The 72,089-nt window shown below is 36.2% G+C and overlaps 2 protein-coding genes and 2 long non-coding RNA genes across 6 annotated transcripts; 1 reads left to right on the top strand and 3 right to left on the bottom strand.

The window, feature by feature from the left end:
* Positions 1–16,795: 16,795 nt before the first annotated feature.
* Positions 16,796–18,085, bottom strand: LOC127862436 (uncharacterized). The gene is made up of 2 exons (XR_008040615.1): positions 17,575–18,085; positions 16,796–17,238 (listed from the first exon to the last, which is right to left on the bottom strand). It is a non-coding gene; the product is annotated as an uncharacterized LOC127862436 (long non-coding RNA).
* A 983-nt stretch (positions 18,086–19,068) lies between these two features.
* Positions 19,069–21,532, bottom strand: LOC127862435 (uncharacterized). Its single transcript, XR_008040614.1, has 3 exons — positions 21,161–21,532; positions 20,321–20,391; positions 19,069–19,146 (listed from the first exon to the last, which is right to left on the bottom strand). It is a non-coding gene; the product is annotated as an uncharacterized LOC127862435 (long non-coding RNA).
* A 3,832-nt stretch (positions 21,533–25,364) lies between these two features.
* Positions 25,365–62,288, top strand: LOC127862128 (DNA repair endonuclease XPF-like). Of its 3 annotated transcripts, none has more exons than XM_052401116.1 (23): positions 25,365–25,412; positions 32,772–32,872; positions 35,477–35,573; positions 36,420–36,502; positions 37,845–37,967; positions 38,467–38,524; positions 41,241–41,393; positions 42,226–42,339; positions 42,791–42,939; positions 43,271–43,324; positions 43,869–43,938; positions 44,498–44,573; positions 44,869–45,023; positions 46,730–46,816; positions 47,377–47,472; positions 47,987–48,172; positions 49,010–49,147; positions 50,658–50,783; positions 56,005–56,091; positions 58,355–58,528; positions 58,980–59,120; positions 61,256–61,351; positions 61,699–62,288. In XM_052401116.1, exons 2-23 carry the CDS (start codon positions 32,799–32,801, stop codon positions 61,942–61,944), a joined length of 2,583 nt encoding a protein of 860 aa, XP_052257076.1. In that variant the 5' UTR covers positions 25,365–25,412; positions 32,772–32,798; the 3' UTR covers positions 61,945–62,288. The 3 variants fall into 3 exon arrangements, with proteins under 3 accessions (XP_052257076.1, XP_052257077.1, XP_052257079.1); XM_052401117.1 differs by having other exon boundaries at positions 25,372–25,393; XM_052401119.1 differs by lacking the exons at positions 25,365–25,412; positions 32,772–32,872; positions 35,477–35,573 and having other exon boundaries at positions 37,904–37,967.
* Positions 62,289–63,949: 1,661 nt separating this feature from the next.
* LOC127862127 (DEP domain-containing mTOR-interacting protein-like) lies at positions 63,950–71,018 on the bottom strand. The gene is made up of 9 exons (XM_052401115.1): positions 70,653–71,018; positions 69,651–69,829; positions 69,078–69,198; positions 68,673–68,851; positions 66,977–67,165; positions 66,380–66,556; positions 65,949–66,019; positions 65,292–65,396; positions 63,950–64,810 (listed from the first exon to the last, which is right to left on the bottom strand). Exons 1-9 carry the CDS (start codon positions 70,814–70,816, stop codon positions 64,673–64,675), a joined length of 1,323 nt encoding a protein of 440 aa, XP_052257075.1. The 5' UTR covers positions 70,817–71,018; the 3' UTR covers positions 63,950–64,672.
* Between the last annotated feature and the right edge of the window lie 1,071 nt (positions 71,019–72,089).

Here is a 72,089-nt window from a genome sequence, read left to right as displayed (position 1 = left end):
ATTTTTATAAATCTTCTTTCATGGGTTATCTCGTGTGTAACATTTTGATTATTTTCATTTTTGCTTGACCGTCGCATATATTATGAATCGGTGTATGCCAAGTTTATTACACCAGTTAAGGATGATTTCCTTTTGATTTCTAAACTTATACTCTCTCATATTCAATCTGACATATATTTCGGATTTGTTTTAAATTATGTAATATGTAAACTGCGGAATTCTGTGCACGCGCGAATATTAACCAATTTATGCCTAGTGGACTCTCCCATCCTTCTAAATCGGAAATTTGATTGTTTAGATAAAGAGACAAAAAAGAGAACACTAAAATCTGAACATGCTTTAATTTATTGGAAAACAGTAAAATATGAACGTTATTCCACGTACGTAAGGAAGTTTGATGAACTTTGGTGTGTCGATAGGGTCACATGGGAAATATGCAAATGTATTCAGTTTTGTCAGTCTGTCTGTCCGTCCGTGTGTTTTAAATATCCCAATTTTATGCTTCGTTTAATTATGATAACTTTCGATTCTTTTTTTGATTTTCGTCTCAATTTTATTTATATCCGTTGGTTTAGACTGGATGAGCACGCCATTATGTTCAAACGAAATAGTGCGACCCGATTCACTCTAGGTATGATCAATCAACCAAGTATGTGCATGCAGATTTATGAAAGCTTTGTTCTAACTAGAATTGCGACAACTTCGGGGTCTTGCGGGATGGAATGAGTAAGGAGATCAAATTAATTTAATCAAAGCGCTGGAGGCACTGAAGTTGTTCGCTTTTGCATAATCTTAGACGCAACTTATTTTTGAAATTATCTTATAGCTTTATTAATCGCAAGCTTGAAATGAACACAACCTATTCAGATTTATAAAGAGTGTGTCTTAAAGCACGAGATGTGTGTGCACTGTTTATCATCATATTTATGTTATAGAGACAACTTAACAAAAATTAACAACACCATGTCTCTTTTTAGACGTTCTGAAAGCATAAAAAATATTATTAAAACGGTATAATGAGAACCAGTTGTTATAAAAAAAAATTGCGGTCACCATTTTATTAAATAAATATTGTGGGAATATCGAATACCGATCACACTAAGAATATAATTTCATGATGGAAATTCCCTTTTCAAAAGTTTTGACACCATATACAATTCAAAATAAGAAAAAAATGATGAAAATAACACAATAAATCAATCTGCGAGCAGTACTTTTTACTCACGAATTAGGTAGTCATAAAGACAGCGCTGTTTACCCGTACTTTGTTGTTTATGCATTACTTGTTACACTAGTAGTACACGCGGTGTCAACCAGTCTCTGACCTTAACATCGGTATAGAACACTCATGCGCTTTTTCGGCGTAGCTGTTTTACCCAGCTTTTCACCTTAAATGACCTATTCATAATGCCAGCAGGCACGAATAAATACATTCGAATATGTTATAGGCTGATTCGAGAGAAATCCACTGAAAATTGGCTGCATCACTGTGTCTGTGCACAGCGTAAAGGATGTAACACTGTTCAATGTACGGAATTCCGGACTACTCCCTGCATTTTAAAACGACACATAGACACAAATTGTGGCCGAGTTACACTTACGCACTAAAATCCATCTTGCAGAATTTCAGGGTCTGTACTCGGTCACTAAATCGTGAAGACATAATTGACTATCGATAAACACAGTTTTGATTTCAAGATTAGAAAAAAAACACTACCGAAATAGTAAAGTGTCACGTTAAGAGGAAATCGTTTAATTATCTAACCACACATGTTTGTCGTACTCAGTCAGTACGGCTGAAAATCGTTCTTGAAGGCCTAAATAGGCTACCCTTGTCTGTCAGTTTGCTGTATTTGCTTTTTTGAATTCAATTGTATATCGAAATGAATTCAGCTAAATTATACCATTTAAAACTCGCAAAGAGATATTTAAAAAAACGCGTCATGCGAAAATGGGTCTTATGCAGTATGCGCCCATCATAGCTATAGCCCACCCAGCCTGCGATTGTCTCAGTCTGGTCAGAAGATACATAATGAGACCATAAAACCTTGAGTGATTTCATAGCGGAAAGCATCACATCTAACCAGACTGCGCAAAAAGTCATTTAGGACACATATGATGTGAACTCCCGAAGCATAATTGTAATCTACTGACACTAATGTGTGGTTTGACTCTAATAACACACATTTCATGGGCTGAATATGCGACTAACAAGTGAAAAAAACACTCACAATTGATTAACTTTTGTTTTTCAATTTAATTATTTAGAAACATAAGTTTTAAACTTTATTTCAAAGTCAGCATGTTCGCCGAATACCTTTTTAAACGATATTCGTGTTAAGCGATTATAAAGTATTTTTGTCGTTGATATATTGTACCTGTAGTCATTGGTGAACTCCATGCGACTTTGACGTCGTGTTTTTATTATGCAAAAATATACACTTTCGCGAGACGTATTATTCGCAAAAACTACTATGAAGTATTTGTAAACTTCTATTAATAGTAACCAACCAATGAAACTTTACATATCCTGAAGTCGGGGCCTTATAAATGACCTCTTACTGAAGTAAACATGGAAACGTAGCACCTAGTTTGAATTCTGGTTGAGTGTAAATTGTGATGTTTACTATCGTATCTCACTACGTGAGTTTACCCGTCGCTTGGTTTGAGTCTTGCTAAGAATGAACCACAACATAATTATAATAAATAATGTATTGGTATAAACCAGCATTGTATTAAATTCTCAAGCAAACCACAATTAAACTTAAGCTTCGCTGGCCGAAGACCATAAGACCCATTTTCGCATGACGCGGCTATGAAAGTGTGATTTAAATGTTTGGAAAGAAAACCGCGTTATCAAGCACACCATATTAAATTTCGTTATAATATTTTTCGCAAGAAACTAAATGCTTCATTTAAAGCCACACACCTTGAAATGAAATACATGTTAATCAATACATGTAGATGCAATTTGAAAGTGTGCAGAATTGTCATTAAATCTATAGCCTAGTGACACGCCGGGTATGCGGATACTTTGATAACAGATGGCACTTCGATACCAGATAACAACATCAAAGTACTGACAGTACTGGTGTGACGATGCTTTTGAAGAGGGTGTATATAAAAGCATCAATTGAAGTTTATCTACATCCCCACAAGTGTGTATGTGGGTACGAAAATTTTGGGTACGAACAAAAAATGGGTACGAAAATTTTGGGTACAAAAATTATGCCCAAAAAAAATTTGGGTACGAAAAAAAATTTGGTTACGAAAAACAATTTGGGTACAAACAAAAAATTGGGTAAGAACAAAACTGTGGGTACGAAAAAAAAATTGGGAACGAAAAAAATAGGTACGAAAAAAATTGGGTACGAAAAAAATAATTGGGGGTATGGAGAAGTAGTACTCGTGGGGAACTTGACCCATTTAGCGAAACTGGGAGGCGGGTTACATTCTCGGTTAAAAATAGCAAGAAATATCTTTAAAAAGATATTCGACGTGTATTTTATGTACCACTTATCTTACAAAAAACGTTCTGTTACAGTAAAACGTTTGTGGGTTATAACATTACGTTACGAGGCAGATATATTCAAAACTTGACATGCTCTTAAATTACACCATGCTCTTTAATTTCACATGTATATCATACCAAACTTTATATTTCGTTAGTTCCTTTCCTATGTTAATGATGGTATGTGTGTGCAATGGTGTGGCTCTGTAATTTCAGTATGAAAAGTTTATTAAATATGCAAAATGAGAGAGCACGCATAAGAGCGAGTTTCATAGATATCAGAGGGCCATTATGTTATTTATATACTATACTCGCTTTAACTTTTACAAATGGCAGGTTCGAAATAATTCGTTTTCTTTACACTCATGATCGCGTTAAACGTTAATTATACACGTTTCCATTCGCAATTTATTTAAAGAATCACGAAAAATGTCAAATACCATACAGAAAATTCATAGTTGTTTCATTGATCTATAAACATTTAATGGATTGAATATAACTGTTTTAAAATTAACGTTTTCAAACTATTATTAAATATTTTTCCCAGAATATGCTGTCCTATTTTTAGCTGAGCTTCCGTTACCTTTATCAATGATAATCAGCGAGGTATGCCGATTAAAAAAATCGAGCTATCTCAATCGGACTGGCTCGGTCTTTTACATAGGTCGCCATTGTGAAGAATTTTTTCATGGTATGATAACTTAGACGAGCTGCTTCGCAGCATCGTCAAAAAGGGCAGTAGTGACGAGCCATATAATTATAGGGCCATATCGCTTATAAGTAGTATAAGTAAAATATTTACAAATATATTAAATAAAAGGCTGACTAGTTGGTGCGAAGAAAATGATGTAATTATTAAATCTCAAGCTGGTTTTCGTAGAAATTATTCTACGAAATATATTTAACCTGCAGGCTGTTATTCAAAAATACTTGTGTAAGAAAAGGGGGAGAATGTACGTGTTTTTATTGACTTCTTTAAAGCATTTGATTCGAGTGTTCATGTCAATTTATGGCGTTGTTTGATCAGGAAAGGTATCAAAGATGACAGCAAGTTTTTGAATATATTTAAATCTATGTATAGCAACTTAAGGTCGTGTGTTAAAGTAAAAGATGGCTTCACAAGATTCTTTAATTGCGCGATCGGAACGAAACAGGGCTGTGTCAGCTCGCCTTTGATTTTTTCACTGTTTATCAATGATCTAGCAGACTATTTGAAGCTCAAATGCGAAAATGGAGTCTTTATTAACGATAATACTGATGACATATATGCCTTCCTTTTCGCTGACGATATAGCCAGCACGGCCGATACAAAACAAAACCTACAAAGACAAAATAACTGTATTGAACAATTCTGCTACCTAACTGGGATGAAAATAAATGTTGAAAAGTCAAAAATTATGGTGTTTCGCAACGGAGGCGCGCTAAGATCCTATGAAAAGTGGTTTTATAACGGTGAACAAATTGAAGTTGTTCAGAATTATAAATACCTGGGAGCCTTTTTTACGCCAACCCTAGCATGGACCAAAACCCAGGAAATATTAAGTCTACAAGCTTCGAAGGCGGTGGATAACATATACAGATTTCAAAAACGATTTGGATACTTCAAACCTAAGGATGCTTTTCAACTATTCGATGCAATGGTGACCCCAATTTTATGCTACTCCTCTGAGATATGGGGATTTCGATACAATGAAACTGTTGAGCGTGTACACTCCCGGTTTTGCAAATACGTGGCGTGTTTAAATCGAAATGTACCAAACTTCCTCGCTCTGAGTGAATGTGGGCGGCATCCATTTAATGTTACTTATATGTGGCGTTGTGTGAAGTATTTGACAAAGCTGACTTGAATGGAAGACCAAAGGTATCCGAAAAACTGTTACCTGATGCTACGTAAATTAGACACCGACGGCAAGGGCCACCGTAGTTAAACAACTTCTGTTTGAAAATGGCTTCGGGTTTGCTTGAATAGCCGGTGAAATTGGAAATGTCAGTGCTTTTATGAACTTCTATAAAAGAAGACTTAAAGATTGCGCGCTTCAAAGGATGCAGGATTTTATTAATACATCTCCAAAAGCACTACATTATAAATACTTCAAAACTCTCCTGAATACAGAGAGATACCTCAACATGGATTTACCGTATATTCTAAAAAGGACGCTATCAAATGTTCGTTGTTCAAGCCACGAACTACAAATTGAAAAGGGCCGACATATGAATATAGATAGAGAATATAGATATTGTTACTTTTGTTTAAAACGCAATGTTTATGTAATCGAAGACGAATTCCATTTCGTTTTAGTGTGCCCATTATATGATGAGTTGATACACAAATATTAAATGGGCATTATTGGAAACCAGTATATAACTTTAAATCTGTTTTATACAATGATGTCGGAATATAACAGAAAGAGTGTAATTGCTATGGCAAAATATATGCACGATGCGTTTACTACTCGGAAGACGTTTTTGCTTGATACTTAATTGAATATAAAAGTGTTTCTTGACGCGAGAATTTCTTTTATTATTAAACATATAACTTGAATTACGTACTTGTCAAAGATATGATATGATATGTTATATATATAACACGCTTATGTCATTGTTTTACATGTTCTGCTCGTTTATAATATAATTATTAATTAACATACCTCTTTCACCACCATTGGATGATTATTGAACAATTTTATTTTGGGACGGAGGCCTTGCATTACAATAAACCATATGTTATGTTATGTTATGTATTGTATATTTGTTTTTATGCCCCAAGCCAAGTGGCATATAACATTCGCACTGTTTGTCCGTCTGTCCGGCATTCTGTTTTTTATGCAACGCATTAAGATACTGAGCTGATTTTTGGTAAGTGAGTCTACCTACATGACCTGTAGATGACGTGTAAAATTCGTTCCGGTCCGTTGATTTTTGACAAAGATACGAGCCTTTGACTGATCTAAATTTTTGCCAGAGAAGTAATTGGCTTTAAAGGAAGATAATTGTTATTATAACATGTACACTTTCATTTTTGACCAGGGAAGTATAATTGTTCAATGCTTTCAGATATTGAGCTGATTTTCGAATGTGAGTCTACATTCATGCCCTACATATGAAGTATGAAATTTGTTCCGGTCCAATGATTTATTGTGAAGTTATGGGCCTTGGACTTTTTCCTTTAATAACTGTTTTCCGGAGGTTTTTTACGCAATGTTTTCAGATATAGAGCTGATATTTGAGTCCACCTACAGATCTACAGATGAACGGTGAAATTCGTTCCGGTCTGTTTATTTTTTGCGAAGTAATGGGCCTTGGACTTAGAAATTATCGCTATAGTAACCGTTTCGCGGATGATTTTTACGCAACGCTTTCAGTTATTGAACTGATATTTGGTATGTGAGTCTAACTACATTACATTCAGATGAAGTGTGAAATTCATTCCGGTGCATTGACTTTTAGCGAAGTAATGGGCCTTATACTTAAAAGCTATCTGTATTACAACCTTTTTCCGGAGGTTTTGTACACAAAGCTTTCAAATATTGATCTGATTTTCGGAATTTGAGTCTACCTACATGACTTACAAATGAATTGTAAGCTTCGCTTTGGTAAATTAATTTTTGGCTAAGCCTTGTTTTCTCTAAAATTGCTGCTTTGGGACTTCAGCGCAGTCGGGGGCTCTTGTTTATTTATTAATTTGTTGATTAAGTATTGTAAAAACGAATACAGTTGTATTATTATTATTACTATGGCCCGTTCTTTGTATTCAGTAGACAGTCCAGATGCTTTACCAAAATTGCTACAGAAAATGTATTGAAAATTATACAAGTCTTGTTTTCTTTTTGTGCAATAAGTAAGAAAAATACATTGTATTTTATTGGAGATTCATATACATCAGAAGTGAATGAAGTGGTTTTTGAGGAATATAATTTTCAAATTTTAAGTTTAAAATTAGAGGAAAATTATTTTCACATAATGCAATTTAATAAACGCTTAGGCACACTGAAAAAGTGCAAGAGTAAATTGAGTGTGTTTAGCGGTTTTCCGCCATTCAGCATAGGACAGTCGAACTGTAACGACAAAGTTAAAGTTTTAGTTTGATTTCTTTTTTGAACTTAATTAATAATTTAGGTATTGGTTAAAACATGAAAACCAAAATAGGCGTGATATTGTATATGTGTACGTTGAAATGTTTTTTTCATGTAGATACAATTAATTGTGCACATAATTATGTTGTTGTTTTTATACGCTCGTTTTTAAAAACGGGACGTATTATAGTTTCACCCTTGGCGGGCGGGTGGCGGGCGGCGTCCACAGCAGTGTCCGCTCTCTAATTCAAATAGTTTTCATCCGATCTTCACCAAACTTGGTCAGAAGTTGTGTCTAGACAATATCTAGGTCAAGTTCGAATATGGGTCATGCCGGGTCAAAAACAAGGTCATGGGGTCACTTAGTGCATTCAGAGCTCCAGATAAGGATTTGTGAAATAAGTAACGGTACTGCCACTGACAGAAAAAAAGGAGTAACGCTTAAAATTAGTACCTGTACTACCATATCCAAAAATACAGGTATAACTGTACTACCTGTGTTCTTGAATATTGAAGGGTGTATAACTGACTTTAAAGAAACATTTGCAGCAATTATAATAAATATATGTAGCTTCTTAAACAGTTACTGTATTAGGTTTTCCATTCTGAACTATGATGCAAATACAACTACACATTAAAACTCATGACTTATACTATTTCTTCATTTTTCTTGACAAGAAAACACAAGCCAACTAGTAAGCTAAGTAAATGAACACTTATTTCACTGCCTCATCCGTTTCCCATCGTGTTTTCTAACGTTTAAAGCCACCGATGCAATCAAATCGTTTAATATCGGGGCGACAATGTATTTTTCTGGGTTTACAGATTTAATGTCAGGATGGTTAGACGACAGCGTATGTAGTCATTATATGACAACAAAGTGTTGTTTTGAACCGCTTTCGGTTAAGCCGGCATTCCATTGCGCGCAGACATATTGTTTTTGACGGATTTACAAGGTACAGGAAATAATGCGACAGAATATACATTAATATATGAACCCAGTCTACAACTTTTCGGTAATTTAAATTAACGAAAAGCGCCGTTAGGTTAGAGACCAACAAATCACGCCTCGCTGACGCAGACGTATCGGTACGGCCAGATTTTTTTCAAAAATGCGTAAAATGGATATTAATGTCGTAATTGTACGTCCAGTTTATAAAAATAAATGCGTAAATCTTCACGAAGAAGGCGTATTTACGGCTGTACGGCCCTTATCTGGAGCTCTTGTGCATTTCAAGGATTAAGCATGGTGTCCACTCTCTAATTGAAGTAGTTTTCACCCGATCTTCACCAAAATTGGTCAGAAGTTGTGTCTAGATGATATGTCGGTCAAGTTCAAATACGGGTCATGCTGGGTCAAAAACTAGGTCACGAGGTTACTTAGTGCATGTTAAGCATTTAGCATGGTGTCCGCTCTCTAATTTAAGTAGTTTTCATCTGATAATCACCTAATTTGGTCAGAAGTTGTGTCTAGATGATATGTAGGTCAAGTTCGAATATGGGTCATGCCGGGTCAAAACGAGGTCACGAGGTCACATAGTGCATTTCAATCATTCAGCATGGTGTCCGCTCTCTAATTGAAGTAGTTTTCATCTGATCTTCACCAAATTTAGTCAGTTGTTACATCTAAATGATATCTAGGTCAAGTTCAAGTATGGGTCATGCCGGGTCAATAACTAGGTCTCGAGGTCACATAGTGCATTTCAAGCATTCAGCATGGTGTCCGCTCTCTAATTGAAGTAGTTTTCATCTGATCTTCACCAAATTTTGTCAGTTGTTACATCTAAATGATATCTAGGTCAAGTTCAAATATGGGTCATGCCGGGTCAATAACTATGTCTCGAGGTCACTTAGTGCATTTCAAGCATTCAGCATGGTGTTCAAAACCTTTGAACGGGCGTATCTTGTGACAGTTTGGCACTTTTGTTTAAATATTTTATCATTTGGATGTTTGTCATGTTTGATGCTGTCAGTAGACTGTCCATTAGATTTACCAAATACAGACAGTAAAATAAGTCTTGTTTTATTTTATGCGCAATAAGTAAGAAAATACAATTTACTTTATATGAGATTCGTATATATCTGAAGTGAATGCAGTGGTATATGAGGAACACATGTTCTGAGCAAGCTTCATCATGATTGGGCAAAAATTGTGACTTCTATGGTGTGCACAAGATTTTTTTAATATAACAGTGACCTAGTTTATTTTACCTCATTTGATCGAGTTCAAGTCGTACAAGATATAATTGGGAAACATGTGCTTTCCAAGTTTCATGGATATTGAACAATGTGGCCTTTAGAGTGTGAAGGTTAATGACGCAGGTTAAAACAACAGACTAAAGGCAATAACAAAGGCGCATCATGGGTAATTTGACAATAGGCGCTCACCTGAGACCCGAATGAACTAAACAGTTCTGAGCATGTAGTGTTCTCATGAAACTTAACAGTTCTGAGCTTGTAGTGTTCTTATGAAACTAAACAGTTCTGAGAAGGTAGTGTTCTTATGAAACTAAACAGTTCTGAGAAGGTAGTGTTCTTATGAAACTAAACAGTTCTGAGCATGTAGTGTTCTCATGAAACTTAACAGTTCTGAGAAGGTAGTGTTCTTATGAAACTAAACAGTTCTGAGAAGGTAGTGTTCTTATGAAACTAAACAGTTCTGAGCTTGTAGTGTTCTTATGAAACTAAACAGTTCTGAGAAGGTAGTGTTCTTATGAAACTAAACAGTTCTGAGAAGGTAGTGTTCTTATGAAACTAAACAGTTCTGAGCATGTAGTGTTCTCATGAAACTTAACAGTTCTGAGCAGGTAGTGTTCTCGTGAAACTAAACAGTTCTGAGTTTGTAGTGTTCTTATGAAACTAAACAGTTCTGAGTTTGTAGTGTTCTTATGAAACTAAACAGTTCTGAGTTTGTAGTGTTCTTATGAAACTAAACAGTTCTGAGAAGGTAGTGTTCTCATGAAACTAAACTGTTCTGAGCAGGTAATGTTCTCATGAAACTAACTGTTCTGAGCAGGTAGTGCTCTCATGAAACTAAACAGTTCGGAGCTTGTAGTGTTCTCATAAAACTAAACTGTTCTGAGCAGTTAGTGTTTTCATGAAACTTTACTGTTCTGAGCATGTAGTGTTCTCATGAAACTAAACAGTTCTGAGCTTGTAGTGTTTTCATGAAACTAAACATTTCTGAGCTTGTAGTGTTCTCATGAAACTAAACAGTTCTGAGCTTGTAGTGTTCTCGGGAAACTAAACAGTTCTGAGCTTGTTGTGTTCTCATGAAACTTAACAGTTTTGAGATTGTACTTTTCTCAAGAAACTAAACAGTTCTGAGCCTGTAGTGTTCTTATTAAACTAAACAGTTCTGAGCAGGTAGTGTTCTCATGAAACTAAACTGTTCTGTGCATGTAGTGTTCTCATGAAACTTAACTGTTCTGGGCATGACGTGTTCTCATAAAACTAAACTGTTCTGAGCATGCAGTGTTCTCATGTAACTAAACAGTTCTGAGCTTGTAGTGTTCTCAAGAAACTAAACAGTTCTGAGCTTGTAGTGTTCTCATTAAACTAAACTGTTCTGAGCATGTACATGTAGTGTTCTCATGAAACTAAACTGTTCTGAGCTTGTGGTGTTCTCATGAAACTAAACAGTTCTGAGCAGGTAGTGTTCTCATGAAACTAAACTGTTCTGAGCATGTAGTGTTCTCATGAAACTAAACTGTTCTGAACATGCAGTGTTCTAATGAAACTAAACTGTTATGAACATGTAGCGTTATCATGAAACTAAACAGTTCTGAGCTTGTAGTGTTCTCAAGAAACTAAACAGTTCTGAGCTTGTAGTGTTCTTATGAAACTCAACTGTTCTGAGCATGTAGTGTTCTCGTGAAACTAAATTGTTCTGAGCATGTAGTGTTCTCATGAAATTAAACTGTTCAGATCATGTAGTGTTCACATGAAACTAACTGTTCTGAGCATGTACATGTAGTGTTCTCATGAAACTAAACAGTTCTGAGCATGTACATGTAATGTTTTCATGAAACTAAACTGTTCTGAGCATGTAGTGTTCTCATGAACTAAACTGTTCTGAGCTTATAGTGTTCTCATGAAACTAAACTGTTCTGAGCGTGTACATGTAGTGTTCTCATGAAACTAAACTGTTCTGAGCATGCAGTGTTCTCATGAAACTAAACTGTTCTGAGCATGTAGTGTTTTCAAGAAACAAAACAGTTCTGAGGATGTAGTGTTCTCATGAAACTAAACTGTTCTGATCATGTAGTGTTGTCATGAAACTAAACAGTTCTGAGCTTGTAGTGTTTTCATGAAACTAAACAGTTCTGAGCATGTAGTGTTCTCATGAAACTAAACTGTTCTGAGCATGTAGTGTTCTCATGAAACTAAACTGTTCTAAGCTTGTAGTGTTCTCATGAAACTAAACTGTTCTGAGCATGTAGTGTTCTCATGAAACTAAACTGTTCTGGGCATGTAGTGTTCTCATGAAACTAAACTGTTCTGAGCATGTAGTGTTCTCATGAAACTAAACTGTTCTAAGCAGGTAGTGTTCTCATGAAACTAAACTGTTCTGGGCATGCAGTGTTCTCATGAAACTAAACAGTTCTGAGCATGTAGTGTTCTCATGAAACTAAACAGTTCTGAGCATGTAGTGTTCTGATGAAACTAAACTGTTCTAATCATGTAGTGTTCTCATGAAACTAAACTGTTCTGAGCTTGTAGTGTTCTCATGAAACTAAACAGTTCTGAGCTTGTAGTGTTCACATGAAACTAAACAGTTCTGAGCATGTAGTGTTCTCATGAAACTAAACTGTTCTAAGCATGTAGTGTTCTCATGAAACTAAACTGTTCTGAGCATGTAGTGTTCTCATGAAACTAAACAGTTCTGAGCATGTAGTGTTCTCATGAAACTAAACTGTTCTAAGCATGTAGTGTTCTCATGAAACTAAACTGTTCTGAGCTTGTAGTGTTCTCATGAAACTAAACAGTTCTGAGCATGTACATGTAATGTTTTCATGAAACTAAACTGTTCTGAGCATGTAGTGTTCTCATGAAACTAAACAGTTCTGAGCATGTAGTGTTCTTATGAAACTAAACAGTTCTGAGTTTGTAGTGTTTTCATGAAACTAAACAGTTCTGAGCTTGTAGTGTTTTCATGAAACTAAACTGTTCTAAGCATGTAGTGTTCTCATGAAACTAAACTGTTCTGAGCATGTAGTGTTCTCATGAAACTAAACTGTTCTGAGCATGTAGTGTTCTCATGAAACTAAACTGTTCTGAGCATGTAGTGTTCTCATGAAACTAAACTGTTCTGAGCATATAGTGTTCTCATGAAACTAAACTGTTCTGAGCATGTAGTGTTCTCATGAAACTTAACAGTTCTGAGCATGTAGTGTTCTCATGAAACTAAACTGTTCTGAGCAGGTAGTGTTCTCATGAAACTAAACTGTTCTGAGCATGTAGTGTTCTCATGAAACTAAACTGTTCTGAGCATGTAGTGTTCTCATGAAACTAAACTGTTCTGAGCAGGTAGTGTTCTCATGAAACTAAACTGTTCTGAGCATGTAGTGTTCTCATGAAACTAAACTGTTCTTAGCATGCAGTGTTCTCATGAAACTAAACAGTTCTGAGCTTGTAGTGTTCTCAAGAAACTAAACAGTTCTGAGCTTGTAGTGTTCTCAAGAAACTAAACTGTTCTGAGCATGTAGTGTTCTCATGAAACTTAACTGTTCTGAGCTAGCAGTGTTCTCATGAAACTAAACTGTTCTGAGCATGCAGTGCTCGCATGAAACTAAACTGTTCTAAGCAGGTAGTGTTCTCATGAAACTAAACTGTTCTGTGCATGTAGTGTTCTCATGAAACTAAACTGTTCTGAGCATGCAGTGTTCGCATGAAACTAAACTGTTCTAAGCAGGTAGTGTTCTCATGAAACTAAACTGTTCTGGGCATGCAGTGTTCTCATGAAACTAAACTGTTCTGAGCATGCAGTGTTCTCATGAAACTAAACAGTTCTGAGCTTGTAGTGTTCTCAAGAAACTAAACAGTTCTGAGCTTGAAGTGTTCTTATGAAACTCAACTGTTCTGAGCATGTAGTGTTCTCGTGAAACTAAATTGTTCTGAGCATGTAGTGTTCTCATGAAACTAAACTGTTCTGAGCATGTAGTGTTCTCAAGAAACTAAACAGTTCTGAGCATGTAGTTTTCTCATGAAACTCAACTGTTCTGAGCATGTAGTGTTCACATGAAACTAAACTGTTCTAAGCATGTAATGTTCTCATGAAACTAAACTGTTCTGAGCTTGTAGTGTTCTCATGAAACTAAACAGTTCTGAGCATGTAGTGTTCTCATGAAACTAAACAGTTCTGAGCTTGTAGTGTTCTCATGAAACTAAACAGTTCTGAGCATGTAGTGTTTTCATGAAACTAAACTGTTTTGAGCATGTAGTGTTCTCATGAACTAAACTGTTCTGAGCTTATAGTGTTCTCATGAAACTAAACTGTTCTGAGCATGTAGTGTTCTCATGAAACTAAACTGTTCTAAGCATGTAGTGTTCTCATGAAACTAAACTGTTCTGAGCATGTAGTGTTCTCATGAAACTAAACAGTTCTGAGCATGTAGTGTTCTCATGAAACTAAACTGTTCTGAGCATGTAGTGTTCTCATGAAACTAAACTGTTCTAAGCATGCAGTGTTCTCATGAAACTAAACTGTTCTGAGCATGCAGTGTTCTCATGAAACTTAACTGTTCTGAGCTTGTAGTGTTCTCACGAAACTTAACAGTTCTGAGCTTGTAGTGTTCTCATGAAACTAAACTGTTCTGAGCAGGTAGTGTTCTCATGAAACTAAACTGTTCTGAGCATGTTGTGTTCTCATGAAACTAAACTGTTCTGAGCATGTAGTGTTTTCATGAAACTAATCTGTTCTGAGCATGTAGTGTTCTCATGAAACTAAACTGTTCTGAGCATGTAGTGTTCTCATGAAACTAAACTGTTCTGAGCTTGTAGTGTTCTCATGAAACTAAACTGTTCTAAGCATGCAGTGTTCTCATGAAACTAAACTGTTCTTAGCATGCAGTGTTCTCATGAAACTAAACAGTTCTGAGCATGTAGTGTTCTCATGAAACTAAACTGTTCTGAGCTTGTAGTGTTCTCATGAAACTAAACTGTTCTGAGCATGTACATGTAGTGTTTTCATGAAACTAAACTGTTCTGAGCATGCAGTGTTCTCATGAAACTTAACTGTTCTGAGCATGTAGTGTTCTCATGAAACTAAACAGTTCTGAGCATGCAGTGTTCTCATGAAACTAAACTGTTCTGAGCAGGTAGTGTTTACCAGCTTTCAAAACAGAAACAGAATAAATATCAAAACACATTGCGTTTAACAAATAACAATCATTTTCAAAATCCTTCCAGATATCATAACGACATAACTTTTTAACTTCTGAGCTTCTGAAAAGGTTGAAAACTATAACTTGCAAAGTACCGGTATTCAAAAAGTTCAACTCAAGCCACATACGAAAAAGTGACCAGGTTCCTGGCACCATTTTTTTCAATGGAAGGTTACCATATTATACATGTATATATATAAAAAAATTGACTTCTATCATTTAACCTTCTTGTAGTTTTTAACCCACCTTTTCACAATGTTGGGACAAATGTTTTGACCAAAGTTCATGAAGATTAGGCAATAAATGTATTCTCTACAATGTTCACACACTTTATTTTTATAAATTAGACCTAGTGATCTGGTTTTTTTTACCCCAAATGACCCAACTGCAAACACAGCCACGATGTCATCGTTATAAACATTTGCCAATATTTATTTAGATTGGGCAATAAATTTGGCTTTTAGGGAGTTCGCAAGATTTGGCTTTTATTAAACTTAATGATCTAGATTTTTAACCTGATATGACCCAGTTTTTAACTCAGTCGAGATATCATTGCAAGAAATGTGCTATTCAATTTTAATGAAAAGTGCGCAGTAACTGTTGCATCAAGTGTTCAAAGCTTTCTCTTAAATTTGGCCTAGTGATCAAGTATTCAACAACACATTAGTATACACAGTGTTCAGCATGGCTGAGATATTATTTGGACACAAATTCTGACAAAGTTTTATGAAGACTGGTCAATAAATGTAGCCTCTGGAGTGTTCACACATTTTATTCAAGTTGACCTCGTGACCTTATGTTTAAATCCACAAGAGCCTTTTTATATATCAGATGAGATTTTATTGACACATAAGTTCAGACAAATTTTCAAAAAGATTGGGGAAGAAATGTGGCTTCTAGTGTCTTCACACGCTTTTTTATTTAATTTCACCTACTGACCTCGTAACCAAACATGCCACAGTATCAAACTTGGCAAAAATTTCATTGGGACAAATGTGCTGACCAATTTTTATGAAGATAAATATGGCCTCTAGTGTGTTCACAAGGTAATGCTGACAATGCATGCCAGACAGCAGTCTTCAAGTGGGCTAATGACATTAACATAACATACTGCAGGCTCTAAAATGATAACCAGGTATTTCTAAGATTTGTCAAGGTGACATTTTTTTATCCAATGTGATACACATTTCAACTCGGCATTGAAATTGTTAACATTAATATTATCACCAGATTTCATCAAGATTCAAACATTAATGTAACTTTTAGAGTAGACACATCATTTTCTTAGGATTTTACTTGGTGACCTAGTTTTAAACCCCGCTTGAACCAGTTTCGAGCTTGGCCATTATATTGATTAGATAAATATTCTGACCAAATGTTATCAAGATTGACTGATGTTCATGTATGTGGCATAAGGCATTTTCAAGATTTGACCAGGTGACCTAATTATTGAACTCTACTTGTCCCAAATTCAAACCTCCGCTTACATATTGTCAATATTAACCCTAGAGTGATAACATGCTATAGGATGATGCATGACCCATGATAGCAAAAGAGGCCACACAAGCAAAGATAATAGTATATATAACAAGAGTGCCAAACTGTCACAAGATACGCCCGTTTTAAGGCTTTGGACAACTTGATAACTTTAAAATGACCCATTTTTGAACTTGACCTACATATCATCTAGACACAACTTCTGACCAAAGTTGATGAAGATCTGATGAAAACTACTTCAATTAGAGAGCGGACACCATGCTAAATGATTGAAATGCACTAAGTGACCTCGTGACCTAGTTTTTAACCTTGCATGACCCATATTTGAACTTGACCTACATGTAGATATTGTCTAGACACAACTTCTGACCAAATTTGGTGAAGATCGGATGATAACTACTTCAATTAGAGAGCGGACACCATGCTAAATGCTTGAAATGGTTTAAGTGACCCTGTGACCTAGTTTTTGACCCGGCATGACCCATATTTGAACTTGACCTAAACATTGTCTAGATACAACTTCTGACCAAGTTTGGTGAAGATCGGATGAAAACTACTTCAATTAGAGAGCGGACACCATGCTAAATGCTTGAAATACACTAAGTGACCCTGTGACCTAGTTTTTGACCCGGCATGACCCATATTCGAACTTGACCTAGATATTGTCTAGATACAACTTCTGACCAAGTTTGGTGAAGATCGGATGAATACAATTTGAATTAGAGTCCGGACAAAGTGGCGCCGTTGAAAATGCACTAATTGACCCTATGACCTAGTTTTTTACCCGGCATGACCCATATTCGAACTTGGCCTATATATCAACTAGATGCAACTGCTGACCAAGTTTGGTGAAGATCGGATGAATACAATTTGAAATAGAGTCCGGACAAAGTGGCCCCTTTGAAAATGCACTTATTGACCCTATGACCTAGTTTTTGACCCGGCATGACCCATATTCGAACTTGGCCTAGATATCAACTAGATGCAACTGCTGACCAAGTTTGGTGAAGATCGGATAAATACAATTTGAATTAGAGTCCGGACAAAGTGATGCCTTCCGCCCGCACACCATGCTAAATGCTTGAAATACACTAAGTGACCCTGTGACCTAGTTTTTGACCCGGCATGACCCATATTCGAACTTGACCTAGATATTGTCTAGATACAACTTCTGACCAAGTTTGGTGAAGATCGGATGAATACAATTTGAATTAGAGTCCGGACAAAGTGGCGCCGTTGAAAATGCACTAATTGACCCTATGACCTAGTTTTTGACCCGGCATGACCCATATTCGAACTTGGCCTATATATCAACTAGATGCAACTGCTGACCAAGTTTGGTGAAGATCGGATGAATACAATTTGAAATAGAGTCCGGACAAAGTGGCCCCTTTGAAAATGCACTTATTGACCCTATGACCTAGTTTTTGACCCGGCATGACCCATATTCGAACTTGGCCTAGATATCAACTAGATGCAACTGCTGACCAAGTTTGGTGAAGATCGGATGAATACAATTTGAATTAGAGTCCGGACAAAGTGATGCCTTCCGCCCGCCGCCCGCCGCCAAGGGGTTTCACATAATACGTCCCGTATTTTATACGGGCGTATAAAAATGTCTAAAACTGGCTTAAGAATGGTCTGACGAAACAATGTATTTGGAACTTTTTATTTTAATATATGTCTTTACATGCAAAACACATGGAACATTTTGTTTTTTTTTTGCTGATAACTTTGCACTTCGAAATTTCTAATGTTTAACTCACTTCCTTTCTAAATCATTACGTCTTCATTTTGGTGACTCCTTAGGCTTGGGAAATTTTTTTAGAAACAAAGAATACATGTACATGTATTATTGTATACAACATTTCTACAATTTATTTCAGACATGAATACAAGCAGGTAAAATTTACGCAAAATGCAGATCCAATGATTTAATATAACAAGTTTATTCCAGGAAAAACAAGAGATGCGTTAGTCAGAAACACAATGCCCCCTACTGCATCGCTTTCATTTATAAATATTTTTTTTTATCATTTGGCAGGTAGAGATAATTTTTACAAGGGAAGTAATATTTTTAAAGGGATATAATAAAAAATATTACATCCCTTGTAAAAATGATCTGTAGCTGCCAAATGATAAATAGAAATTATCTCCCTTTAAAGCTTGTTACTTCCCTTTGATTTGTTTTTTTTTAACTTTGACCCTGAAGGATGACCTTGACCTTTCACCACTCAAATGTGCAGCTCCATGAGATACACATGCATGCCAAATATCAAGTTGTTATCTTCAATATTGCAAAAATTATGGCAAATGTTAAAGTTTTCGGACGGATGGATGGACAGACAGTTCAAATGCTATATGCCACCCTACCGGGAGCATTAAAAAAAGTGAGCTTGTGCACAGTGTAAAACGTTTGAACGAATAAAAATAACCCATGGTAGTTGTTATCAGGAAAACAGAACATTTTGAAGAATTTTCTGAAATTATGATAACAACATTATATGAAAAACATTTTCACACATAAATTTTACAATCGTGCTTCATTTCCACCAAACATCTAACAGTCGTCCAATGAACACATAGTTTAAGAGGGCTATCCCTTAGAATTCTTGCTAGTTATTCGCCGATTCACATGCGTCTATCCAATCACTGTATACGTCGATGGCTTCAGACAGATCTGAGGCAAGGTCAAGGACAACAGGACATTCATCACCATGTGACTGGTGTTATTTCTACAATACTTTTTAAATTGCATAACACTTATTAAATAGTGCAGTCATGTTTCTTAAGAGCCCAGGCCAACTAAAAATAATTAATGTAATGAGTGCATCAGTTCTTATGAAAGTTAATGATGTTAACTTCACTTAATACTTGTAATAAATAAGAAATGCAAATGAAAGTGCTGGTAGCAACTGCAATGTATACTTAGTCTTTTGACCTTTGTACAAACTGTGTATTTGTACTCCTTTTACACTAGACACATTGCCAGCTATCATATATAAAGACATGTATTATCCCTTTCCCATCAAAATTAAAATGACTATGTGCAAACAGCATAAAACCAGAACAGTCTGCGAGTAACTCGCAGTCTGTTCAGATTTTATGCTGTTTGCTGCTTATCAGTATCTAATGGTTGAAAATGAAACCTTTAAAACTAGTAAGAAAGGTCTGTAACAACATTCAACTTTCTAAGGGACTACAAACACGTCGAAATACGTAAAGGGTTAATATTAAACAGAATAGCATAATTACTATTTTACCAAGTTCAATATAATTATTTTGTACATTGGTCAGCATGATGTGCAACACATTTTAATGTAATGTTTCAGGTTGTGGGGCTAACAGAGTGTTAAAAAATCAATCGGATCTTATTGTCCATAAATATTTCATCCAAGTGAATAAGATTTGTTGACTTAAATAAGTCTTCAATACCTTTTTAAGATATTGGTGCAGACACATTTTTCAGATCAAAATAATTAAGGCCTGTTTGTCTCAAAAGTACGTTCAATTGTACTTAAAAAATTAAAACATCAAATAACCTGGCATTGCAGTACTGAAGTGGACATTAGTTTTGCCTTGCAACAGAAAAATCCAGCCTTTTCAAGGATTTCCAAAGACAGCCTTGGCAAACCATTGGTTCCATCCAGAATGCAGACTGACGTGTCTCTTTCATGATTGCTTTAGATGAAACCAAGCCAAACAAAATTTATCATTTATGAATGCATTTGTGAACCTTACTGTGTAAAATAGGCATTTCATCATTTACTCAGGCAGAACAGGGGGGAATGCTGTAAATTGGAAGGGATAGGAATTACCACAGCTGATTTTTACTGAGTGTATATAAAGGATACAGTTGATGTTTGTTGAGAAATCCTCCAGGCAGACTCCACAGGAAATGTAGCCAGTGTTTCGTTGACGATCACTTAAAATAAAGACAGCTGGTCAAAAGCATAATACAAAGTTTGTTATAAATCTTTATTAACTTCATTAACAAACAAAATTTAAACAAAATCTTCGACCACAAACTACAATCTGCAGTCACAATAAATGTTAATACATCACTTTTTTTTAAAGAAATTTAAGCATAATGTTACTGTACAACTCTAAGTAGTATATTAATGTTTTGGAAATGTGATACATTGTTGATATACAATCTTAAAACTTAACAAGAAATATCTTTAAAAAGATATACGGCGTTGATGTTGTAATGTTTGCGACCAGTGAAAGGAGATGGAATGAAGCGACCATGTATTTTAATGAAGGTAGAGAGTGATAATAAGATAATATATATAAATGTATTAACAAATAAAAATGAAGAACAAGAAGAGGTGATATTGTATGTTTTATTGTCAATAAGTATTGTGATGACTAGGTTTTCATAATTGAATGAGTAATACATTAGTTTCAATAGGAAAAGAAAACATATTTGCCACTGAAAAACTATGATCATAATGTTGGAATTAAATAAAAGATAATGTGTTATAATGTGTACAGATGTTAGTAGAATGTAAACATAAAAGACTCAATATTGCAAGCATCATAGTGATATGATTTTTTTATCTTCCTTTAAAGCTTGTTACAAAATAGAACTTTATATAAAAAATGAAGAAAACAAAGTATAAAGAAACATATTTACACTACTAAACGCAAATATGGATTATGATAAATCAAAACAGATATATTTCCAACACCTATATATTTCCTGAGTATCGCGGGCTACCGCCCCAAACCCCCGCTTTGTCGATCGTGCTAAACAACTGCGTACCGGTTAAGAGCAATCTAGTCTGTTTTTGTAGTGTTTAGTGTGGCCCCTACGGCATGTAAACAATAGATTCTTTTAATTGTACAAACATGCGATTAATGCTATACTGCTTCGTAAACTAAAAAGAAACGTTTCGATGTAATGTTTTGAGGATGTTTTGTATCAAGACAGTTTTTAATTTATTGTAATTTACATGTATGTACATATATTCATATTTCATTTTCAGTTCAATGATATCCATCCAATGTTTTAGTCAGGGAACCAGACTACCAATGTTTACGATGATTTTTGTATTATTAGCCAATGAACAATTCGGGTTTATTCATTTCGGATCTATCATGAATAAAGGTCATCTAAGGTCAAAAGTGACTGAAAAAATATGCCAAAGTAAAAGATGTAAAAATATTTTGTATCAATAAAACTTTTTATTTTAATACTCTTTAATTAAACAATGCAAGCACTTCTCAAGCACAGATAAAAGTTTAACATGTCAATAAAAGCACCATTTTATAAAAAAAAAGTGTGTATGACAATGTAAATCTATATTAAACAACATCAACAAAAGCTCTCTTGAGAACCTATTGAATCCATGTACTACAAGGTGAAATAACTATCACCATCCCATCGTAAATAGATTTGTTTAAATGAATGAGATTTTATACTTTGCTCATAAACACACAAATTAAAGTGATCACTTTGTTAGTTGTCTATGTAAACAATCAGCAAACCATGTTAGAATTATGTACTTATAAACTTATCTGAAATCAGTTTTATCTGATTAGCTCTTTGGGGGCAAAATAAGTCAGAGGTTTTTTCGTTCAAATTCAGGTCCAGTAGGGGGTCCCATTCCCAATGAAACAAGCAAATTCATTGAATTGATATCACTTGCCATCAAAAATTTGTTAATGGATCAGTGCAAATCCCTTGACATACAGTATAAACATTAAGTTTAGGGTAATAATTAATAGGTAATAATTAAGTGAAGGGGAATTGTTTGTATGCATGGCAATTCTCCCCATTGATATCCACACATCCATGAAGTTTCAAGTTGAAATTTTGTAGCGTATCTGAGATATAGCCTTGAAAAGTTACATCATACAAAAACAACAAAGGGAAATAAATCTTTGTTAAGAAGGTGCAGGGTTATGGTTCTTGTGTTGCAGTGCATGGCACATCTTCATATTGATTTCTACACACCTATGAAGTTTCCTGTTGAAATGTTGTATCATATTTGAGATAAAGCCCTGAAATGTTCCACCATAGTTTCACTTTCTTAAATAAGAGCTATTGCCCTTTGTTGCTTTTGTATCATACAGAAACAACAAAGGGCAATAATTCTTATTTAAGACAGTGAAGGGTTATGGTTCTTAAGCATAGCTGTTCTCCTTATTAATATCAATACACCCATGAACTTTCATTTTGAAATCTTGCATGGTACAGTATCTGAGATACATGTATAGCCCTGAAAAAATTCATACAAAAAGCAATCAAAGGGAAATATTTCTTATTAAAGAAAGTGTAGGGTTATGGTTCTTGCGAATGGCACTTTTCCTCATTGATAACTATACACCTAGGAAGTTGCAGGTTGATATCTTATATAATTTCTGAGATATAGCCCTTAACATTTTTGACAGATGGACAATCTGTCAACAGTGACACGCCCAATTATATATCCCTCCGCTTTTGTCAGGGATACATTTTATATATTTTTCCTAAACGGGATGTAAACAAGAAACCGTCGGAGACGGGTGATGCTCCCCAAAGTTTTTTTGTCACAATATTGCACTATATATTCAGATAAAAAGGAAACGTCTTGAGGGGCATAACTTTGGACAAAATAATACAATGGATGGTTTAGCATCTTAAAAATTTCAAAGGGCCATAACTCTCTAAAATAAATCATCTAACCAGAACCCACAAATAACATGCGCATCTCCTCAAGGTAGTTAAGCTTCCCATAAAGCTTCATTGAATTCCAGTCAGTAGTTGGGGAGAAATAGGACATAATTGCACTATATGAACTGTTTATAGAAAATTTTAATTTGACAAAGGGCCATAACTCTGTGAAAAATCATCCAACCAGAACCGGCTGATAATATGCACATCTCCTCTTGGTAGTGAAGCTTCCCATAAAGTTTAATTGAATTGCGGTCATTAAATGCTGAAAAATAGCCCAGACAAAAATTGTGCACGGATGGACGCACGGACAGTCGAAGCGGCGACTATATTCTCCCTCCAAAATTTTTTCGGGAGCACAAAAATCCCAATTGATGGTTTCCACACAAAAAACTTTTTTAAAATATGTTTCGACATTTTTATCAATCATAAATCCAGGTCTATAAGTTGAACCTTAGTAAATATAATTTTGAAATCACTTTTATTCTAAATTTACAAGTATATTTGCAAAAAAATCAACAACACTAATTTCCCAATGTTAGTCAAAACGATGCTATTTTTCCCAATGCTAAGGGAACCGGCCCCATTACCAAAATAGTAAATAATAACACTGAAATGCATCAGCATAATACTAACAGTTTGACCTCACAGGAGTTCTCATGGTTACAGAATGGACAGTTGAAAGTCACAGCCATTTTTTGGATATTTTTCACCTTTGGCGGAGGCTTCCTCTTAGACTTTCTTCGACCCATCTTGACAATCAGAATTTAATATCTGCATTGTAAAGAAACAAAATTGTTTAGTTATTCATTTGTTTGGTACATGAACATGCTGTTTGTTTTCTTCAATTGATTCCAATTATCTTGAACAAGGCAGCTTGAATTGATATGAATGTTCAAGTCTGTATTTTTATAAAAATGCTTGTTAGCCAGAAATTTATTATTGCACTAGCGTAAGGTGAAATGTCAGATGTCATGCTGCATTGTCCATCATTTCAAGCCATCAATATTAATGAACAAAATTCAAAATGAATGTATACAATATGTTTAAACAAGCGAATAAACACTACTTATATCAAAATGTTTAAACGGTGACCATTGGTTCATTAATTGATAGTTATCATTCAAAATTGTTAAAATAGTCTTGTTATGTTTGTCCTTGATAACTTGTAAAATAAGTTGAGGACCAATATAGTGTTTAATCTTCACATAAATTTTCTAAAGGCAGTAAAGCCAGCTTGATGAAGTGGTAGCCCTTTAATATCTTTTTCTTCCACAGATAATTGGGGTTGAAAACCGGGAATACCATTATATTTAATGCAATTTTTTTCTTGCTTTTATAATTAGTTGTACGGTGAAGAATACTTCAAAGTACGGGGGGTTTCATAGCTTTGTTAGTATATTTAGACTCTTTTCCTGTAAATTTGGCAACTTAAAGAGTAAAATTGACTTTTCATACTGAATTAAAACAATTTCAAGACAATGGCAACATCTATTAATTTGTAATGTTTTCACAACCAAATAAAGGCAAAATAATGAACATTAGATAGTTACTTAATAACAGGCCAAGTCTAAACCCTTTCAAACCCTATTTGCTTACATCTTTCCAAACAATCTGTTCGGACATCAACTTGACAACAAAACATTAAACTTTCTTAGTAATTTTAATCTTAATCATTAAGTAAACCCTCTTTAGACTAGCAAACAACAACATACTTTTTAAAGGTGATAAAATTTACTATAAATAGATAAATAAGTAAAGTTTTATCAGAAAAATATCATAGCAACATACAAAATATGTGGATTGCATGATGTAGGAGTGGGTGAAACTATAGAAAAAGGACAAAGTATGAGAAAATTGTAATTTTAAACACTATCAAAAATTCAAATTAAAAATTATATATTGTTTATCGTACGGTAATATAATTTGTTCAATTACTTCGTTATTAAAACTTATTTTAACACCAAAGAACAGCACAGACCTGCGTGTTTCGATTGTTTGGTGTAATTTGTCGAACTTGATTAAAATTTAATATAAAAATAGTTCACCGACTACATGTCTAGGTATAACCCAACACTGGGCCAACGTGTTTAGATTAAAAGCACATTATTTTCTTGTTTAAACTACTAACAATACCCCTTAAAAAATATTTTAGTACAGTGTAAATTTCTTACAATAATGTTCTTAATAATTACTTGTACAATCACATTTGTAACCGATTCACTCTATATAGAATCAAAACATATTCCAATATGGCAGCGCCCATGTAAAAAAATTAATGAAAAGTATTTTTCATTCATTTGCTATTTTAATTTATCAAAATGTTAATTTAAAATAAAATCTATAAAATAATGTACCATGCATACATATTTTGTCATTATTATTTGTAATTCATGACTGCATATTCAGCATAATTTCGAATAAAACTCTCAGATGAGATAGTATTACGTTTCGGAGTGATAAATTCGGATAGACCTGTGATTGTTCTTTCCTTTAGTTTCTTTACTTACTAAAGATTGTCTCTTTTTAACCCTTTACCACTTAGATACGTATTTTGACACATTTTTAGTTCCTTTGAAAGTTTAATTTATACCTATACACATTTTTGAAACAATCAAAGTTGTTTATATTATGTATGTAAAAAGTCTACATCATTGATGGTTTTGTTCAAAACACCTAAATTTAGGTTTTATATGAACAAATGGTGGCAAAAAAGCAAAATTTGCTGCACATGATGATGTTTTTTAAAAGCCAATAATTGTGGCTACAAATGTTGTGTAAAAGCCAATAATTGTGAAAATATTTACTTTTAAACAGTTTGTCGCTGTGTAATAGTCTATAAGAAGATGTTTTAAATTATTTTCATTTATAAAATCGGAAGATAAAAAAATCAGGGTTACTTGGGTGTCTTCCATTAAAAAGCTTGTAATTTGGAAATCTCTTACAACAGGCCCCATGTTTGACCCCATGGTCTACAGGCATAGCTACACCTATATGGCTGGGGTTAGGAATTAACAACACATGGATTTTTTTCTGATTGTATTAAATTGGATCAAACTTAATCAATTCTGTGACAAAACATTTTAGATTAGACAATAATAAATATGAAACATAATAAGCAGGGGACAAACATTCCACACCTCTGCTTGTTTTGATCAGTGAAATCTTGTAAGGATTTTTCAAAAGCTCTTGTCCTGCAAAACAACGGAAAAAATCATAAATTGAAACATGTATTTATTTACCAGTTATTCATTGAATTAAAAACCTTTTTTAAAAGCATATTGATTCCAAGAGTAGAACCGGAAGTTCTAATTGTATATTTCTTACCATAGGTGTCCGTTGTTATGCAAAACTGTGTCCCAAGTAAATTTATTTTTTTTGGTATAATATTGGTGTGCAGAATATGACAGTAGACTGTCAGACTCACTGTGACTGCATCCAAGGAAAGTATTTATTTTTCAGGGGATTTCTAACCGCTAGGTAGGTGTTTGAACAAGTCTGAATTTTGTCTGCTATACGTCAGACATACACACACTCTTTATAGAGGTTGGGATGATGTTGAAGGATTTAAAACAGACAACAAACCAACATACGAAAAAAATATGTTCCAACAAAGCGTTTGCAAATGGTCCAAGATGCAAAATATTTGTCATCAATTATTTGTGTGTGTTCCATAGAGTAACTTATTTCACTGCTTAAAATGGAGACTACACAGGTATTAACAAACAACTTAATCAACTGGGTTTTTCCTCCATAAGCTGAAGATGACATATTTGTGATAAGCCATTATGAATAATCTAAGGAAACAACATTTCAACAGTGATGTAGGAAACTTTATAAGTCATATTGACCCTTTGCAATTTTATGTCACACATATTTTAAGGATATTGAAATATTCCTAGGCAATTGTCCTGCAGGACTTGTGCAGTCTTGCCCTGCAATTCATAACAATGGCAGTATGTTGAGCTGAAAATGTACACCTTCATACAAATCATATGAGTCGTGTTCTGAGAAAAACTGGGCATTAAGGAATCCGGGTCTGTTCGCCCTAATTTCTGTTCGCCCTAAATCCTGTTCGCCCTAAAACCTGTTCGCCCTGGGTCCGTTCGCCCTAAATTTTATTATCAAAGCAGGGAAGCAATAAATATAACGAAATTTGTTATATTTTTAACATTTTAATAAATAAATGACAATTTAAGCTACAAACTTGCCTACATGTGTGAAAAAACAAGAAGGCGCTCTTTAACGTGTAAGCGTGTTTGTAACAAAGCCGTCGAATGCCAGTAATTTTCTCTTATTGTTTATTATATTAATTAATGAAAACTTTGTTACACAAAATATACCGCTCTGTTTCATTAACATAATTTATTTTTATTTTCTTAATCATACGCTAATAATCATATTAAAGATAATTTCTAAAAAAAATAATAATAACAGTTCTGTTTTATAAACATGATTTATGCATGCATTAATATTAAGTATACTCTTTAGGATAATAGTTTCAACTTAACAATCATATTCTACATAACTGATTTCTATATGATTTAGTAATTGTTCTCAATGTTAACTATATTAGGTTAATACGACACTCAATCAATCAATTAACACAGATCGTTATCTCTATAATCTCTTAATTAATCGACACCGATCAATAAAGGCCGGTTGCTACTTCACACCGCGCAATACATGCGAGAATTATTGGAAGTTGATCAGTTTAGTAAATTGAATATTGATGATGTTTTTATTGAGATTTAATGATGTTTATATGAATTTTAAATTTATTTGCCTATGCAGGGATCGACAAGAATACAAGAATTTAGATAATCCGACAGACGGTGGTTATATATTGCTGAATGAAAGAACCATAAACAACGCAAGAAGTTACACTCAAAATCTCATAATCTTAATGACTATATTACACATATTAATGTACAAATAATTTATAAATTTAATGTATACAGCTTATATATAGAATAATAAATGATGCACTTTATATTGTGTACATATTTGTAATATTTAAATTTCCATTTTAACTTATTTAATAATTTTAATTAATCATAATTAATAAAGTTTTACTTAATTTCAATTAACAAAATTTTATAATTACTATTGCATATTTTTTAAACTTACTATTGCATATTGTTTAAAATGACTAGTGCATATTGTTTAAAATAACTATTGCATATTGTTTAGAATAACTATTGTATATTGTTAGAAATACTTAAGGAATTGCGCAGTCCGTATCACGCATTAAGCCCAGTTTTCACAAAACCACATCGGTATACTTTTTGTGCTAGGTAAGCTACAAACTCTAACATATGGAAAAATACATTGATGTACTATAATAAAACAGTTTAGTAAGCTAAGAGAGCGAGTAGCAAATTCCAATCTAAATTGTTTACCAAATCAAGAACGCAAACGTAAGCTTCTTTAATTAATTACATTTATTATGGATCAAAGGATATTAGCGCTTAACGCTAATTCGCATAAGTCGAAGAATGGTAGCATTTAATGCTAATTGAAAATGAAATACGATAGAGACAACATTCACTAAGACTGTAATGGACAGAATGATTTATTATTAAGAACTAAATAATTTATCTACGTAAATGAAGATCCCGTTACCAGTTACATTAGATGGAAATAATGAAATCCTCAAGGAACATTAAAATATATAGAAAAAGTACGTACGATATGTTTTTATTATATACAATTGACAAATTAAATTAAACTAACCAGTCCCACATAGCCGATGCTGCCACCGTTCACAAACGTCGCATGTAATCGCATGTTGTCTTGGTCGTACCTCCAAATTGCACGAAATGCACAACACATTATCCATTTTTGAAATAATAGAACCAGACATTTGAGCTCCATTTTATATACTGTGATAATTCACAGTTAGGTTATTCCGAACATATCAAACAAAAACGTGTTACCGAAATATAAAAGACGGCGCTCTTTAACTTGTTAGCGTATTTGTAACAAAGGCCAGTAATATTCCCTAATTGCTTATTATATTAATTAATGATGAAATCTAAGGTACAAACTTGCTTACATGTGTGAAAAATCAAAACGGCACTCTTTAACTCGTAAGCGTGTTTGTAACAAAGGCCAGTTATTTTAACTAATTGCTTACTATATTAATTAATGAAAACTTAAGGTTCAAACTTGCTTATATGTGTGAACAATCAACTGTTCATACCCCGATATGCACATGATAATATAGGGCGAACGAACCCAGGGCGAACGGACCCAGGGCAAATGTGTAACTAGGGCGAACGGACCCGATACCGGCATAATGCATGTGCATAAAGTATCATCCCAGATTAGCCTGTGCAGTCCGCATAGGCTAATCAGGGACGACACTTTCCGCCTAAACTTAATTTTCGGTAAGGAGGGACTTCCTTGAAACTAAAAATACCATAAAAGCGGAAAGTGTCGTCCCTGATTAGCCTGTGTGGACTTCACAGGCTAATCTGGGATGACACTTTTCGCACATGCATCAAGCCTAGTTTTCTCAGAACACGACTCATATAAATAAACTTATACAAAATAACAAATATCCAAAATGCAAGCAAACATCCAGAATTTTTAACACAGACACAATTTAATGTAAAATTATGTATTTACCTGTAGGTTTAAACCGTAATCATACAAAAATGGCTATTTTTTAGTTCCTCTGGAAATAGCCATCTGTCTTGCTTGCTTTCTTTGTGTGTTGTGATGTTGTTTGTAGTTGCAATAATTCAACTCCCAGCTATTGACCCTCCTTGTCGCTGGGTGCTCGTTAAAAAAAGATAGGTTAAGATCGTTTTTGCACCCTATGAAGAATGCATATCCTACATAAGCTGTTTTGTCCTAAGTAATGGACATTCAGGACATGTTAGCATCTTCTTGGTGATTTACCAACTAATTTTTAGCTCATCTATTTTTTGAAAAAAAAAATGAGCTATTGTCATCACCTTGGCGTCGGCGTCCGGTTAAGTTTTGCGTTTAGGTCCACTTTTCTCAGAAAGTATCAATGCTTTTGCATTCAAACTTGGTACACTTACTTACTATCATGAGGGGACTGGGCAGGCAAAGTTAGATAACTCTGGCGTGCATTTTGACAGAATTATGTGCCCTTTTTATACTTAGAAAATTGAAAATTTTGGTTAAGTTTTGTGTTTAGGTCCATTTTATTCCTTAAGCATCAAAGCTATTGCTTTCATACTTGCAACACTTACTAACTATCATAAGGGGACTGTGCAGGCAAAGTAATGTAACTCTGACTGGCATTTTGACAGAATTATGTGCCCTTTTTATACTTAGAAAATTGAAAATTTGATTAAGTTTTGTGTTTAGGTCCACTTTATTCCTACAGTATCAAAGCTATTGCTTTCATACTTGCAACACTTATTAACTATCATAAGGGGACCGTGCAGGCAAAGTTATGTAACTCTGACTGGCATTTGGACGGAATTATGGGCCCTTTATACTTAGAAAATTGAAAATTTGGTTAAGATTTATGTTTTGGTCCACTTTACTTCTTAAGTATCAAGGCTATTGCTTTCAAACTTCAAATACTTTCATGCTATCATGAGGTTACTGTACCTGGCAAGTTGAATTTTACCTTGACCTTTGAATGACCTTGACTCTCAAGGTCAAATTATTAAATTTTGCTAAAATTGCCATAACTTCTTTATTTATGATTAGATTTGATTGATACTTTGACGAAACTACTCTTACCTGACATACCACAATAGACTCCACCCAAACCGTGCCCCGTGCCCTCCCCCCCCTCCCCCCTCCCCCCCACCTCCCCCCTCCCCCCCCCCTATTTTTTTTTAAGATCATCTCACAAATGACCACCACACCCTCACACTATACCCCCACCCCACCCCCCCCACCCAATTTTTTTTTTATTTTTTTTTTATTTTTTTTTTTAAGATCATCTCACAAATTACCACCACACCCTCACACTATACCCCACCCCCCCCCCCCCAATTTTTTTTTTTAAACGGTTATGTTTGAAATACCGTCCAACCATCGCACCCAAAAAATCCCCCACCCCCCCATCGCCCTCCCACCCACCCCCCCACCCCCCCGCCCCCGATTTTTTTTTTCTTTTCTTTTTCGCTTTTTGGAAGATAATGTAATAAATGTCCACAACCCCACACTATACACCCCTCTTCACTCCACCCCTCCCTTCTTTGTGATTGAAAATGAGAGTCCCTTCACCTTTAAAAAGAAAATAGATGAGCGGTCTGCACCCGCAAGGCGGTGCTCTTGTTGCACATACCATTACCAGGACATAAGGTTAACACTAAATTTGTTGGAGATCTGGTTTCTTACACAAAAGTATGATATAACATGCTTCAGTTATACAGGATCTACAAACAATTAAACGCCTAAATGGTCCTTTTAAAATCCGGAGGTTGGGCTCTTTTCTCTTATTTTTGGGAAAGGAGGGTGGGGGGGGGCTAAATAATGTAAATGGTGGGGGAAATTTCATGGTTATGTCATGAACAATCTTGCGGAATTAACTAGTAATGGAATGAAGCATATATACCAGTATAAGTGTTAAATAAAAATGAATAGCTTGTTGCACTATTGTAATTTTTATGCCCTCTTCAAAGAAGAGAGGGTATATTGCTTTGCACATGTCGGTTGGTCTGTCGGTCGGTCCGTCCACCAGGTGGTTTCCGGATGAAAACTCAAGAACGCTTAGGCCTAGCATCATAAAACTTCATAGGTAGATAAATCATGACTTGCAGATGACCCCTATAGATTTTGAGGTCACTAGGTCAAAGGTCAAGGTCATGGTGACCCGAAATTGTAAAATGGTTTCCGGATGATAACTCAAGAACGCATATGCCTAGGATCATGAAACTTCATAGGTAGATAGATCATGACTTGAAGATGACCCCTATTGATTTTGAGGTCACTAGGTCAAAGGTCAAGGTCACAGTGACCCGAAAAAGTAGAATGGTTTCCGGATAATAACTCAAGAAAGCATACGCCTAGGATCATGTCACTTCATAGGTAGATAGATCATGACTCGCAGATGACCCCTATTGATTTTGAAGTCAGTAGGTCAAGGTCACGGTGACCCGAAATAGTAAAATGGTTTCCGGATGATAACTCAAGAACACATATGCCTAGGATATTAAACTTTATGGGTAGATTGATCATGACTCACAGATGACCCCTATTGATTTTTGGGCCAAAGGTCAAGGTCACAGGGACCTGAAATAGTTAAATGGTTTCCGGATGATAACTCAAGAACACTTACGCCTAGGATCATGAAACTTCATAGGTACATTGATCATGACTCGCAGATGACCCATATTGATTTTCAGTTCACTAGGTCAAAGGTCAAGGTCACGGTAACCCGAAACAGTAAAATTGTTTCCGGATGATAACTCAAGAACGCTTTTGCCTAGGATCATAACACTTCATAGGTACATTGATAATGACTCGCAGATGACCCCTATTGATTTTCAGGTCACTAGGTCAAATGTCAAGGTCACAGTGACAAAAAAAGTATTCACACAATGGCTGCCACTACAACGGACAGCCCATATGGGGGGCATGCATGTTTTACCACCAGCCCTTGTTGTATGTTTGATTTCTGTTTTTATAGTTTGTGTCTCTTTCAGGAAAAGTGAAAATTACAGACGTTGACCATGAATCTTCTTGAATATGAGCAACAAATATTTTTGGATGCTTTCCATGAAAATGGATTACTTGTCATGGCAAAGTGAGTTTGATTATACCAATCAGTACTGCTGATATATTAATTATGCCCCACTTCGAAGAAGAGGGGGTATATTGCTTTGCTCATGTCGGTCGGTCGGTCTGTCGGTCGGTTTGTCCAGCAGGTGGTTGTCAGACGATAACTCAAGAACGCTTGGGCCTAGGATCATGAAACTTCATAGGTACATTGATCATGACTTGCAGATGACCCCTATTGATTTTGAGGTCACTAGGTCAAAGGTCACGGTGACCAGAAATAGTAAAATGGTTTTTGAATGATAACTCAAGAACGCATACGTCTAGGATCATGAAACTTCATGGATAGATTGATCATGACTTGCAGATGACCCCTATTGATTTTGAGGTCACTAGGTCAAAGGTCAAGGTCACGGTGACCTGAAATAGTAAAATGGTTTTCGGATGATAACTCAAGAACGCATACGCCTAGGATCATGAAACTTCATAGGTAGATTGATCATGACTTGCAGATGACCCCTATTGATTTTGAGGTCACAAGGTCAAAGGTCAAGGTCACGGTGATCGTAAATAGTAAAATGATTTTCGGATGATAACTCAAGAACGGTTTTGCCTAGGATCATGACACTTCATAGGTACATTGATCGTGACTCGCAGTTGACCCCTATTGATTTTCAGGTCACTAGTTTATGTATGTGTTCATGCATGTTTCCACATAGATCCCTACGTACGTCACTTTGCTTGTGTTTTCAACGGGTCGTTAACTAATGGGTGGATCACGTACAAATGTATAAATTTGAATAACTTGTATGTGTAGATGATCATAACGAAAGGAAATTTGACTTCGAAAGTTTTTTGACAGATTTATGGCCCTTTATCTGTTTTTTCTCAATGAAGAATATATAGTCCCAAAATTGTTTGTTTTCAATCAATAATTTCACAGTTGAATAACTTCAATGTTTTTATGCCCCCGGTAGGGTGGCATATAGCAGTTGAACTGTCCGTCAGTCAGTATGTCAGTCAGTCTGTCCATCCGTCCGAAAAAAACTTTAACGTTGGCCATAACTTTTTCACTATTGAAGATAGCAACTTGATATTTGGCATGCATGTGTAGCTCATGGAGCTGAACATTTTGAGTGGTGAAAGGTGAAGGTCAAGGTCATCCTTCAAGGTCAAATTCAAATATATGGCGTCTGTTTGTCCGAAAACTTTAAAATTGGCCATAATTTATTCAATATTGAAGATAGCAACTTGATATTTGGCATGCATGTGCATCTCACGGAACTGCACATTTTGAGTGGTGAAAGGTGAAGGTCAAGGTCATCCTTCAAGGTAAATGTCTAATATATGGTGTCTGTCCGTCCATCCAAAAACTTAAACATTGGCCAAAACTTTTTCACTATTAAAGATAGCAACTTGATAATTGGCATGCATGTGTATCTCATGGAGCTGAACATTTTGAGTGGTGAAAGGTGAAGGTCAAGGTCATCCTTCAAGGTAAATGTCTAATATATGGTGTCTGTCCGTCCATCCAAAAACTTTAACATTGGCCATAACTTTTTCACTATTGAAGATAGCAACTTGATAATTGGCATGCATGTGTATCTCATGGAGCTGAACATTTTGAGTGGTGTAAGGTGAAGGTCAAGGTCATCCTTCAAGGTAAATGTCTAATATATTGTGTCTGTCCGTCCATCCAAAAACTTTAACATTGGCCAAAACTTTTTCACTATTGAAGATACATGTAGCAACTTGATAATTGGCATGCATGTGTATCTCATGGAGCTGAACATTTTGAGTGGTGAAAGGTGAAGGTCAAGGTCATCCTTCAAGGTAAATGTCTAATATATGGTGTCTGTCCGTCCATCCAAAAACTTTAACATTGGCCATAACTTTTTCACTATTGAAGATAGCAACTTGATAATTGGCATGCATGTGTATCTCATGGAGCTGAACATTTTGAGTGGTGTAAGGTGAAGGTCAAGGTCATCCTTCAAGGTCAAATGTCAAATATATGGCGTCTGTCGTCCGAAAACTTTAACATTGGCCAAAACTTTTTCAATATTGAAGATAGCAACTTGATATTTGGCATGCATGTGTATGTCATGAAGCTGCACATTTTGAGTGGTGAAAGTTCAAGGTCAAGGTCATCCTTCAAGGTCAAAGGCTAAAAAATAATAATTCAAAGCGGCATTCTCTTGAAGCTGCACATTTTGAGTGGTGGTAGTTCCAGGTCAAGATCATCCTTCAAGGTCAAAGATAAAAAAAATAATTCTCAAAGCGGCGTTCTCATGAATCTGCATGTTTTGAGTGGTGGAAGTTCAAGGTCAAGGTCATCCTTCAAGGTCAAAGGTCAAAAAAACAAAAACAAAATACAAAAAATTCAAAGTGGTGCAATAGGGGGCATTGTGTTTCTAACGAACACATCTCTTGTTATGAACATATTTCTAAATGACTTACGGTACTTTTGAATACCATTAATTTTTTATGTATACCGGTAAGCATTATCAACTTTTAACATGCTTACAAATTTTAAATATTATTTACAATGTAAGTGTGACAGTGTAAAACTTGATCAGATATTTCTAATATTCTATAATTGTTATTCTTATGACTGCTTTGAATATTTCAGAGGTCTTGGAATTGAGCGCATTTTCTTAAGTTTCCTGAAAGTCTACTGTGATCCTGCTAATCTTGTGTTGGTTTTAAACACTACTAATTTAGAGGAGGTTAGTATCAGTGGTCTGTATATTTAGATATGAGCCTTGCTCTAAGAAAACTGGGCTTAATGCATGTGCATAAAGTGTCATCCCAGATTAGCATGTGCAGTCCGCACAGGCTAATCAGGGATGACACTTTCCGCCTAAACTTGATTTTCGGTAAGGAGGGACTTCCTTGAAACTAAAAATACCATAATTATGCATTATGCCCAATTTTCTCAGAACGCGACTCATATTATTTGATATTGATAACTTTATATGAATTCATTTCACAACACAATAATGTTGATATGCATAGTGAAAATGAAAATGTTACTGTTATGCCTCTTGTTTGCTCATAAATTTATTTGTTCCAGTGTTATCATAGTGATAAACAGATTTATCACCAGTCTGTCCGTGTGTCTGTTTGATCATGTGTCTAGGTGAATATAGTTCCTGCAATAAGTTTAAAAGTTATTAAGCTAGGTTAGTAAAACCTGGTACATATATATATAACAGGTATTGAAGGGCTATATCTGGAATAACAATGTTATTTCACCTTTTGTCAAGCGAAAAATTGTGATTGCTATGGTTACAGAAATAATGGAAACACATTATTTCTCGTCTTATTGTCAGACAAATTTATTACTTAAGGCTTATACAGCATATGGAGACCCCGTTCTTACTCTGACAACATTACCTCCTTAGAGGACTGCTGTTTAGTCTGTGGCAAAGATGTTGTTTTGATAAAATATTATTTTGTAAAAAAATATTTAGGATCTGAACATGTGACATGTTTCTTTTACAAAAGTACTTTAAGTGTAACTTACATTAAACTATAGTATGAACAATATCACCAGGATTTCTTATTAACAGGATTTCTACATAGAGCAGCTCGAAAGGGAGAATGTTAGTCCTTTACCAAAATCCATCAACAATGAATTCAATGCAAATGAAAGGTTAGTGTATCACAATGTGATAGAAATCCACTTAGTACCAGGGTTGCATAAACGTGTTAATATTTACTTGTATGTACTATTTCAAAACAGTGAAAGTGGAAAACCATGTTATTTTCTGTAGACCTGTCTGAAATGTAACAAGACAAGTATTGTTCTACATTACTGAATTGTTCTTATTGGCAAAAATATTAAATACATGTATATTAAAGGCATCAACAATGAACAACAACAATTAGGATCAGTCCATGCCTCAGAAATGATTGTAGGACAAACGGCACCGGGACAATCGGCACCCTGTGGGGTTTTTGCATACCCGAACAGTTCTCACCCTGTAAATTTGTCGAACAGGACAATGGGCTACCGATTAAATTGTAAACCCGGACGAACGGCTTTCAATTTACGTAAGACTAAGAAACAGTTAATGTTATTTGCTATTGAGACATTTGACTTGATTTGACTTTGCAGTGAAGGAAAATCCCGTCAGCACCTTAATGGACTTAATGGTACTGATAAGTCTAATTCACTAATTGGTTGGAAAAAATAGATCCCTAATTGTTAATGTAAATAATACCTGACAGACATTGCGATAAAAGGAGTACTATCTATTAACCCAATTAGCAGATAACTTTAATCAATCCACACTTCAATTAGTCTGATATCAAAGTATGTTGTCGGGAGTTATTAATAATCTCTTTTTTCAAACCAATTAGCGGATAAGACTTATTAATTCAGGCTTTATTGATCGCCTTTAATCGGCAGCTGATTGTCCGGGTTTATGATTAAATCGGATGCCAATTGTCCTGGTCAACAAATTTACAGGGTGCTGACTGTCCCAGTATGCAAAAAAACACAGGTTACCAATTGTCTGGGTGCTGTTTGTCCGGATACCCTCAGAAATACTACACCTTACTTTGTCCAAAATGTTGGGTTTGTTAACATAATGATTGAGAAAAAAACAACTTGCAGAATGTTGATTTGGAACCATCAGCACATAATATCTAATCATAGTTTACTAGTGTTTTGTTTTAATGATGCATTTGTTCCACTTTAGAAGTGTCTCAAAAATAAGGAGAATTTTAAAACAAAGATTTAAATTATTCCTAATTAGGAAATATGATGGGTCAAATGGAAAATACCTTTATCAAAGTCATAAAATAAAGATTTTTTAATCATGGCAAACATTGGAAAATTGCTACTTTTTTTCATCAAAATGAAGAAATGTCTCTCAATTGATATTATATGCTGAAATGTTGTTTACTGCATTGGCTTTCAGACAGAAGTTGTACCTGCAGGGTGGAGTGTTGTTTGTTACCCCTATGTTGTTTGTTGTGTTTGCTTGCAGACAGAAGTTGTACCTGCAGGGTGGAGTGTTGTTCTTGACCTCTCGTATCCTTACTGTAGATCTGCTGTGTGACCGTGTGCCTGTGGAGAACATTACAGGAATACTGGTGGCCAGGGGGCACAAGTAAGTGGGGAACATAACAGATACATTGGTGGCTAAGGGACACAAGAAGGATCACTGGCCTTATTAATAATTGTGAAGTGTGCACTGGTCGTGTTGGTATATACTAGTATTAAAGGAATAATGAAACACCGGAAACCTTAAAAGAAGAGCAATTCTTTATACCATCTGCTAGTATTCCATTTACAGCCAGTGGCCAACTGACTGTACACAATGGAGCAATACAGACCACCCAACGATTGGGGTCAAAACATATAATTTTTATAAGCATCAGGGGCTGTGAAATCAATTTGCTACCTGATGATGGAGTCTTAAGTTGAATATTGAAGTGACGTGTCTCTTGTATAATTATAATCTGAAGTCAATGATCTTAATTTAATTGAATAATTGGTATGGGTGCTTTCAATTGCAATGAATCAACTCTTCTTGATTGTTGATTAACATGCATACCCATATATATGATGTTAAAAATACATGAAGAATTTAACTTCTGTTTTTACAGAATTGCTGAGTCATGCCAGGAAGCGTTTATCCTCCGACTCTTCAGGCAGAAAAACAAGGTAATGGAACAGTGAATACTTCCTGTGAGGAATTAAAGTAGACCATAGAACTTGTATTGCTGTATATAAATATTATAACATCTTATATTTACGTTCAATAAACAAGAGTCTGAAGTATATATGAAAAAACTATGATTGACTGTACAAACATAAATGAGTTGTGTATGACATTCTCATTATATTCAAAAATCAGTATTTGAGCTTAAACATAAAAAATATTTCAAAATAATTTGAATGTATTTATACCCCCACAAACGAAGTTTAGGGGGGTATATAGGAGTGAACTTGTTGGTCGGTCGGTTGGTTGGTCTGTCTGTTGGTCCGTATTAAGTGTCCGATTTCTAATTTAAGTAGTTTTCATCAGTTCTTCACCAAACTTGGTCAGAAGTTGTATCTACATGATGTCTAGGCCAAGTTCAAACATGGGCCTTGCCGGGTCAAAAACTAGGTCACGGGGTCACTTAGTGCGTTTTAAACATTCAGCATGTTGTCCGCTCAGTAATTCAAGTAGTTTTCATCCAATCTTCATCAAACTTGGTCAGAAGTTGTATATAGATGATCTTAAGGCCAAGTTCGAACATGGGCCTTGCATTGTCAAAAACCAGGCCATGTGGTCACTTAGTGTGTTTTAAACATTCAGCATGTTGTCCGCTCTCTAATTCAAGAAGTTTTCATCCGATCTTCACCAAACTTGATCAGAAGTTCTATCTAGATGATCTTAAGGCCAAGTTGGAACATGGGTCTTGCATTGTCAAAAACTAGGTCACAGGGTCACTTAGTGCGTTTTAAACATTCAGCATGTTGTCCGCTCTCTAATTCAAGTAGTTTTCATCCAATCTTCACCAAACTTGGTCAGAAGTTGTATCTAGATGATCTTAAGGCCAACTTCGAACATGGGCCTTGCCGGGTCAAAAACTAGGTCACGGGGTCACTTAGTGCGTTTTTTAACATTCAGCATGGTGTCCTCTCTCTTATTCAAGTAGTTTTCATCCAATCTTCACCAAACTTGGTCAGAAGTTTTATCTAGATGATCTGAAGGCCAAGTTCGAACATGGGCCATGCCTGATCAAAAACTAGGTCACAGGGTCACTTAGTACGTTTTACACATTGAGCATGGTGTCCGCTCTCTATTTCAAGTAAATTAAATCAGATCTTCACCACACTTGGTCAGAAGTTGAAACCAGATGATGTGTAGGTCAAGTTCGAACATGGGCCATGCCAGGTCAAAAACTAGGTCACGGGGTCACTTAGTGTGTTTTAAACCTCACCATGTTGTCTGCTCTCTAATTAAGTAGTTTTTATCCAATCTTCACCAAAATTGGTCAGAAGTTGTATCTTGATAATGTCTAGGGCAAGTTTGAATATGGGTCATGCTGGGTCAAAAACAAGGTCACGGGGTCACTCAGTGCGTATTAAACATCACAATGTTGTCCGCTCTTTAATTCAAGTAGTTTTCATCCAATCTTTACCAAACTTGGTCAGAAGTTTTATCTAGATGATGTCTAGGTCAAGTTTGAATATGGGTCATGCCGGGTCAAAAACTAGGTCACTGGGTATCTTAATGCGTTTTAAACCTCACCATGTTGTCCGCTCTCTAATTCAAGTAGTTTTCATCCAATCCTCACCAAACTTGATCACAAGTTTTATCTAAATGATCTCTAGGACAAGTTTGAACATGGGCCATTCCGGGCCTAAAACTAGGTCACGGGGTCACTTAGTGCGTTTTTTAACATATAGCATGGTGTCCGCTCTCTAATTCAAGTAATTTACATCCGATCTTCACCAAAATTTGTCAGAAGTTTTATGGAGATGATCTCAAGGCGAAGTTAGAACATGGGCCTTTCTGGGTCAAAAACTAGGTCAAGGAGTCACTTAGTGCGTTTTAAAAATTGAGCATTGTGTTCGCTGTTTTTTGTGAAGACAACATGCAAAATATTATGTGTCAATGCGGCCAGTGGGGGTATTCGTCACGTCTGTGACAAAGCTCTAGTTCTCAACTGTTTTGATACAGCTAAATCTTGGTTGTATGTTGTGTTAAATGTTTCTGATTCTTGCAATTAACATTAAATTGGAATTAAATATACAAACTCATATAAACAAAATTTATCATAATTTGTATATTAAATAGTTTTTTAACCAGGTTTTCCGAAGAAAAAAACTGGTTATTAGATTGGCAAATGTCGGCGGGCGGGCTGAACAAGCTTGTCCGCGCCATAACTTTGTGGTTCATTGTCAGATTTTAAAATCATTTGGCACATTTGTTCACCATCATTAGAGGGTGTGTCCCGAGTAAGAATTACGTCAATATCTCCAAGGTCAAGGTCACGCTTTGAGTTCAAAGATAAAAAATGGCCATAAATGAGCTTGTCCGGGCCATAACTATGTCATTCATTGTGAGATTTTAAAATCATTTGGCACATTTGTTCACCATCATGGGACGGTGTGTCGCAAGAAAGAGTTACGTCAATACTTCAAAGGACAAGGTCGCCACAACTAAAAATAGATTTATTTTGAAACAAAGGGGGTTAATTATTCAATCAGTTTAGTTTAAGTTGTCTCCCTTTATCAGATTTTTTTTCACATTGAAAACCTGGTTTTGTGACAATTTTGTCCCTTGTATTTTAATAAATTATACATTTCAGAAGCTAGAAACCGTGTTTAAAAATTGTTTCTTACATTTATCTGATCCAAATTTTTTTACTTTTGTGTTTTTCAGACTGGTTTCATAAAATCATTTTCCCACAATGCCACAGGATTCATGACTGGTTTCAATCATGTGGAGCGAACAATGAAGAGTCTGTACGTGCGTCGACTGTTCCTGTGGCCTCGATTTCAAGCCAATGTTCAAGAAGCAATGGATAAACACAAGGTAACAACTGCTTGCATATTTGCAATAATTCTCAAGGGTGAATACATTTTAAACAATCAAGTTATGGTACTCATTATATTTTGTGAAACCTTGCTGATTAGCTAGTATGTCATTGGTTAAGTAATTTATAAATTAATTGAAATCTTAATAGGATTTCTCTTTTTCTTTGCATTTGTTGTTCAGATAGATGTGGTAAAGCACAAAGGTTTGCTGGAGTGGGGTTGGAATGGTATTACATAGTTCCCCCCCCCCTCTCAATTCCCCTGTGGTGTTGATATACCCTCTCAGCACAGGAAGCATGCTATCTGAGAAGTGTTGTGCTTTGAGCCTATTGACCAACCTTTAGGGGCAGGACATTGAGGGAAGGGAGAAGCCAAAAAAAGCAGGAAGTATCACTCTGCTATTTAACGTCCAGTGTATATGAGACTCATTCTGGGAAGAATGGGCATAATGCATGTGAGTAAAGTGTTGTCCCAGATTAATGTGTGCAGTCCCCACAGGCTAATCAGGGATGACACTTTCTGCCTAGACTAGTTTTTTTCTCATAAGAGACTACCTTTAAACTTAAAATACCATAACAGCGAAATCCCTGATTAGCCTGGGCTGAATGCACAGGCTAACGTTGTACAACACTTAAGGCACATGCATTAAGCCCAGTTTTCTCATAATTATGCTCATAGGTTTCCCTTACATTTCCCTAAGATTGTGTTTCACCCATTCAGATCGATGTAGTTGAGATCCACGTACCTCTCACAGCATTTAGTCTCACCCATACAGATCGATGTAGTTGAGATCCACGTACCTCTCACAGCATTTAGTTTCACCCATTCAGATTGATGTAGTTGAGATCCACGTACCTCTCACAGACAGCATGGTGGCCTGCCAGGCTGCACTACTGGACCTCATCAACGCCTGCGTGAAGGAGCTCAAGAGATACACCACTGCCGTAAGTGCATCCAATTGGTTGTGACTGTTACTGTTGGTTACTTTTGAAATCAGAAATCCTTCATAAGTTTAAACAGTTATTGTCCTCTACCTGTGAAACCGGATTGTACTTATGGTTTGCGCTCTGTCCGTCTGTCTGTCAGTCTGTCAGTCACACTTTTCTGGATCCTGCAATAACTTTAAAAGTTCTTCATATTTTTTCATGAAACTTAAAACATGGATAGATGGCAATATGGAGATTATGCACGGCATTTCATTTTGTTCCTACGTCAATAATTATGGTTGCTATGGCAACAAATATATTTTAAAAATCTGACAATGGTGGAGTTTCCCCGGTAGGGGACCATATTGCTTGGCAATCTCTTGTTTATTTCAGATTCTTGTACCATACTTTTTGTTTACAAACATATTAATTTATTGCAACATTTGACTTTCCACTGCTTTTCTTGTAGATTGACACAGAGGAAATCACAGTTGAAAACGCAATCTCAAAATCCTTTGAGCAGATCATTCGGCTGCAACTGGACCCTGTGTGGCACCAGCTTGGAGCCAAGTCAAGACAGCTCGTGTCTGATATCAAAACACTCAGGCTCATACTCAGGTATATTGCTTAGATCCTTGCCATTAAGACATAAAATGGATAGTTACAGAAGTTATTAAAAAAAACAACATGATCATCAGCTGAATACATAAAATTCATGACTCAGTTGCTATTCCTGACATAATTTTAGAATGAAAATAAGTTTGCAGTATTATTGTTAATTGGTCAATATAAGCCTCTTTAGGGTTGTGGCTGCTGCCCCCATTGTTCAGTGCCCGCACATCAGAACCCCAATATTGTTTTTCATGCTTGCCGATTATCTTTCAAATTAAAGCATTTTATCACCACAAGGTTGTCAGTCATTGAGTAACTTAGCTGTCTTATTTTCCAGGCACCTCACTCAGTATGACTGTGTCACCTTCTACAACATGGTCAACTCTGTGAAGTAAGTCAGCAGGGTTGTGACAGAAAGTGCAAAGATTGTTGAATCTATGTGTCAATATGAATGTGGCATTGTGTGTGTTAAAATTGTGTGGGTCTTATCATTTAGAGTTACTAGTATGTTTTGGAAATGCATTTTTTTGGTTTATGATCTGATTTCTGTACATCACAATATGGTTTGTGCATCATGTAATATAAATTGATAATTTGTTATGTTTATCTGCAAATACCTGAATAGAAAAACAAAATGTGTTTTATTTATTTTCTACATACTGTTTTTCCATGGGTATAAGTTGCACTTGAGTATAGGATGCATTCCCGTAGTTCAAACATTTTTAAGCTTCGGCCAAAGTAATGACTGGAATAAAAGATGCATAAAAGATGCGAATGAAACTACCTGGTGGAATATCAAAGTTACTTGTAAGGTTAAATAAATCGAAACTCTTTTCTAGTATGAATTTTTAAATACCTTTATGTAAACTTTTCTACATACAAGTAATTCAATGAGCCGTTTTCATATTCGATAAAATTAACTTGTGTATATGCAGAACCAGTGAGAAGCAGTTTGGACAGAACACAGGCTGGTTGTTTTTGGAGGCTGCAGATAACCTGTTTGTAGTATGTATGAGCTGTTGTGTCAAGTTATAGCTTTCCAATAATAACCTGAGAGTTATACAGTATATGAGCATAGATATTGTTTTAGCCACATTTCGTTATTGTAGTACTAAAGCTTGTTTATTCATTGTCACAGTATTGTAATATAATAATGCCTGTGTGAGAGTCGGTGTCAGTGTAATGTTTGCATGTTATACAGGTTATTAATTCTAACCACAGGCAAGCTGTCAAGTTGTTTTGTTCCATTGTCAAGTACTTTCCATGGTCACTATGATAAAAATTTCACACTAGAAGTAAAAATCATCTGGAAAGAGTGTCTGTTTTTCATCTTGCAATTCATATTTCCAATATAAAAATAGCTTCTTACGCCCCTCTTTCAACCTAGATTCTATGGCATTATGAACGCAAGTTGTTACATATTACAATATGCGAGGTCAGGGGTATATTTGACAATATTTTGTTGGATATTGTTCATTTTTCAATGTCAATTGGTAAATCGGTGATCCCTGTAAGAATTTCTCCCATGTTAATAAAACCCTGTAGCAGTGGTCTTTGTTTTCAGTGTGCCAGGTCACGTTTATATGGAGACCAAAGAAAAACCAAGAAGCCAAAACCGGAAGTGGACACATCAAAACCAGGTAATTATATATAAAAAGGGAAAAACTGTGAATATATTAAGAAAAAAAATGCTCACACATCTGGAAAACACTTTTAAAATATTGTCATGGCTATTTACCAAATATTCTGACACCCACATTGTAAAGCCATGAAAGTCCTTATTGTTACTGGTACTTAACAGGTATTCTCTCACACACATGATAGCGACTGGCAGCCAGGGTCTTCCATGAACTGTTATATCTTTGTTACCCATGACAATGTCACTCCTGTTCTTGTTATAATTCTCCCATACATCCTCACCACTGTCACTTACAGAGACACCCCAGTTGGAGGTGTGTCCCAAGTGGACGGCCTTGGGGCAGGTGATGGAGGAGATAGCCTCCCACAACGCGCAGGCTGACCGCGAACTGGGGCCTGGGCGTGTCCTTATTGCAGCAGAGGATGATCGCACATGTGCACAGATCAGAGAAGTAAGGGGAGTACTTTCTGGTGGTGTGGCTTCATCAGCACTTACCTGGTTTAATTAGATCTATTTGACATTTTCTCATAGTACCCTTTATTATGATAGACATGGTTTTAAATGGTATTTAATTAAAAAAATAATAATTGGGTGTAAACTAATTTTAAGGAAAAAATCCCATTTGTACGGAGCATTGGTCAGCACCTGACATCAAACATACTTGAATTATCTATATCATAGCATTATTTCAATATGGTCCCGGTAGGGTGGCATATAGCAGTTGAACAGTCCGTCAGTCAGTATGTCAGTATGTGTGTATGTCAGTATGTGTGTATGTCAGTATGTGTGTATGTCTGTCCGTCTGGAAAAAACTTTAACGTTGGCCATAACTTTTGCATTATTGAAGATAGAAACTTGATATTTGGCATGCATGTGCATCTCACGGAGCTGCACATTTTGAGTGGTGAAAGGTGAAGGTCATCCTTTAAGGTCAAATGTCTAATATATGGCGTCTGTCCGTCCATCCAAAAACTAATCTCATGGAGCTGAACATTTTGAGTGGTGAAAGGTGAAGGTCAAGGTCATCCTTCAAGGTCAAATGTCAAATATATGGCGTTTGTCCGTCAGAAAACTTTAACATTGGCCATAACTTTCTTAATATTGAAGATAGCAACTTGATAATTGTCGTGCATGTGCATCTCACGGAGCTGCACATTTTGAGTGGTGAAAGGTGAAGGTCAAGGTCATCCTTCAAGGTCAAATGTCTAATATATGGCGCCTGTCCGTCCGTCCAAAAACTTTAACATTGGCCATAACTTTATCACTATTGAAGATAGCAACTTGATATTTGGCATGCATGTGTATCTCATGAAGCTGCACATTTTGAGTGGTGAAAGGTCAAGGTCATCCTTCTAGGTCAATGGTAAAAAAAAAAAAGGGGCGTTCTCATGAAGCTGCACATTATGAGTGGTGGAAGTTCAAGGTCAAGGTCATCCTTCAAGGTCAAAGGTAAAAAAAAATAAAAAAAAATTCAAAGCTGCATTCTCATGAAGTTGCATGTTGTGAGTGGTGGAAGTTCAAGATCAAGGTCATCCTTCAAGGTCAAAGGTAAAAAAAAATAATAAAACAATAAATTCAAAGCGGCATTCTCATGAAGCTGCACATTGTGAGTGGTGGAAGTTCAAGGTCATCCTTCAAGGTCAAAGGTAAAAAAAAAAAAATTCAAAGCGGCGTTCTCATGAAGCTGCACATTTTGAGTGGTGGAAGTTCAAGGTCAAGGTCATCCTTCAAGGTCAAATGTAAAAAAAATAAAATTCAAAGCAGCGTTCTCATGAAGCTGCACATTGTGAATGGTGGAATTTCAAGGTCAAGGTCATCCTTCAAGGTCAAAGGTCCAAAAAAAAATATTTTAATTTTAAAGCGGCATTCTCATGACGCTGCACATTCTGAGTGGTGGAGGTTCAAGGTCAAGGTCATCCTTCAAGGTCAAAGGTCAAAAAAATAATAATTTCAAAGTGGCGTTCTCATGAAGCTGCACATTTTGATTGTAGGAAGTTCAAGGTGAAGGTCATCCTTCAAGGTTAAAGGTAAAAAAATAAATATTTCAAAGAGGCGCAATAGGGGGCATTGTGTTTCTGACGAACACATCTCTTGTTTATTTTTATGTCTGAAAAAAAAAGCATTCATAAAAATTGTTCAAACTTCATTTGTTTTCAGTATCTTTGTGATGGCAGTGACAGTTTACTGGGCAGGCTGTATAATAAGTCTATAGCCAGCAAGGGAGAATATATTGAATATAGCAAGGTACGTTCAGGAAGCATTAAATAGGGCCTTGCAAGTTTTTTCATCAGCCCTATAGTAATCACATTATCTGTCCAACTGTGAAATTGTCAATCTGTACACAATTTTCATGTTGTTATCCCCTGCCATAGGCGGAGGGATATTGTTTTGGCGTTGTCTGTCCGTCCGTCTTTCCGTCCGTCCGTCTTTCCGTTCGTCCGTCTTTCCGTTCGTCCGGAGCCATATCTTGGAAGTGCTTTGGCGGCTTTCATTGAAACTTGGTATGAGTATATATATGGATCAGAGGATGATGCATGCCAAATGGCATTTTACATTATCTGTTAGTAACGGAGTTATGGCCCTTTGTGTCTTGAAAAAATGATTTTTTGAGTGTTAAATATAACACTTTTGTGTCCAGAAGCATATTGGCGGGGGATATCAATTCAACGAATTTGCTTGTTTTTTTTCATAATTTCAAAGCTATTAATTTTAAACTTCATATGTCAATAGATCCTAATCAGCCGTGCATAATTCTGCAATTCAATATTTTATTGATTTTCTTTTTTGTTCACTCTAAAATTCAGAAAAAGCTTATTGCTAAGCAACAAAAGGTCTCAGATCAACAGACACTGACCCAGATGGAGGGGTCAAACCAGGCGACTGATGGGTCAGCTGATATTGTAAGGATATGTTATCAAGTTTTTAACTGTTACACATACATAGATTGTTGTCCCACGTTGGATAAATATCATTATAATTCTTGTTTAGCAAGTCATAAAAATGATCTAACAAAGCGAATTAACAAGAACTAATATGTCAAAAAAAAAATATCAAGTTTAAAGCTTAACTTTCATATTGTGTGAGGGGAAACACGTTATTAAGGAGATATCTTTCACAATAAATAAACATTATTTTCATAGAAATATAAATCTGAAATCATGAATGTTAACATGGCACATTGTATGTGTGATTTGATCATGAAATCCTTTATAAGGCCATTCTTCCCCTATATCTGATTCAAGTAAGGAGGTTGTTACTCTCTTGTTTAAGTGTCCTCACGTAACTTAGTGGTAAACCTGCTTTCTCATTAGTGTAAGTTAGTAAATCAATTACCGAGATAAAACTGAAATACTGGTGAAAACTACAAACCCAACAAAACAAACATGTCTGTTTTCTTGTTACAACACTGTTCAGCTTGCTGGTACGCCCCCATGCTCTTCCCAGGAGGCCTATTTCACCCTGCTGCCGGAGCCTGTCACAGTGATACACCCCCTGCACGGCTGCTCGGACCCGTTCAGTCTGGTACGCACACTGGGCGAGGTGCAGCCAACTTACGTGGTCCTCTACGACCCAGATATGGAGTTTGTGAGGCAGTTAGAGGTAGGTCTGTGTCAGCCCACCTCTGCGGAAACAGGGTGTAATGCATATGTGTAACGTTTTGTCCCAGATAGGCCTGTGCAGACTTCATTGTCTAATCTGGGACGATACTTACAGCTTTTATGGATTTTTTCATTTTAGGAAATCTCTTTAAAAAAAAGTTCAGCTCAGGCAGAAAGTGTAGTCCCTGATTAGTCTGTGCAGACTACACAGGCTAATCTGGAACAACTTTGCTGGTGCTTTAAGCCCTGTTTTCCTGGAGTGAGGTTGTGTTCCTTTTAGATTCAGATATGTAGTTTGTGTAGCGTTCTGAGGTTGGTCTCTGTATTTATCCCCCTGATATGTTTTTGTTATTAAGCAAACTTTTTACATTTCTGAGCAATTACACTGAAACTTCAAATATGTCATCACCCGGAATTGTAGATGTGCAGTTTCCTTTTTTCTGATTTTTTTATTTTCAACTAACCTGACACAACGGTTGGGGTGTACTCTTCATGTTTATGACAAAGCTCAAGTTATAGAGCAAAAATCAACTATTGTTATGCTGTTAGAGAGAGTAATTCGTACAGATTTGGTGGCCTGTCCACACACTAATACATGTGTTCAATACATGTTTGTAAAGTGTTGTCCTAGATTAGCCTGTGCAGTCCGCACAAGTTAATAAGAGACGACACTTTTTGCCTAAACTGGATTTTTACTAAGGAGACTTCATCAAACTAAAAAAAAACACCTTAACAATGGAAAGTGTCATCCCTGATAAGCCTGTGCAAACTGCACAGGCTAATCTGGGACATCAATGAACGCACATGCATTAAGACCAGTTTTCCCTGTCTATGTTAGGTCTACAGAGCCACCCATCCTGACAGACCCCTGCGTGTCTACTTCCTCATGTACGTAGGCTCAGTGGAGGAGCAGAGATACCTGACCAGCCTGCGCAAGGAGAAAGAGGCCTTCGAGTACCTGATCAGGGAAAAGGGGGTAACAATTGCGTAATATTTGGGGCAAAAAAACAGTCAAATTTGTGTATCAGGAGATACAAAGTTTTTCAACAAATGATGGATATTATTAGCTCGGCTATTTTCGGAGAAAACCCAAGGTATTGTCATAGCCAGCTCGTCGTCCGACGTCCGCGTCGTGCTAAAACCTTAACATTTTGTTAAGGTTTTGAACATTGCCTCCAAAATCAAAGTGCTTCCATCTACAGCTTTGAAACTTAATATGTAGCTGCACCTTGATGAGTTCTACATGCCACACCCATTTTTGGGTTACTAGGTCAAAGGTCAAGGTCACTGTGACCTCTTAAAAAAAAAATTCTGACAAGCTTTTTTTTCACCCGCCATAGGTGGAGGGATATTGTTTTGGCATTGTCCGTCCATCCGTCCGTCCGTCCGGAGCCATATCTTGGAAGTGCTTTGGAGATTTCATTGAAACTTGGTATGAGTACATATATGGATAACAGGATGATGCACGCCAAATGGCATTGTACACCATCCGTTAATAACTGAGTTATGGCCCTTTTTATCTTGAAAAAAAGCTTTTTGTGTGTCCGGAGCCATATCTTGGAAGTGCTTTGGCAGATTTCATTGAAACTTGTTACGAGTATATATATATTAGAAGATGATGCACGCCAAATGGCACTGTGCACCATCTGTTAATAACGGAGATGGCCCTTTGTATCTTGAAAAAATGCTTTTTTTAGTGTCAAATATAACATATAATATCAATTCAAAGAATTTGCTTGTATTTATTCAAAACTGCACCTGCAGCCGAGTGTGCCACCCATTAGTCGGTGCTCTTGTTATATCCGGATACTGTGTTTGTATTCAGATAGTCATAACCCATGTGAAAACTGTGATAATTAAATGCTCAGGTAATTTGTTCCAGTTTTCACATGGGTTATGACTATCTGAATAGGCTATAATATCCCAGCAGATTATGAGACTGTTTGCACTCTTTTAAAACAAACATGAGACAGAGTTGTTTTTCTTATCTAGCTTTATTGAAGACTTTATAAACACCTCAAAGGCCCAATACACTAAATAATGAGAGTGACTAAATGCAACATTTATATAAAAGTAAATGAAACAATAAATGTTGTGAAAATGAGTCATCATCTTTTTAATTTGAAGAATACGATAATTATCATTCTTTTTTGTCAGATTTCTTTTAAAATGCTCAGATAATTTCTATAAGGACATCTTGGACAACCCCTTACTGGTTAATATCTCAAAGACTAAATAATTAGTGAATTAGTAAAACAAAAAACAATGTTAACGCTGCAGAGTTTGTAGCCAAATAATCATCAAACTTGCTATAAACGTTTGTCTGAATGGTTTGCTCAGATAATTAATTTCTTGGTGAGATAAAGAACTACGTCACCAGGTAGAATGTGGAAAACACTGTTTAACACATTAAGATATGCATACAAAATGTTAATGCTAGACATTTCAAACATGATTGAGTCAGAGCTACTGATATTTTATTCCAGACCATGGTTATCCCAGAGGAAAGGGAGGGGAAGAATGATACTGACCAGGCAAGGGACACAACTCCTGCTAATGCCCCTGTGAACACTAGAAAAGGGGGACAATCTACAGATCCTGCAGTTAGTAAAGTAAGTACAAATGATCATCCTACAGTACCTTTATTATTAATTAAATATTACTATAATGTTTGATAAAGCTGGTTTGTTTAGCTTGGAATGCTTGTTATACACGAATTATGCTTGTGTTTAATGACATCCTTAGACAACTGGCCGTTCACAGTTGTACCCTTAGATTTAAACAAAATTGCATTTTTAAAACATGTGCATACCAAAACACACCGTCAGCTACTTGCATTATTCGGCCACAGAAAATATATCCACCTAACATTTATCATGCAGGTTTAAATTAATTCCTTCCCACTGTCACAAGTATCAGCTCGAATATTGTTGGTTGGCATGGTTATACATCCAATATCATGGCCCAGATGTATTAAGTGTTTATAAATTTAAACCTTGGGTTAATCCTTGGATTTAAAAAGTGGATGAACTGATTTTGCAATATTTTGTTGAAATTTTGACAAATTTTATTAGATTGTGTTCTTACTTTTCTCTCATGCTTGATTAATTTTGGATTTTAAAAGCTCCTGTAAAACAAATGATTGAATTCGGCGTAGGGGTGTGGCCAAAAGAACTAATTGCTCCTACAACGAGAAAGGCTCATCCCAAACCTTAAGATGACCCTTCCAACCCACCACCATACCCCTCAATTGCTGTCATTAGAGCAGTAGAATTAGATTGACAATCATATGCAATAGGGCAACAATGATGGATTCCTGAATGATCTGTTTGAAATCATTTATATAACCCACCAGCTTTTTTACCACAGACTCGAATTAAAGTCTCTTCCTCCCCTGCAGGATTCTTTTGTCTTTTGTTTCCTTACTTATGGAATTGCAAATACATGTCGATTTTTATGCCTCCGGTAGGGTGGCATATAGCATTTGAACTGACTGTAAGTCCGTCCGTCTGTCCAAAAACTTTAACATTGGCCATAACTTTTGCAATATTAGTTGATCTTCAGTCAATAATTACACAATCTGACTCAACTTGGTATTTGGCATGCTGCATATTTTGAGTGGTGAAAGGTCAAGGTTATCCTTTAAGGTCAAAGGTAAAAAAACAAATCCAAGGGAAGTAACAAGCGTTAAAGGGAGATAATTTTAATATCATAAATACATACCTGCTATCCCTAGCTATAAGTTTTCAAGGTGGGTTAGCTACTCCAGAAATCTTCAAGCGCCAGGAATCGGCCGCCTCTCTAGCTGTTAACAGATCAGGTTAATCATAGTATAATGTAACCTAACTGGAAATCAAGAACCGCAACTTATCTTCCTTTTCTGGAGAACGCCGAGACAGACCGCCATTTTTCTGCTCCTGTGGAATTTGGTGTTTTCTTTCATTTCTGCGCGGTGTTTTGGGTTTCCGATTTGATAAATTACATAATTTGTCATTTCTGCTATATCCAGAAATCTTTTCTCTTTAAATTTCGTTGTAAATAGTGTTAGTTTCAGATTTACCGGGTTTTTCTACGGGCTCGTGCACTTGTGCACGTGCTTTTCGTGGTTTAGTCAAAAAGTATTGACTATATTTTGTAGAGTTTATATACCGTCTTTTACGTTTTTATCCATCAAAATATTGTTTCTTGCTTAGATTCCTTTCTATTTTCTGTTTGCAGAAATTAGAATGAGTTTTCAACTATGTGGCGTTTGTGATCACTTAAAAGCGTCTTGGGATAACCACAACACTTGTTTATCATGCACTTTATGTACGGTTGACCATAAATGTTCTATTTGTAGTTCATGGGACGACGACATTTGGCAAAAAGCAATATGTCGCAGAACGTTTTTGAGCAGGAAACGACCAGATGAACCTTCACCAGATCGTTTATGCCCGGTGACTTTACAGGCGTCAGATGATAAATTGCAGCATCAGTCACCCTGTATCAGGCAAGATGGCGATCGTACTTTACCATCGAAAAGTCGATCAACATCAGACCATATGGCGACAACCGTCAGCCGGTCTTTGCCTGATGGCATAGGTCAAGGACATCGACCAATGCCAGACCAATTGGCACCCGCCATACGGTTATTATCCGGTGACAACGCTGGTCATGTCATGACCGGTACGTCACTGGGAACCGTGGACCGGTCCGGTCACTGGTCCAGAGAACCGGGGACCGGTCCGGTCAGATCTCATTCCTTCTCAAGATCTCACTTTCGTGGGAATGAATTTTTTTGACTCACGTCAATCGGGTCAGAGTTTCACGTCAACGTATATCAGACCCTCTGCTGAAAGTCAAATGGGTTTTGTCCCAATCTCATATAACAGCTCAAGAATTCCTCTCTCTCAACGGTATCCTGAGCTCAGTAGCAGGCTTTGTGCAGTTGGGTCGTCTGTTCCAGAGTCCTCTTCAGCCTTACCTCTCAGCGTGTTGGAAATGGTCTCCGGACAATCTGTTTACAAAGATTCCACTTTGTCCAGAATTAGTACCTCATCTTCAGTGGTGGCTAGACGAGGACAATCTCTTGGCAGGAGCACCCCTTCTTCCTCCGCAACCTTCTTTATTTCTAATTACGGATGAGAGCAATGAAGGGTGTGGTGCTCATCTGGAACCACTCAGTCTGATAATTTCAGGGTCGTGGTCTCATCAGGAGTCACAGCTACATATCAACAATCTAGAAATACGAGCAGTTTTTCTAGCAGTATCTCATTTCCAGTCACGTCTTCGAGACTCGTGTGTGATGGTGTCAACAGACAACACGTCAGTTGTTACTTACATACAGGCACAGGGGGGGGGGGGGGCACATTCTCACTCCCTGTATCTGGAAACCAATGAATTACTTGTTCTTTACAAGACGCTCAATATTTCTCTTCTGGCCAAATATATTCCAGGTCGCCTCAACGCCCTGGCGAATGGGTTGTCTCGCAAACACCAGTTACTACCATCAGAGTGGACACTTCATCAAGAAGTGACCAATCAGATCTTTCTCATTTTCGGTTATCCTCTGGTCGACCTATTTGCGACCAGACACAACCACAGGCTTCCACTGTATGTGAGTCCAGTGTACGATCCAGCAGCGTGGGCAGTAGACGCGCTTTCGTTCGATTGGGACGCCTACGCCTATCCCACACCCATTCTGATTCCCCAAATATTGGCGAAAATCAGGGTGAGTGCGTGTCGCATACTCCCGATTGCTCCTTGGTGGCCCAGGAGAGCTTGATTCAACGATCTTCTCAGTCTCCTGTACGATCATCCCAGGAATCTCCCTTACAGGTCAGATCTTCTGTCTCAAAGAGGCAGACTACATGTGGATCCAGCAATGTTCCACTTACACGTTTGGACATTATCATGCAATCTCTGCAGAAGAAACGATTTTCTGTCAGGGCTTCAACCCTCGTTGCTTCTGCAAGGAGGAAGTCCACCAGAGCAGTCTATAATGCTCGTTGGAAACTCTTCTCTAATTGGTGTATTCGAAGGAAGATTGATCCCCCCAATCCCTCTGCTAGACGTATAGCAGATTTTCTCTTAGCTCCATCGAAAGATACAGATCTATGATTTCGCATACTTTGGCCTTTACTAAGTCATCACGAGTATGTGCTGTTCCAGCAATTTCGGAACTTATATGAGCTATGGAACTCAAACGTCTCGTTTTTCGTACACTTGCACTTAAATGGGATTTAGCTTGTGTGTTAGGTTCGCTTATCAAGGCTCCCTATGAACCTCTTAATCAGGCTTCTAAACAGTTCCTAACTTGGAAAACCGTGTTTCTGCTTACTATGGCTTCAGCCAAACGTAGAAGTGAAATTCATGCTCTGTCTATCGAGGATGGTCATCTTCGTTTTGATTCCTCAGATGGATCTGTTACTTTGTTAAGTCAACCAGGATTCCTTGCTAAAAATCAACTCCCCTCTGTGGCTTCTAAACCTTTCAAAGTTCCAAGTCTTTCTAGGACTTGTGGACATGATGATGATGAGAAAATTCTTTGCCCAGTTAGGGCTTTGAAGATCTATATTAAAAGAGTTAAGTCTATTTGAGGTTCTCGTAAGAGACTTTTCATTCCCTTAAAAGGGGGATGTGTCTGCGGCTTCTATTTCTCGCTGGGTAGCCTCGACCATAAGGAAGGCTTACTCTTCTCTGTCATCTATGGATTTATCCCTGTTTAAGATTAGACCGCATGAATTAAGAGCTCTTTCGGCTTCGTGGGCGTATATTAATAATGTTCCACTTTCGAAAGTGCTAAAAGCTGCCTTCTGGAGGTATCCGACCACTTTTTCCTCATTCTATCTTCGTTCTCTTGAGTGTCAACAAGACAATTTACATATGTTTGGTCCTCTTGTTGTGGCTCAAACTGAAGTTTCTTCCATGGCGTAATGTGCTGGCGCTATCTGGAAATAAGTACAATACTGTACTAATGAAGATTACATGAGGGCATTGTTCTACTATCTCTGGCTGAAAAACCTGTTATGGGTTTTGCTGTGATGGGAAAATATATACGAACCTTCCCGCCTCAGCTACAAAATCAGCTAGGGATAGCAGGTATGTATTTATGATATTAAAACAAATTTTCTAAAATAAAATTCATTTTAATTATTAAATACTTACCTGCTATCGGTAAGTCCCACCTCCCTCCCCGCTAATCGTTTAATATTTTCATAATTAAGTTAAAAAAGGAAGATGAGTTGCGGTTCTTGATTTCCGGTTAGGTTACATTATATTATGATTAACCTGAACTGTTTTCAGCTAGAGAGGTGGCCGATTCCCGGCGCTTGAAGATTTCTGGAGTAGCTAACCCACCTTGAAAAGGTATAGCTAGGGATTGCAGGTAAGTATTTAATAATTTAAATGAATTTTATTTTAGAAAATTTGTTTCTATGTATCATTTCGCAGGTACAGATCAATTTTACAAGGGAAGTAAAATAAAAAAAAATAAAGGGATATAATCATAAAAAAAATCATAGCAGCGCAGTAGGGGGCATTGTGTTTCTGACAAACACATCATTTGTTTTAGGATTACAAATGTTTCGGCACATTTGCAGCAAACTTTCTCATGCCATAAGGAAAGAAAATGTGTAATTGGCTTTGAATCTAGACTATTCAATTGAAAAATCTTAAAGAATAACTGTGTCGTTGTAAACCCATATACATTTACATGCATATCTATCTTGGAATAGACCAACAAACTTAAAATGTCAATAATTTGGTTTATTTTTAAACAAATTAATCACATTTTTCTTAATAAGTATATATTAGTGTATATAAATAAGTATTTCTCTGCCTTCTTCCCTTCAGGTTATTGTAGATATGAGAGAGTTTCGTAGTGAATTACCATCTCTCATACATCGTCGTGGCATTGAGATAGAGCCAGTAACACTTGAGGTACTGCATTATTTTTTCTTATTGCAAAAGTGCTTTATCTTTTTTCTGATTAGCTTTTCAATAAAAAGGCAACCAATCTACTTGCAGCTGCATCGGCGTCCGAGCTACAGTGTATGTTTAGGTGTTTTGGCAAGCTCAGGAAATAAACTTGTGCATTTATAAGAAGTTACAGTAAAACTTGCAACTGCGCTGTGACTTAAGCAATAAGGTGCTTTATAACTACAAACATCTGTCTATTCCGAGTATAAAAATTCAATACACATTTATTAAGAATAACACAGCCTTACTTGCTTAATAAGCCTATAGCTGCAAATAAGAATACAAAAAAGTACATGATTAAAATATTTGGTAAAGAAAATTAATGTTTGACATCAGCAATTGCTTTATAAAAGCCTACAATTGAGTTTAACACAAATTTAACCAGATTTGGTGTACCATTGTTGATGTTAAATGAATATGTAACAAGGCTTATAGCTACATACATTTAACAACACAATTTTACGTCTTCAGCATATTACATGTTACACGTTGAAATCAAAGCTGAAAGTAGATCTAAGTGTTAAAGAAACATTGTGATTGCTGATATTTTACATGACACTAAGTGTTCAATTTTCAAGTGTAAGCTATTCAGTATGACTATAATGGACTATTCAGGGCTCGACATTAACGATAGTCCGACTGTCCGGGACAACCAATTTGTTAGTCCGGACAGGTAAATAAAGAATTTGCTAGTCCGACGGAACAAGTGGTCGTTATAATGTAATTACTTAGTTCCCATTGTTCCATGTGATACTACACCGTACTGTTCACAAAGGAAGCAACCCTAAACAATCTTCTTTGCCCTGATAACAAGAATATTCTCCCTTGTAAAGAATATGCATTTAACGACACCGATACACACCAAATTTACACATAATTAACGTAAGATAATTAACGTAGTGACGTCATCTCTATGTATAGAATGATTTTACGACATCATTTCCATTTGTGGTTTGTTTTCGTTAGTACAATGTTGTCTGCTAAAAATGTCAAATCTGCTTTCCTTTGGTTTTTCGTCTTCAAAATCACAAGATTTTTTTTTAAATACCTTAAGGTCGCCAAGAAACAAAATGTAATTACGAAAAGAAGCGAAAACGCTGAGCAGAATAAGATATAATGGTCAAGACAAGTTGCTTTTTGTTCAGGACAAGTGAAATTTTGGTCTACAGTTAAGTCCGGTAATCTTGCGCGTCCGGTAATCTTGCGCACTTCGCAGTTGCGAATTTCGCAGACGACTTGTTTTCTTTAGTAATGAAAGATGGAATTTCACATTTTTAAGAATTATAGGATTTAAAAGGTACGTATTCCATGCAAAATAAAATCCGATCATTACATTTTAACACCGGTTGCGTCATCCCTATAAATTGTACATGTATCGTAAACACTAACCTGCATACGATAAATTCGAAATGAATCACACATTCCCTGGAGTCTTTAGTGTGTTCATACTTTAAATTAAGAATTCATAAATCCAATATGTAATTAAGCATTCTGTTGCACAATATCCGATCAGTTATGGTATATTTTACCATTGAAAATATATCGCATCAGACGACATTTCCCGCCATTCTGTCAAACCACAATTGGTATGATCTCCGCATGCGAAACGGCCTAGTTTTCATATTTTCTGTAAATTATGGAAGCATGATTGGGGTTAAATTAAACCTGTTATGCATAAACATTTTTTTCATGCATACCGGCACTTTTTTTATTAATTGTACACTATTACTAGATTTGTTGATTTGTAGTGAAGAAAAGCACTAGTAATCCACATTAAATTTGAATGGTTTTACAAACTGATTTTTTAAATAATTTTCTGGAATATTTTTTGTCACAAATTGGAAACCATATGTTAACAATTTTGCCTAAATGAGGTCATTACACAAAGTGCGCAAAATTCCCAGACACTGTGATGGTTTAAAAATGAGGTGAGTCATGTTTGTTTTGAAATCAAATCGGAAAGTTCTTTACTTAATTTATCAAATATTTTTGTGTTAATAAGCACATGAACTTCTTATTTTCATAATTAATGTAGATATTATGTTGTCAATTTACAAAAGAACATGTTTTTAAACCAACTGTCCCTTAACAGCGCAAGATTACCGGAGAGCATCGTACTTGTCTGACCGGACAAGTGGATTCAAAAGTTAATGTCTAGCCCTGCTAGTAAACACATATCTGATTCATCGGCCATATGATCATTTACCGCATGTTTGCCTGCTAGGTGGGAGACTATATTCTGACGCCAGAGATCTGTGTAGAGCGGAAGAGCGTGTCAGATCTGATCGGCTCACTCAACAATGGCCGCCTGTACAACCAGTGTGTCTCCATGACCAGATACTACAAGAAACCCATGTTGCTCATTGAGTTCGACCCCAGCAAGCCGTTTTCTATACAGGTGCTGGCCTATGGACACAATTTTCCAATAGACGATACTAATTGTTTGGTCATTTAGCAGCAATTTAGTTGTCTACATTGTTTCTTATTGTTCAACCTTAAGATTCGTTTTCTTTAATGTATTAATACATTTTTAGTAAAACAAAGAAAGTCTAAAATTAAATTGTCTTAAGAATTTTTTTGTTCAATGTGCTCATGTTTGTTAATGTAGGGTAACTGATAAATTCTGGAAATTTGTATACAAACATGGTGTATAATTGGTAAGTTAACTTGGATTCTAGTAAGGCAGTTATAAATTGCTTTCATAAATGTGCACTTAGTACTTATAAACCAGGTTACCAAGAATAATTAACTATAATAAGAAAGAGTAAGTTAAATGACCCCCCTGATATAATAATACGGCAAAAGACATTATGAAAACAAACCAACAAAGAAGCCTGCAATGTCTTCAGGGCAAGTACCCGATGTCTAGTGACGTGACTATGCAGGAGACAACCAGTCGCCTCTCCCTGCTCACCATCCACTTCCCAAACCTTCGCATCCTGTGGTGTCAGAGTCCACATGCCTCTGCAGAGATCTTTGAGGAACTCAAGGTAGCATGTTGAGAGAATATTGTGTGTTAGAGTTTTATTACTTGCATCTTTTTTTATATGGTGATTTTAGCACTAGCCATATTATGGGAATGCTCAATCCGGCAGGATTGCTATAAGTAGCAGGCAGACGGAACAGATTTTGTGTTGAGCAAAAGTTTGCTTGCATTTGAATTGATTTCCAAAAAAAATTGCCAAATGTGGGATAAAGAAATTCCTCCTACTGGTAAAACTTAGTCCAAAGCATAACGCTTCTTATGGATAGATTTTTAAATGACTGCACAATTCTTGTCACTTTACAGAAGTGACAAAAGTGGTAAGAAGAGTATCATATAAAAAACATGTTTGAGGTAATTTTTCAAGGTTAAATGTAAATCTATATTTTCAAAGAGTAGTGCAGAAGTGACAGTAGTGTTGCCAGTATGGTCAAAACTCAGGGTCAAAAGTAAAAGCATAGTTTTTAGAACAATTAGGATTTTCAAATAACGTTGCAAGCATATTGAGGTTTACAAAAAAATATTGCCCCCAGATCAAAAATAATGTATACAGTTGAAGGTTAAAAGTGGAATATTAATTTGGAGATTAAACTTATTAACCATGAGTTCTTTTAAATTAACATAAATCAATCAGTATTTAAGTTGTTTTCCTTAAAAAACACATGCAAACAACATGTTTTCTTACTGGTAAAGCCCTATATAATATTCAATCATCTTTAATTTTATCATCTCTTACATCAGTTGATTTTAAAGTTGAAAGGACTTGAGCCATATGTAGTGTTTTTCCCAGCCCATTTTAGCGTGGCGAAAAGCCACGCCGCCCTCCCGGATCGCCACGCTGCCCTTTTTAAAGGCAAATTTCGCCACGCGCCCTTTTTTTCAAAGGCAAATTTCGCCACGAAATTTGCCTTAGGATCTAACTTGGTCCGCAAAATCAGCTTCCTTGATTGTCTGTGACTCTCCGACTGTGCTTGATTTACTCGAGAGGCGTCAACGTCTAATCGACTATATTTAATTGAGCAGATTTAATCTATAACAGTGCTCGATTAGGTCTTACTGGCTGCCCCAAAGCTGTGAATTAGTCATGCGTGAAAAACCCCGTGTCAGTATCAATCGATAATGCCAGAGGCTACCCGTATGTTATACCAAGCGCACTTTTCGCTCGGCAATGTGTACTCCTCCACGATATAATCATTACTTCGGAGACATTTGATGAAAAACTCGATGTTATTCTTGTGGCAATTGTGCTTTGCATGCATTATTCAGTTATATCAAAACATATTTTTTACGCATAATTACTTTTAAATTCACGAACAAATTTATTCTTTATCGATTTCGTCTTTAAGATAATTAGATCTAATTATTGAAATAATTACCGAGACGTATACCAATTTAACAAAATACTAATCGCCTATACGATTTAACGTTGCTATGCGCACCTGTCGCTTACATCATTTGACATTTTATCAACATGGCGGACTATACAGAATTAAATTGTGACTCGGCAAAAATGGCAAATAACGTCGTAAACGATCGAACTAACGATGGAGATTATACATTAAGAAGGAATAAATGAAATGTCTTTGATAATCAACGATGCATAAAAATGTTTTAGATAGCAACAACATAATTTATTTATTTGTAATCTACTCGGTGGATGTATGTCACGGAAACGAGTGTTTGCATATTGTTAGAGATCAATTTACTCGCAATGTTATTTTAAACATATGTCGAGATTATTGTTAGAAAATGGGATAAGACAAACATGGTTTCATTTATATGTTAGTGGATCTGTGTATAATCAGATTCATATGCATATATTGCTTTATTATGTTTGTCGTGCTGTACAGTTTATTGAAACAGCATGGAACTTAAATGTTCATTGCAAGGTAAATATATTAATATATATCATAGTAAGTTAAATACATCAATTACCATTAAATGTGCTTGTTTATATGTTATTTTTTCCACAACTGCTTCGTGAAGCAAATAACATGGAACGTTTTTGCCCTTTTTTGCCTAAACTGCGCGCTAAAATGCCCTTTTTGAAAGTAATGCGCCATGCCCCTTTGCCCTCCTGGGAAAAACACTACATATGTATGGCTTTCATTGTACTCATGTTTTGTGCTCCACTCTCCCAAGGCAGGGAAAGAGCAGCCAGATGCTGCTACGGCAGCAGCAGTTACGGCCCTTGCTGAGGGGATAGACTGGTCAGACAGGTACAATCACACACCTCAGGTATGGCTTTTGTTCTTCAATTTTATTTTGGTAATTTAAGCTTGATAACTATGAGGATCAGCAGCTGTTTAGAATCCTTGGAAAATGGCTGAAAAAATACTTGGTGACTCTGACAAAAAAGGATTGAAAAGCTGTTTCAGACAGTATGTTACTTGTAACGCATCATATCCATTACACATCTCTATGTCTGTAACAGTAAAAACGTTTATGACAGAAAAGCATTTATAGTGTTTTTTTATATTGGACACCTTTCTGTACATACAGAAACATTTGATATTCCTACCATTTGTGTTGTATGTTTATTGAAGATAAATTATTCATACCTACTGGTACTTCCATTATTTTAGGACATGTTAATACGAATGCCAGGAGTTAACTTTAAGAACTACAAGAATATAATGAATAGAGTGAGAGACATTGCGGAGTTGTGTACCTTGTCAATGGAGGAACTTCAAGGAATTATGGGTACTACCCAGAATGCAAAGCTACTCTGGGACTTCCTGCACACAGAACAAAATGCAGAGCAGACGACAAGTGCTAGTAAACCTGAACAAAAAGCCGGCAAAAGATGGAGCAAATCCTATAAAAGATGATAGGCACGCTATAGTTTAGTGGATCTTATAATATTTTTGCATCTTAATCGGTCTAGAGCTACACTGTTTTGTTTTCACTTTAGCGACTTCTCTCCATTCCAAAACAGAATTTTAGAGACTTTTACAAAAAGACATTACAAACATACCTCAATGATTTCTTTGACACAATAACAGTCCAAATATAAACTATTGTGTAGCTGTTGGTACACATGTACATGAATTGAATCTGATAAGTAAAGTAACAGATTTGATTGTGCTCCTGCATTAATAATATTCTATTCTTTTTTATCGGATTATAAAATTATCCCACGATGTAGTTGGAAGAATCAAAAAATGCACTCGTCTGTTCGTCTGTCTGAACGTACATCTGTAGGCCACGAAACTTCTATTTTCAACCCCTCTTAAACTCCTGAGTTGATTACGATTTCATAGTTCACCTTCACAGATTTATTACCTTCGTATGCCTACAGGCTTGGTATTTTGTATATAACATCTAAAGAAGAAGAATTCTTAATTTTTTCAAATCTTGACTCTGTGGTCCAAACAGCCCCGCCATGCTTGTGACTTGATTTACCTATATGGAATGAAAACGTTTATTAATGCTTCAAAGATAACTGTATTTGAATTCATGTGAGGGATTCAGAGCCATCAAGGCCACTTGCATGTTTTGTTATCTGTTTCATGTTGTTTTCATACACAATACATGATAATCAATGAAAATACACAATAGATTATGTTTTTTGCTGTTAACTTATTGTACAGTTTTAAATTGCGCAGTTTCATCCTGAATTGTATTATGTATTATATCTACATGAATACATATGTGTGTATTTGTGATGTTGTAAGCGAAGTACAAAGACAATGAAGTTTGTATATACATTTTAAGTTATTTTCATCCTAAATGATGATATCAATGCATATAAAATTGTGTTTGCTTCATGGGCGGCGGGGTTCCCGTTCCGGTCCCCTTTGTGGCGTGTTTTTACCACCCATTATGCCTTTCTGGAAAGAATCTGTTCTATTTTTATCTTTTTTATGGCATTTTATAATAAATGCCCGTTTTCAATCAACAATATTGTGTTTGTTCTTTCCTTCAAGTCATACGAGTCCGTCCGGTCTATGACCTTTTCATTACCACCGAGGACAATACATAAATAATATTTTATGCACACATAAAAGATTTTATGTCATTGTACGATTTCTCAATTGTTGAACATTATATTGGTTCAAGCCTTATATTTAATTACTTGTGTATAACCTCAGTGTGGGGTCACATGGGCTCTTTTGACCAATCAAATTCAGTGTTGGCCATTGTGGCCCTTTGTATCCTTTTAGACTAACGAGGAATCCAATATGGTCGAAATTAACAACCCACCTCCACCCCTTCTCCGCCATAAGGTTTTGACTCCCGTACTATGTATGTTTTTACCTGTGTGTAAAACACATTTGTTTCTTATTTTACTGTTATACGCATCAAATATTTTTCTTTTATACTTATTTTGGGCGTGTTTTTCCCGCCGTCATCACATTCAAATTCATGTTTTTGTATGTGTATATACGCGTGGCGTGTTTTTACCACCCATTATGCCTTTCTGGAAAGAATCTGTTCTATTTTTATCTTTTTTATGGCATTTTATAATAAATGCCCGTTTTCAATCAACAATATTGTGTTTGTTCTTTCCTTCAAGTCATACGAGTCCGTCCGGTCTATGACCTTTTCATTACCACCGAGGACAATACATAAAAAATTGTGTTAACAGTGAGTCAGCGTGTTCTCAAATATGGACAATATGTACAGAACACAATACATGTTATTATTTATATTCGAAGATAACAACTTAATTTCAATAACAAGGAAGAGGAAGACTGGGCATAGGCTACATACCAGGCTACATACCGGTGATTAAAATGAAAACTTAAATAGTAAAACAGACTGATACCAATGCATATAAAATTATGTTAACTGTGAGTCAGCGTGTTCTCAAATATGGAGTACACAACACAATACATGTTATTATTTATATTCGAAGATAAATACTTAATTACAACAACAAGGAATAGGAAGACTTGGCATAGGCTACATACCAGGCTACATACCAGTGATTAAAATGAAAATAGTAAAACATAGATAACTGTCCCACAAAAATTATCTTAAAATATTGTAAACAGTAAGTACAATATGAAAAATTGATAAAACAATTGCATCATTGTGCATTCGATAGGCTTAGCATATCGAATATGTCCATATTTGTAGAATATATCAAATTAGTTGCATATTAGTGTACAATCATAGTAAAAAAAAGCGTTTAAATACATATTAATTGTTTACACTTCATTTTCAAAGTGTGTGTGTGCAATTGGGTTATGATGCAATTCGTGACGTTTTAATGTGTTCTCGCCAATCTGACGTCAGAAAATTTCGTCACTTTCTACATTTACACTGGTAAACGTTTCTCTAACGTCAAATTATTTTATCGCATGCGTCATTAAGAACGGCGCGACGTTTTAAGGTATATTCCCTCTCTTGAAGTCATACGATTAGGATCGTCAATGTTTCATGAGGAACAATGTTTAGTATTTCCGGTGTATTCACTCTTCTTACTTTTAAGGGTTATGTCACATTTCGGTTCCATGACGAACACCGTGTCGTGTTACGTTGAATTCCCCCTTCTGATGTCCTAAGATTTGGCCGCGTGTGTGTTATAACGGTGCATTAATTCTGTTCACGTCATAATATTGAGTCACGTTTGTGCGTCAAGACGACCAGTGTGACGTGACTGTCGCTCTGCAATATCTTGCTGCCCACCTCCTTGTGGTCATTGGTCAGCACGTACTGACCATTTACTGAGTAAATGTACTGACGGACCTACAGTTAGTAACAGAAATAATTTTAACGGTAAATTGTATAAAAGCAACACCACTATCAACAAATTATTTCTGGATTTTCATCTGGAACTAAATTATTAACGATTACGATACACATTTTAAATTGTTGAGCATTATGTGAACGTGTCGCGTTTCACCGCTTATTTAGAATTAGGTAATTAGTTTAAACCTATTTATTTTAGCTCGATTGCATAGAAAGTAATTTCTGCTTATTTGAAATGCTCTCGAGTCCGTTTCCTGGGCCTAGAACCAGTACTTGGTGTCTATATGGGAGATCGAAAGAATTATGTAATTTACTGCATTGAAATAATACAAATTTCGTGCTTCTTTGAAGCAGAACCAACTACAAACAAGTCAAAAAAGTAATGGAAACTGTCCACAATTTTGGCTAAACAAATGATAAAGCCATTGTAACAATGTATCGTGATCGACAAGCACGACCAGTTGCCAAGGTTACGCACCTTGAGGCCCGCTGCAGCGGCGGGTCCCTGTGGGTCAACCGCCTGCACGTAGGTGGGGCTACAGCCGCGAATAACGAACCCGTACCCCACGGGGTCACTGCGGACCTTAGAAGTTGGAAATATGTTACGATATTGAATCCATACGGTTACCAATAAGAATAATACAAATTTAACCCATTAATGCCTAGTGGACTTTCCCATCCTTCTAAATTGGATCAATTTATTTCCAAAATTAGGGATGTCTAGTATATTAATTTCTATATTTAGAATATTTCTTACAGAGATACCTTTAAGCAAACAGCGCAGACCCTGATGAGACGCCGCATCATGCGGCGTCTCATCTGGGTCTACGCTGTTTGCCAAGGCCTTTTTTCTAGACGCTAGGCATAAATGGGTTAAATCTTTTTTTGTACCTGCAATGCAACAAAAAGACAATCAAATAACGGCGACAGAATACTTTCTATTTGAGAGTGTGTGTCGCCATACCTTACTATAACTAGAATAATAATAAGTTTTAAAGCATTTATTTTATTTAAATGACTGAACAATATATTGTATCGTCCCCGTGTTCTGGTAATAAGGAAAACCCATAGGCCTATAGTATGATGTAATCAGGAAATATTTCGTGTAAAGAGTGACGGTACACAATAGGCTTACCCTGATGGTCTTTTTCACATACGGCGTGTCGGGGGAAAGTAGCTCGTGCACGGTCGCATGACGTAACAGCACTGCGAAGAGATATAACGTCACTTAGTACGTGAACAACGCATGCGCATGACGTCATTGATATGTATCGGCGGATATTGAGTTAATTTTATAGACAATTAGTAAAATGTATCTGGGATACCTGGTCCATTTATGTATCAGTTAACAATTTGATAATTTGACCGTTCTTCAGCGTTGAATGTGAGGTTCATCTGTATAACTTTATATAGATGTACATAATTGTTTAACTACCGGATTTAACGACGCTGTTTGAACTGTCTCTTTCAACTTCGTAAACGTTTGTCAAAACATGCATAACGGGTATTGGATTCTTATTTTTTTAGTAATGCCAAAAAATGTCCACCTCTGGTTTATTGTTTTACCTGAACGAAAGCTGCTCGTATCCGTCGCTGTTTCGCTACTGTCCGTGTCATTTCCGGAATCTCCCGAGTGCGTTCGTGACCTGTCGACATCGAGAATGACGTCACTAGGGATCCCCGCATGACAAGATACAACGGGCTCGAGTTTCCGGCGCTGTTCCGGCGTGTTGCTCGGAGAAGCTGTCCATGAATAATTTGTTAACGTGCAACTTAAGTTAAATGTAATGTAATTTCGAAACGGATATTAAGTATTGATATTGAGTATCTTAAATAATTGTTAATTTTCAACGGACGGACACTGCTCTAGTATAAATATATGCGTTAAAAAACGTTTCGCGTAAACAATTAGTTTAATTGCGTATTTTACAAGACCACAATCACATTTTCGTCAGTAAAACAGATATGCTGTTCTGTTTGCGCGCGACAATGACGTATGCCTAAATGTTACAATACACCACCAAGTCTTTTAAAACATACACTAATATATTTCGAAACTATATTTCATATACGTAGTGTGACCAATTGCGTTTTGGCAATGTAAGCATGCATGTTATATGACCTTTTCAGAACCTGTTTAAAAACAGTAATAGCACTACGTACATGTTGGTGTGAAGAATTTGGACTGGCTCAACCTGACGGAAGACCTCATCCTGTCGCGAGGGACGACCGACCGACACGCGCCCTTGCCGACGTAGTTGAACACATCCGACAGAAGCCGTCGGCCAGCGAAATCTACTGTAAATTGGTAGAGCAGCCGCCTGTCGTCACGGAAGTGAAAGTCGTCTGTTACTGTAATTCAATGAAAATCCGTCTTTTACTAAAATTCAGCAGTCGAATTACTATTTGTACATTAGCCATCCGTGCATATTTTTATGTACATGTAAACCATTCCAGGCTAAAAATGACTGTTGCGCGTTTGTAAGTTGCGTGTCTGCAAGAGTTATAAAATCAAGAGCACCGCATATCGGGTGCCACGCTCGGCAGCGGTTGCAGTTGTGAATAAATGAAAGCTTGTCAGATTTTTTTTTAATTTAGAGGTCACAGTGACCTTGATCTTTGACCTTGTGACCCAAAATTGGGTGTGGCGTGTGGAACTCATCAAGGTGCAGCTACATATGAAGTTTCAAAGTTGTAGATTGAAGCACTTTGATTTGAGAGCCAATGTTCAAAACCGTAACAAAATGTTAGGGTTTTAGCACGACGCGGACGGCGGACGGCGAGCTGGTTATGACCATACCGCGTTTTTTTCCCGAAAACAGCCGAGCTAAAAATTATCTTAAACAGTAACAAGACTTATTTTATTTTACGAGCCTAATTTTAAATTATGCCTCTACCTGTTTAATAAGATAATTTTCTAAACTCTTGCTGACACAAATCCTCCCATCGCGCAACAGCCATTTCTTAAATAATTTATTTAACAGAAGTATTCGCTACGATACTGTACATAAATCATTAATATCTATTATACTTCTTATCCTTTTTACTTCATGAAAAATAATGACGATTACTCCACGATGATATTTTTAAATATGCATATGTAACTAATATAATACTTAAACTGGAGCATTGCCTAATGCCGCCACTGTCCTTAATCCCCCACCTACAATACTGAATTTATTTCGTCTTGATACCGTGAATAAAATAACATTTAATTATTCCTTATTTGTCCGTTCGTCCCCTAAAAGAAATACATGACGCGTGTAATCAAAGCATCATAGTGCGAGCCATAAAACTGGATACTCGTGCTATGTGCGTACATCTTTATTGTCATTCAACGCTTATTATCATTGCATTTCAATAAGAAAAACACAATTAAACTGTGAACTTTTGAGTTAAATGATCTCACGGCAAGTATTTTAGAACCATGAATACACATGTACGTATTTGAAGACATTTCAACGCCGTATAAACACTTACTGATGCTTATTATTGAATGTCCTATAATATTAATAGTAAACTTATAGTGGAATTAATGTTAGACACGTTCGCAGTATTTTAATTACTATAGTTTAAGTCTTAAATATCGCTAATTAATATTGGCATACCACATTGTCGAAATTTTCCAAAATATGTATGCAGATGTTTGTTTAAACTAACTTGATGAGTTTGTTCCGATGGGTTCACTACTTTTAAACACAGGCACTGCAGCAATATCCATCAAAATCTGTTGATGGCGCAAAATAAGAATATATTATTTTAAGATAAGTATACATTTTTTAAAGATAAGTATATATTATTGTAAGATAAGTATATATTATTTTAAGATTAATATGACCAGGACACTATTAAAACCTACCATGCCTTATAACGTCGTTCTCGAGAAGCTTACGACCAAGTGCCAGTCCCTCTTCGCGGCTTCCGGCGGCGCCGTTCTGCATCACGTGATCCACAAACTCCGCCCCCGGGAAGGCGCTCCGGTAAAGCTCTCCGTCCTGCTGGTAGGCGCGCATGATCCCGTGGGTGCGGGTGGACAGCCTGACGGGTCAGAAGGGAGCGCATTTTAATTTACATGCTTTTACATATGTCAAGAGTAGTAACTGCAAGTGGTACGTCGATTTTATTGATGGAAAAAAACTATTTAGTTATCATTACATTTTCAATAAAATGACAAATATAAATATTTTAATTTCGACAAAAATTCCTTTCACTAATTGAATGCCGCTGTTCACTGAAAAGGCACATTAAAAAAAACTCCACTCACCCGTTGTAGAGCGTGAAAGCTGTGTAGAAGAGATCAAGGTTCGGGAACTGTCGGTAAGTGTCGTCGTCACGCCGGAAGCGGTAGTACAGTACATCGTCCTTCACATCGTGGTCGTCGCACACTGAAGCGGAAGTCGAAGTGATTTCTTAACCATATGTATGTTTTTGCAGTGTTTATAGCGTAACAGCCTTACAATCGAATGCACATAACAGTTTTATTCAATATTATTTATACATGTAATGCCTTGCTGTTGTTTATCGATATATTTTCATAAAGGTTTCCGTTATTAAAACATGTATTGTATTTTTACTATTTGCAGCATATGAGTTTAAGGGAGGTTTGCTTTATATATAATAAGGATATACTAATTCTAGTTTCCAATTTACCATCCCATCATTATTCCGAAAGTTTCCATTAAAGCGTGTAAGGATTCCGATGTATTGAGGCGTTAATTTAATGCATACATTTTACGTAGAGTAACTATACGATACATACATTTATGTACATTTTGCGAATTTAATTTATATATAATACCAAAAATATTTTACAACACGCAACATCCAAAGTACGCACCATGGTGGAGGATATTGTGATCTTGCAGGACCTTCAGCGCTTCAAGCGCGCACTGACGAGTTTCGCAGTGTTTGTTCCTCACCAACCAGTCCAGGAGTTCCCGTCCCACCACGCAGTTCCGGTACGTGCGCAGATGGTATTTCCGGTTTTGTATCATGCCGCCATCTTGCAGAGATTCTCTTTAAATACAGATACATATAACTGAATTGTGTCCATACGCTGCGATTATGATTTTGTAATTTTCTAAAGCATCCGCATATTGACAAATAAAACATATTTATATGACCTTTATATCCGCACTGGGAGTCGTATATGGCGCGGAGACTTTGTGAAATACTTTCCTAAGTATATCCCCAATGGGGGTCCGTATTGGTTTCGTTTCTGAGAGCTGATACTATTACAGGAAACACATGGTTTGAGATCAAAATGTGGCATACCGGTATATTCTCTATACTCCCTGAAATGCCCTAATCTGTTCAATATTGACCTAATATACACGGACAGAAATGACATATTCTTTCTATATTCTTTACATTATGGGGGGGGGGAGTAAATGCCCATATGCTTGACTGACTGATATCTATCTATCTACTGCCAAGCGCTCTTTAGAGCATTAAAGGCAGAGGGACATTATCGAGTCTGTTTCCTGGGAAGAACCAGTACTAGGTGTCAATGGAGGAGATAATGAGAACGCTCCCCGAGTGGGGAGCGAACCCACGAACTCCCGATCGCTAGGCGGACACCTCATCAACTACACCACCGCGATCTATATTGATATCGACGTGCTTTTTGAGAGATATTTAAGACCTGAAATGAACAAACACACTTAAATATAGATCTCACTCACATAGTTTACACAAACCTTCACAAAGACATTTGAACGGCTAAGAATGTAGTTCAAATAAAAATAGTTACTGTTAACGATGATAGAAATAACCGATTGGATGGGTAGAGTATAACACACATACGGGCAGTGTCCAAGTGCATGGGTGTGAACCTTACCTTAGTTTCTCGCCTATAAGGAGTATTTCGAGCCGCTCGCACTGCTCGATGTTCCCCGAAAAGCTGCTCATCTCGATCTCTATGATGATATCCGGTCGCGCCGTTAACGCTCGCAGAACTTCCGGTGCGCTTACTTTGTACAATAAACCATCCCAAGATGGCATCCCATATACTTTGACAGGCAGGCAGACGCCACTCGCTTGAAGATAAGTGTGTTAACTTCAGTAACTGTAACTTCCGTATGCGAGTGTTCTTTATGTGAATGAATTTAAATATGTATAACTGTTTATTTGTCCGTTTATTGTAACACCGCCTGATACTGTCCGAACAGTGTCCCCATATTATGAATATGGTACTTGATAACGTTATCCGTATACCATTATCGCATATCAAGCGCAGAGTGAAAGGTTACCGTTACTCATCAATAATAGTAACGGTCCTGTGTACGAGCGTGATGACATGATTGTGACGTGTAAGTAAGGAAGTGGGATGGAAGTACAAACCTTAAGACCTATGCACGCCAACGCATGCACGCGTATGAACGCATGCACAAGCATGTCTTATTTTTGAAAACAAACGACAATTTAAAGAACTATTTCGATTGTTGAATAACTTTTTAATATGAAATAATACAATAAGAACCAATAATATCATATTTTTATAAGTTCAAATAATCAATTATTACTTTTTGAAAGTTTAATGTAGCACCATTTCGAATCCGGGCATGGTGTTGAGTCCCTCATAATAGCCGTGGTATATAATTATAGTTTGGTATGATTATTTATAGACCTCTTGAACTTTTTATTAGATAATGGTCTTACTATTTTTGTCAGGTTCCCCGGTTCACGGCCAGTCATGACGTTTATAAAATGAACTGAACAACATACGGACAAACTATGAGCATATTAATAGAAATTCCCTGAACTTGAACTTCACATTTTATATCAATAATCTTACATGACGTAGATCAATTGTAATTACAGTTCAAACGTTCATCAAAAGTAGATAATTTTTAAAATGCGGGGTTAAATTAAAATACTACAAATGTTATTATAAAACTCTTTAATTTAAATGAAGATAACTGTGTCGATGTGTCAACCTGTTTTCAGAATTGAAAAGCGTTTTTCTGCATTTCATCGGTGTATGAACTGTCGAGAAAATTACGCATAAGCGCCGATCTTCTCTTTTACACGATTTCATAAGTTCTAAAAATTTAAATACAGATGGATTTGTATGGTATTTATCTTTGATGTAAATTTTTGTACGTCCCCCACCACTATAGTGGGGGACTGTTTGTTTGTTTGTTTGTGCAAACTTTAACATTTGCCATAACTTTTGCAATATTGAAGATAGCAGCTTCATATTTGGCATGCATGTGTATCTCCTTGAACTTCACATTTTGAGTGGTGAAAGGTCAAGGTCAAGTTCATCATTCAA

The sequence above is a fragment of the Dreissena polymorpha genome, chromosome 16, assembly GCF_020536995.1.
Source record: "Dreissena polymorpha isolate Duluth1 chromosome 16, UMN_Dpol_1.0, whole genome shotgun sequence".
NCBI lineage: Eukaryota > Metazoa > Mollusca > Bivalvia > Myida > Dreissenidae > Dreissena > Dreissena polymorpha.
Note: the sequence above shows the minus strand (reverse complement) of the source record. Positions and strands in the feature narration are given on the sequence as shown.

What these genes read in the sequence shown, in the direction of transcription:
- LOC127862127 (XM_052401115.1), bottom strand. Translation starts at nt 70,816, where the DNA reads ATGCCATCTTGGGATGGTTTATTGTACAAAGTAAGCGCACCGGAAGTT. An exon ending in TCACAATATCCTCCACCATG is followed by an intron (nt 69,199 to 69,650) that starts GTGCGTACTTTG and finishes CTTCCGCTTCAG; the next exon opens with TGTGCGACGACCACGATGTG. An exon ending in TACGAGCAGCTTTCGTTCAG is followed by an intron (nt 66,020 to 66,379) that starts GTAAAACAATAA and finishes ATCTCTTCGCAG; the next exon opens with TGCTGTTACGTCATGCGACC.
- LOC127862128 (XM_052401116.1), top strand. Translation starts at nt 32,799, where the DNA reads ATGAATCTTCTTGAATATGAGCAACAAATATTTTTGGATGCTTTCCAT. An exon ending in ACACTCAGGCTCATACTCAG is followed by an intron (nt 42,940 to 43,270) that starts GTATATTGCTTA and finishes CTTATTTTCCAG; the next exon opens with GCACCTCACTCAGTATGACT. An exon ending in AGTGGACACATCAAAACCAG is followed by an intron (nt 44,574 to 44,868) that starts GTAATTATATAT and finishes TGTCACTTACAG; the next exon opens with AGACACCCCAGTTGGAGGTG.